Here is a 72089-nt window from a genome sequence, read left to right as displayed (position 1 = left end):
ATAGAGTATAAGGCTAGATTCATACCCTACTTTACCAAGCCAACAGAAAGATCATCCAGAGAAATATAAAAGTGTATAAATTACGTATACACACACCTATAAATATATATTCACACTTCAAAACAGGAATAAATTACTTTAATTGAATCATTGAGGACATTTTATTGTAATAAAAAAGAAGTTATATTCTAAAGTGATCATGACATAATAGTAACAAAATACAATTAATTATAATAACAATAATAAATTCAGTGTTCTACTGAGATACATACACATTTCTGGAAAAAAAGATCAAAATTGTGCTTTGCTTTCATAACTTTCATTCCCACATAATATTCTCTACTAACCAGTGAGACATTAAGAAAGCTGTGTCTGAAATTCTCTTTCAAAAGTCTTGTTAGAGGTTCTAATTGGAAAGGAATTTATTATGTCCTTTAATAGGGAATAAGCAAAAAAGAAATGTGATGCCTTTCCTGAGGATTAAAGTGACTGTCACATAGTCCAAAGACTATTTCAAAACCACTTTGAGCCTTTTATTGCTGATGAGTAATATAGGCTAAAGCTATTTGACTGATGGGAAAAAATTAAGGGCTGAGCAGAAAGTAAGCAATTAACACCAAATGCTTGTTGACTCTTGAACCTCCAGGATGCTTATGATTTCCTGATACTATTCCAGTAGCTTTGCTGTGGGAACCCAGAGAAGGCATGGTTCAATGTTTACTTCGTCATCGTCCATAACAGAGAGCAAAGACTCCCTTTTCAAGGCCTATCTTTACAAGACAAATAAAACCACACTTGGTGCTTCCTTTCCATAGATGAGAGAAGCAAAAATAGGTGAGTATAACATCAGTTCTGAAGGAAAAGAAGAAATAAAAGCAACCTAGAGATTAGTGCAATTTCTTGGAATTCAGAGCAAAGGAGATCCATGGTCTCTTAGTAATTTCTTCAGTGTGTCACTATTGTGTTTAAGTGAGATATGGCTGACACTGCTGTTTGCTACCCACTGTCATTCTCCCCATTCTTATTTAGTTTGTGGTGGCACAGTTCTTAGGTAACAATGCTCAACTTCTTTGTATAATTTTCATACTTTCTATAGGACTATTAAAATTACCTTTTTTATATTAGGTGACTTTTGGTAGCTTACACATCATACCAGTATTTTATAAATAATTGATCCATTTCATCTAAGTCATCAAATTTATGTGTGTACGCTATTTTTTGTAGTATCTCCTCATTATCATTTTGATGTCTGCAGGATCTGTAGTAACATCCCATTGCCTTCCTGATAGTAGTAATTTGTGTCTTTTTATTTTTTTTGTCATTCTTGCTAGAAGCTTCACAATTTTATTAATCTTTTCAAAGAAATTTATTTTTGCTTCCTTGCTTTGTTTTTTAAATTTCACTGATCCCTGATGTTGTTTTTATTACTTCCTTCCTTCTTGTTGCTTTGGGTTTATTCAATCTTATTTTCACTAATTTATTTCCCTTTAAACTTTCTCTTTGACCCAAAGATTATTTAGAATGTATTGATTCATTTCTAAATGTTTGAAGATTTTTCTGCTATCTTTATGTTATTGATTTCTAGTTTGATTCCATTGTGATAGGAGAACATATTCATTATTTTTCAATTCTTTTAATTTGTTGAGGTTTGTTTCATGGAGAAAGACATGTTCCATCTTAGTATATGTTCCATAGATGCTATAACAGAATATGTAGTCTCCTGTTGTTCGATGGAACATTCAGCAAATGTTGATTAGATCTTGTTGGTTTGGTGGTGTTGAATTATTCCATACTTTTTAAAATTTTTCTGTCTGGTTCTATCAATTATTGAGAGATGAATATTTAATTCCCCAACTATAATTTTGAATTTGTCTATTTCTCCTTTCAGTTCAATCAGTTTTGTTTCACATATTTTGTAGCTCAATAGCTTGATACATGCAACAACTTGGATAAAACTAAAGGGTATTATGCTGAGTGGAAAAACCCAATCACAAAGGGTCACATACTATATAATTCTACTTACATAACATCCTCCAAATGACAAAATTAAAGAGGTGGAAAACAGATTAGTGGTTACCAAGGGTTAGATATGTTGGGGTAGAGAAGGTGAGGTGTGTAAGAATAAAGGGATGATGGCATGAGGAAAATTTTTCTGGTTATGGGATAGTTCTGTATCTTGAATGCAGGGATGGTTACATAAATCTACACATGTGATAAAATGATATAGAACCATACACATCATGCCAATATTAAATTCCTTGTTTGGACATTGTACTGGAACAATATAAGTGCAACCCTTGGGGAAATTGGGTATAAGTTACATGGGAAATCTCTATACTGTCTTTACAACTTCTTGAACAGCTTTATTTAAAATTAAAAGTTGAAAAAAAAGCATGCCATGTAAAATCTGAATTTCATATTTAAAAAAATGAAATAGTATAAGTATATACCATGTAATATTTGGGATAAACTTATGCTATTTATTTTTTCATTTATCTGAAATTCAAACTTAACTGAGCATCCTACACTTTATCTGGCAATCCTTCCTGGAGTACCACATCTAATTTCCCTGGATGGTAGAAAGTGACCAAAAGAGAGCTTTGAAGTACTTAGGTCTGGTAAGCTGAGGGAAAAGAGAGAGAGATGGTCATCAAACTCTCCCATCTGAACTATAGCCATGAGAACTGCTATTCCTTTCCCCAAAGCCTTTGATGTTTTTTGGTCCAAGACTGAACCTAGCTGCTAGTTCTCCCTTTTCAAAATATCAAATTTTACTCCTAAAAGTTAAAGCTCCAGACTGAAAAAAAAAATTATGGAATGAATTTGTGCCTCTTCTTTTGTGCATGGAGTTTAGTTAGGCTCCAAGCACTGTCCTCATCTAGAGCCCAGCAACACTGGTATATGGGGAACATGGAAATAGCCCTCAAACTCTCATAGCTCCTCTCCTGAAACTAGGCTGGAGGTTCAGAGGCAGCATCCATCCCCAAGGCTGTATGCTAATAACATTGGAGAAGCTAAACCCAAAAACAACACTACTGATCCAGAAATGCACGCATTACAGGGAGAAAAAAAAAAAGGGCAGTAATGACATTGTCCATAGATCTAATACAGGAAAGGCTTATTTCCTTTACAACAAAGAAGGGAGCCCTTCCTTGGGTTTTCCCTGGCAAGAAGATAGTAGAGATGAAGTGAAAAGGCACTTTTATCTAGCCTAGTTCCCAGAAGCCAGACCAGTTGGGTGCCTGCCTGCATGGCTGACATCTTAACAGTCACAGCACATTCACTGTATCCACATAACATCAGAAAGGGGCCCATGTTCATTGGGAACCAAGCAGCTGGCCCATGCATATTTAGGGAATTGGCTGCCCACCCTGGTCCCTAAACTTTAGTCTTCTTTTTTCCACATACACTATGTCCAATCAGCACTGAGTCCTTCTGATTTTACCTCTCCAAATTTCTCCAGTTAGTCCATTTCTAGACTTCCCACTTCCATTTTGCTTAAACCATACACATCTCCCTCTAATGTCTGTGGCAGCCTCACTCTTGTTATCCAGCCACCTTGCTACCACTGGAAGGGCTTGACTTGTTCTCTTTTGTTAAAACCTCATGAAAAGAAAGGTCTTTTTGACCCAGTCAATGACACCCCTCTGGTTTCTTCTCTCTCCCTTTTGTATTCTTGACTACACCGTTTGCCTTGACACAGACACAATTTCTCACTCACTTCTGTGTGTTTATGTAAGTTCTTCTCTTAGACTCACAATACTCTGAGTCTTTTACTTTCCCTGACTGGCTCCTACACATCCTTCCAGAACTGGAACAGGCATCATCTTCTTTGGGGAATCCTCTTAGGTACCATGACATCCATGTCAGGCTGAATTTGCCCCTCAGATGTGCTCCTATGATCCCCTATTCTGTGCACTCTATGAGGGAAGGTCCAAGGTCCCTGCTGACTTTTCAACAAGCCCATATAAGCAGGTAGTCAAGAAACCCTGCTTTAGGGTCACTTAGATGTGGGTCTAATTCTCAGGATTTCCACTTGGGCACATTGCTTAATTTGTCTGAGTCACAATTTTCAACATAAAATGGATGATAATATCTTATGTTTGTCAGAGTTGCATGGATTAATGTGTTTAAAGAATTTAGGACAATAGTTGGTACATGATGAAGATTCAATGAATGTAGTTACTTTATAAATGTTGAAAAACTTGGACAAGTCTTCACCTCTCTCATCTTCTTGCCATTAGAGATTTCATGGCACCTGATTCTAGCTAAGGAGATATAAATGGAAATCTAGTGGGTGGGACTTTTGAGAAAGCTGTACATTTTCCTGCTCAAAAAAATATGACTCAGCTGACCCTCAGCTTTGCCTTTTACCCTTTTTCCTCTTTCCTGCATAGAATGCAAAGAGGATTGTAGTAGCCATGGTTCTACAAAGAAATAGAACCAGTGTGTGTGTGTGTGTGTGTGTGTGTGTGTGTGTGTGTAAAACAAGAAACTGACTCATGCAGTTATGAGGCTGACAAGTCCCAAGATCTGCAGTTGGCAAATTAGAGACCCAGGAGAGCTGATAGTATACTTCCATTCCAAAAGTCAGCCGGCTCAAGTCCCATGAAGAGCCGATGTTTCAGTTCAAGTCTAAAGACAAGAAAAAACTGATGTCCCACTTGAAGGCAGTCAGGTAGAAGAAATTCTCTCTTATTCAGCCTTTTTGTTCTATTGGTTGAGGCCCACCCACATTTGGGAGGTAATCTGTTTTACTCAGTCTATTGATTCAAATGTTAATCTCATCCAGAAACTTTATCACAGACACACTTAGAATAATGATTGACCAAATACCTGGACATCCTGTGGCCCAGTCAAGTTGACATGTAAAATTAGTTAACACAAATATCTTTTAAGCATAGTATAGGACAGAAAAGCAGGAAGGAAAAATGGGCTTTGTTCTTTGATAGTATTAGAGAATGACTACAAAAGTTCTAAACTCCTTAAACTTTTATTTATGTGATGAAAATGAACCCGTATTTGGTCACTCATATTGCATCGCTGTCATGTGTAGCTGAGTGCATTCCTAAAAATGCACTGTCATGGAAAACCTAATGATTACACCCTCTATCCCATGCCCATGACAGACATCAGTAACTGATCACAGGCCTCCTTCCAACTGAATTTAAATGAGGTTATAGAATCTTTAAAACACACTAGTTTACAGATACACTGATTAGGCGGAGCTGGCATGAAAGAGAAAATCTACTTACCACCCTGGCTGGTATATAAGGATGCACTTGCTACACATGTCAAGAAACTATATTGTAAAGTCTCAGACTTACTCTTCTACTATTTCCAATGATGCAGGTAGCCCCAAGGACTGTTATCTTTTTCTCTAGAATTCTGCCACCACTAATGCCATCAAATTTTTCTTTCTTCATTAAGATGTATGAAGTAGGGTCTGATATTTCCTGACTCTCATTTACAACTTTGCTATCTTCAATTATTCTTCATGTTTTAATGCTATTCACAACATTGAAACAGAAAGGGATTCTCAAAAATATGAAGCTTTATATAGTTACAATGGTCAAGAACTTTAAAATTTTTATTTAAAGTACTTCATCTACATAACACCATTTCTTTTTAGAGAAAAGAACCAGTATATTAAACAAAAAGATCCTACTCTTAACTCAGTGGGAAAAAGGTCTGTGATGACTTCTTGATGTTTGTTGTGGGCATGGGATAGCAGGAGGAGGTGTGCAAGCTATATATTCACATGTTTATAAGGGCAGATTGCATTTAGCTGCTTGTGAGTCGGGAATGCCATGTCTATTTCTTTTTCAGCACATTTGTTCACGGCACTCCCTTTCTGGAAAGATGCTTTGCATTCTCTTACCATTCAGGCCCAGGTAAAGGAATATTTGTCCCTTAAAATCCTTTCCAGCCTTTTCATTTCCTATGGCAATTCACTCGTTCCTACACTGCTCCCACCCAGATGTCCTACCTCCCTTCAAAAGCCTTTAAGCTTCTTGGTACCTTCTGTGTAACAATTGTGTTTCCAATCTGTAGCTCACAGATCTTTGGATGTTAATGGTTGTTCCAATAATGTATTCTGTGTTCCCAAATATTAACTGTCCTCCATTCTATTCTCTTTGAAGCTCTACCTGTTGGCTCCTAAGTTACAGCATTGTTGTTGTTTCAAGACTATATCAAGTTTTGTTGCAATCCAAAGTCTTTGCAGCTCCTATGTTCCTCTGATTGTCTTTCAATCCCATAGCAGTTGCTGTTGGTGACTCCGCCATATTCCTCTAGCTTTCCTCAGTGCACACAATATGATTTCCAACTGCCAGAATGTGCAATCTCCATCTAAATACTTTCTTTAAGCCAATGAATTCCACTCTTCTCTCAGATTTGGAGAATTAATACCCCAGAGATAGTCCTCACCAATAACTGATGGGAATTGGTATATAAACATTCTAACTCTTTCAGTCCCTGGTGGGATAATCCTGAGGCCCATGTTCTACACCATTTCCAGATTTCCCGATATGACTGCATCCCAGTTGCCTTCAGGGGCAGCTATTTGATAGCATATCCTGTATTGACTGCCTTCCCTCCCTGTCTTACTCCTACTCTGCTCTTGGTATTTTCTGGTATAATCTTCCCTCAAGAAAGTTCTAGCACTTGAATCTTTTTCTCAGGACATGCTTCTGGAGTAATCCAAATTTAGATACTCTTTTCTAATATATACACATAATTTGGGCTTAACCTGGAGATCATCACTTCATTGACAACATCTCTAGATGTCCATTCTGGTTAGGATTCCATTATACATTTTCATAAGGCCCTTTATTTTTTCTTGAACAGCATTTATAACAAGCTAAAAATACAATTGTGTGTAATTGCTTTTTTAATATCTATAACATCTATTGCCATACCTTAACACAAGACTAAGCATAAAGTGGATATTTAAGTAGCATATATAAATTTAATGATTAAATAAATGAGAAGACCTGGGAGCTTCCCTCTGTATCTCCTTGTCAGTTCTACCTCAAAAATTTATCTCCTTCCACGTATCTCCATTTCCAACATGTTCCAAACCACTATCATTTCAGAAATATTAGTAGTACTCATCAGAGTGGTTTGCTTGCTCCAAGCCTGTCCTTAGACAATACAGGTATCACCAACAGTGGCCTTTCATTGCACTTAAATTCAAATTCAAAATCTTTAACTTGATCTACCAGGCTCTGAATGATTTTACATATGCCTCTTGCTTCAAACTTATCTCATGCCACTTTCCCCTTTGCTCTCACAATTCAAGCTCACTGGGTTTATACTATGTCTTAGAATTTGATGAGCCATTTCAACCCTCAACATTTTTGTCCTTGACATTCTTTTTTGCCTGGAATCCTGTTGTGCCACCTTTACCTTGTATTTTGAAGAGTTCTCAATGAAAAGTCTCAATTAGGGTATAGCCAATAATCAGCAAATCAATAAGAGAATATGAAGACACCTGGAAACAGTTACTATCCCTAGCAATAAAGAGGAAAGGGGAGGAGTTGATGGCACCAGACTTCACAAAAATTTGAAGCCAGATTTACAGAGGGAAACATGACTACTAGAGCCTCTGAACTGAAGTAGAGAAGGCATGCAGAAATACTCCGACTTCTTTCTTCCTATACACTTCTGTCTCCTACTAGACTCTCATTGGTTGAACCAATGGGAAGCCAGAAGGCAAGAAAAGCCTAGTAATGACCATGGTGAAAGTCAGTTCCACAAGATACAAAGCTTGGGGAAAGAGATGCAAGAGGGCAAACAGAAAATAATTAGCAATGAAAGATCAACTGAAACCACTCTTGAACTCATGAACCTAACTTGCTGTGCAGTGTGGAGATTGACAATTCTTGCTGATAGGATAAAATTCTTCTGTAAGTTTTTCCTAATTTGTTTAGATTTTAATTTTAACCTAGAGCAAGCATCTAAGTGTAGTACCAAAGCCATTCTATACAATCCCATAAAATTAAACTCTTTTAAAAAGGACTTGAAAATCAAAATATTAAAAATTGGATTAAATGTTCATTAGAAGCAGCATTATCATCCAATGCTATTATCAAGGTCAATATTTGGGTGCCAAGTTTATAAGAGAAATGACAGCAATTGTGATTTACTGTATGGTTTAGTCAAATACCTTGTGTCAATGTATGGCATAGCTTCCTAAAATATGCCAAAATCAAATGCTTACAAGTAAAATGGCAGGATACTTAACTGAAATAGATAGAAGGGTAATGGTTCTGTTGTACTTTTTGCAAAATTTAAAACACAATGAACAGATGTCACAGAGGATGATTGAATAAAGGAATAATTTAAGGGCCATGCATGGTGAATGCAGAAGAGAGAACTTCTCTGAAGATTAGGAGGGGATTGTCACATAAACATCATGATTACATTATTATCTAGGACCTAGTCTGTGATATGGAGACTAAAAACCCAAGCAGAAGGAAAATCCAGGGTACAGAGAAGCCAGAAGGAAATGGTGGTAAAGTGACTGAGCAGCCAATCCGTGGGTTTTCCTTTTAATAAGCTGGGTTTTTTTAATTGAAGTATAGTTGATATACAATCTCATTGGTTTCAAATATACAACATAGTGGTTCAACAGTTAAATCATATTATTGAATCCTCACTACAACTAGTGCAGTTACTGTCTGTCAACACAGATGTTATAGAATCATTGGCTATATTATCCATGATGTATGTACTACAAACTCCATGACCAACTTATGAGAATTTTTGTGTTCCCTTAAACCCCTCACACTCCCAACTACCCACACCTATCTCCCCGATGGTAACTACCAGTCACTTCTCAATATCTATGAGTCTACTGCTCTTCTGTTCATTTTATTTTGTTTTGAGATTCCACAAATAAGTGAAATAATACGGTATTTGTCTTTCTCCATCAGGGTTATTTCACTTAGCATAATACCCTCTAGCCCCATTAATGTTGTTTCAAATGGCAAGATCTCTTTCTTTTCCATAGCTGAATAATATTCCATTGTGTTTATATACCACATCTTCTTTATCCATTCATCTATTGATGGACACTTTGGTTGCTTCCACATCTGGCTATTGTAAAAAATGTGGCAATAAAAATAGCAGTGCATACATCTTTTTGAATCAAGGATTTTGTTTTCTTTGGGTAAATTCCTAGGAATGGAATTACTGGGTCCCATGCTATTTCTATTATTAGTTTTGTGAGTAATTTCTACACTGCTTTCCACAGTGGCTGCAACAATTTACATTACCACCGACAGTGTAGGAGGGTTCCATTTTCTCAATATCCTTGCCAACACTTGTTATGATTTCTTGTCTTTTGGATAGTAGCCATTCAAATTGGCATGAGGTAATATCTCATGTGGTTTCATTTACATTTTCCTGATGATTAGTGATGTGCAGAATCTTTTCATGTGCCTGTTTGCCACCCATATTTCTTCTTTGGAAAGAATGTCTGTTCATTTTTTAATTGGGTTATATGTCTTTTAATTGTTAAAGTATATAAGTGCTTTTTTTATTAAGGTATCATTGATATACAATCTTATGAAGGTTTCACATGAGCAACATTGTGGTTACCACATTCACCCATATTATCAAGTCCCTCACATACACCCCACTGCAGTCACTGGCCATCAGCATAGTATTATGCTAAAAAGTCATTACTTGTATTCTCTGTGTTTTTTTGTCTTCCCTGTGATTCCTATACATTATGTGTGCTAATCATAATACCCCTAAATCCCCATCTCCCTCCCTCCCCACCCACCTCACCTACATGCTTCTCTTTGGTAACTGCTATTTGCTTCTTGGAGTCTGTGAGTCTGCTGCTGTTTTGTTCCTTCAGTTTTGCTTTGTTGTTATATTCCACAAATGAGTGAAATCATTTGCTACCTGTCTTTCTCTGCCTGGCTTATTTCACTGAGTATAATGCCCACTAGCTCCATCAGTGTTGTTGCAAAAGATTTCATTGTGTATATGTACGACCTCTTCTTTGTCCATTCAGTTACAGATGGACACTTAGGGACACTTAGGGTTCCATATCTTGCTATTGTAAATAGTGCTCAATAAACATAAGGGTGCCTATGTCCTTTTGAATTTGGGATATTGTTTACTTGGGGTAAGTTCCTAGGAGTGGAATTCCTGGGTCAAATGGTATTTCTACTTTTAGTTTTTTGAGGAACCTCCATATTGCTTTCCACAAAGGTTGAACTAATATATACATTCCCACCAGCAGTGTAGGGAGGGTACCTCTTTCTCTGCATCCTTGCCAGCATTTGTTGTTCCTTGTCTTTTGGATGATGCACATCCTAACTGGTATGAGGTGATATCTCATTGCATTCTTAATTTGCATTTCCCTGATAATTAGCGATGCAGAACATCTTCTCATGTGCCTGTTGGCAATCTGAATTTCTTCTTTGGAGAAGTGTCTGTTCATAACCTCTGCCCATTTTTTAATCGGGTTATTTGCTTTTTGGTTGTTGAGGCACATGAGCTCTTTATATATTTTGGATGTAAATCCTTATTGGATTGTCATTTATGAATATGTTCTCCCATTCTGAAGGATGCCTTTTTGTTCTACTGATGGTGTCCTTTGCTGTACAGAAGCTTTTTAGCATGATGTAGTCCCATTTGTTCATTTTTTATTTTGTTTCCCTTGCCCAAGGGGGTGCGTTCAGGAATAAGTTGCTCATGTTTATATTCAAGAGAGTTTTGCCTATGTTTTCTTATAAGAGTTTTATGGTTTCATGACTTAACATTCAGGTCTTTGATCCATTTTGAGTTTGTTTTTGTGTATGGAGTTAGACAATAATCCAGTTTCATTCTCTTACATGTAGCTGTACAGTTTTGCCAACACCAGTTGTTGAAGAGGCTGTCATTTCTCCACTGCATATCCATGGCTCCTTTATAGTATATTAATTGGCAGTATATGCATTGGCTTAGATCTGGGCTCTCTACTCTGTTCTATTGGTCAATGGGTCTATTCTTGTGTCACTACCAAATTGTTTTGATTACTCTGGTTTTATGGTAGAGCTTGAAGTTGGGGAGTGTAATCCCCACAGCTTTATTCTTCCTTCTCAGGATTGCTTTGGCTATTCAGGGTCTTTTATGGTTCATCTGAATTTTAGAGCTATTTGGTCTATGTTGAAGAATGCTGCTGGTGTTTTGATAGGAATTGCATTGAATCTGTAGATTGCTTTAGGCAGGATGGAAATTTTGACAATATTAATTCTTCCTATCCATGAGCATGGATATTTTTCCATTCATTGGTTTCTTCTTTAGTTTCTCTCATTAGTGTCTTGTAGATTTCAGGGTATATGTCCTTCACCTCCTTGGTTAGGTTTAGTCCTAGGCATTTTATTCTTTTTGATGCAATTGTGAATGAAATTGTTTTCCTTATATCTCTTTCTGTTAGTTCATCATTTTATATAGGAATGCAAGAGATTTCTGTGTATTGACTTTGTACCCTGCCACTCTGCTGAATTGAGTTATTAGTTCTAGTAGTTTTGGGGTGGATTCTTTAGGTTTTTTTTAATGTACATTATCATATCATCTGCAGACAATGGCAGTTTAACTTCTTCCTAACAAATTTGAATGCCTTGTATTTCTTTGTGTTGTCTGATTGCTGTTTCTAGGACTTCCAGTACTATGTTAAGTAAAAGTGGTGAGAGTGGGCATCCCTGTCTTGTTCCTAATCTTAAGGGAAAAGATATCAGCTTTTTGCTTTCAAGTATGATGTTGGCCATGGGTTTGTCATATATGGCCTTTATTATGTTGAGGTACTTGCCCTCTATACCCATTTTGATGAGAGTTTTTATCATGAATGGATGTTGAAATTTCTTGAATGCTTTTTCAGTGTCTATGGAGATGATCATGTGGTTTTTGTTTTTCATTTTGTTGATGTGGTGGATGATGATGATAGATTTTTAAATATTGTACCACCCTTGCATCTCTGGAATAAATCCCACTTGATCATGACGGATGATCTTTTTGATGTATTCTTAAGTTTGGTTTGCAAAAATTTTGTTAAGTATTCTTGCATCTTTGTTCATAAGGGATATTGGTCTGTAATTTTCTTCTCTTTGTGATGCTTTTGCCTGGTTTTGGTATTAGAATGATGCTGGCCACAGAATGAGTTTGGAAGTATTCCCTCCTCTTCTACTTTTTTGGAAAACTTTAAGGAGGATGGGTATTAGGTATTCTCTAAATGTTTGATAAAATTCAGCAGCGAAGTCATCTGGTCCATGGGTGTTTTTTTAAGTAGTGTTTTGATTAACAATTCTATTTCATTGCTAATAATTGGTCTGTTCAGATTTTCTGTTCCTTCCTGGGCCAGTCTTGGAAGGCTGTATTTTTATAGAACACTGTCCATTTCTTCTAGGTTATCCAATTTGTTAGCATATAACTGTTCATAATATTCTCTAATAATTCTTTGCATTTCGGTGGTGTTCTTCAGGATTTTCCTTTCTCATTTCTGATTTTGGTTATGTTTGTGGACTATTTTTTTTTCTTGATAAGTCTGGCTAGGGGTTTTTCTATTGTGTTTATTTTCTCAAAGAACCAGCTTCTGGTTTCATTGATTCTTTCTACCGTTTTACTCTTCTTGATTTTATTTATTTATTCTCTGATCTTTATTATGTTCCTCCATCTACTGACTTTGGGCCTTGTTTGTTCTTCTTTTTCAAGTTTTGTTAATTGTGAGTTTAGACTGTTTATTTTGGATTGTTCTTTCCTGGGGTAAATCTGTATTGCTATATACTTTCCTCTTACAACTGCCTTTGCTGTGTCCCACAAATTTTGGATGCTGAATTTTTGTTTTCATTTGTCTCCATATATTGCTTTATCTCTGTTTTTATTTAGTCACCGATCATTCGTTATTTTAGAGCATGTTGTTCAGTCTCCATGTGTTTATGTGCTTTTTTGTTTTCTTTGCATTTTTTTAACTATTTTCATTCCTTTGTGGTCTGAGAGGCTGGTTGTTATAATTTCAATCTTTTAGAATTTACTGAGGCTTTTTGTGGCCTAGTATGTGGTCTATTCAGGAGAATGTTCCATGTGCACTTGAGAAGAATGTGTATCCTGCTGCTTTTGGGTGTAGAGTTCTATAGATGTCTATTAGGTCCATCTGTTCTAGTGTGTTGTTCAGTGCCTCTGTGTCCTTACTTATTTTCTGTCTGGTGGATCTATCCTTTGGAGTGAGTGGTGTGTTGAAATCTCCTAAAATGAATGCATTGCATTCTATTTCCCCCTTTAATTCTGTTAGTATTTGTTCCACATATGTCGGTGCTCCTATATTGGGTGCATAGATATTTATAATGGTTATATCCTCTTGTCAGACTGAGCCCTTTATCATTATATAATGTCCTTCTTTGTTTCTTGTGACTTTCTTTGTTTTGAAGTCTATTTTGTCTGATATAATTATTGCAACTCTTGCTCTTTTCTTCGTATTATTTGCATGATATATCTTTTTCCATCCCTTCACTTTTAGTTTCTGTACGTCTTTGGGTTTCAAGTGAGTCTCTTGTAGGCAGCATATAGAGGGGTCTTGTTTTTTATTCATACTTTAACTATATGTCTTCTGATTGGTGCATTCAGTCCATTTAGATTTTTGGTGATTATCAATAGGTATGTATTTATTGACATTGCAGGCTTTAGTTTCATGCTTACTAAAGGTTCAAGGGCCACTTCTTTAATATCTAACAGGCTAACTTAACTTGCTTATTACAGTATTTCAAACACAATCTAAAGGTTCTTTTTGTTCTCCCTTCTTTTTCTTCCTCCTCCACTCTTTATATATTAGGTGTCATATTCTATATTCTTTGTGTATACCTTGACTGACTTTGTGGGTAACTGGATTTAATTTTGCATTTGCTTGTTAATGAATTGGTCTACTTTCTCTACTGTGGTTTTATTTTCTCTGGTGACAGCTATTTAGTTTTAAGAACACTTCCATCTACAGTAGTCCCTTTAAAATACAATGTAGAGATGGCTTGCGGAAGGTAAATTCCCTCAACTTTTGCTTATCTGAAGATTGTTTAATCCTTCCTTCAAATTTAAATGATAATCTTACCAGGTAGACTTTTCCTGGTTGGAGGCCCTTCTGTTTCATTGAATTAAATATATCATACCTCTCCCTTCTGATGTGTAAGGTTTATGCTAAGAAGTCTAATGATAGCCTGACAAGTTTTCCTTTGTATGTGATCGTTTTTCTCTCTTTGGCTGCTTTTAGTATTCTTTCCTTGTCCTTGATCTTTGCCATGGTAATTATTATATGTCTTGGTGTTGTTCTCCTTAGGTCCATTGTGTTGGGAGATCTGTGCACCTCCATGGCCTGAGATGCTATTTCCTTTGCCAGACTGGGGAAGTTTTTAGCAATTATTTCCTCAAGGAGACTTTCTATTCCTTTTTCTCTCTTCTTTGCCTGGTTCCCCTATAATGCAAATATTATTCCGTTTGGATTGGTCACACAGTTCTCTCAATATTCTTTCATTTCTAGTGGCTCTTTTTCCTCTCTGTGCCTCAGCTTCTTTAAGCTGTATAGCTCTTCTCTAATTGCTGTTTCATTTACCATCTCCTCTACCTCATCTATTCTACTTTCAAATCCCTCCATTCTATGTTTCATTTCAAATAGTGTATTTTTCAAAGATTCTATCTCTTTCTTGAAGTCCTCCCTGATACCTTAAATACTTTTCTGTAGCTCTGTGAGCATGTTTTTTAATTTTATTTTGAAATTTGTCAAGAAGACTGGTGATTTCAGTTTCACTTAGCCCTCTTTCTGGTGTTTGAGGGATTTGGATTTGTTCAAGATTATTTTGCCATTTCATATTTCTAATGATTACTATGGAATAATAACTTTGTGTAGGTGGCGGCCTCTAGTGCCCAGAAGCTCTACTCTCTGGGGCTGCCCGGCACCTGCAGTGACGGCAGTGGTCACAGGCATGCGGCACTAGCAACTGCTGGTAGGAAAGAGCTTCTTCCTGCTTACCAGCTGCAATGCCTTCCTCCATTTCCAGGTCCAGTGGGCCAAGAATGCAGTGATGACTCTATGTGTTAATGCTCTATAACTGGTCTGGCACAATAGCATGGGCAGCAGGTGAGCCTGCTGGGATGAAGGAGCAGCAGGCTGCATATCACGGGGGTGGGGGGGTGCAACTTCACTGTCAGCCAGAGGAATGCTGCACATAAAGCTCCTGAATATTCTCAACCTGCTGGGTTGAGTGTGCTGGGACGATTTTACCCACCTGAACTTTCTCCTGAGCAACAAGCTCTGTGTAATCCTTTCCCTCTTAACACCCCTCTTGCTGTTGGGAATTCTTTAAACTTGCTTTCCCTTCTTTTTTCCTGGAGCAGCCCTTTGTGTGTACCTGTTCTCCTCAATCATCTGGAATCTCAATCTTGAGTTTTCTACCTGTTTTTGTTTTACAATCCCTTTAATCTCCACACCACCATGTAATGTGGGTTTATGCTCCCTAAGCAGATCTCCAGGGTGGGTATTTAGCAGTCCTGGCCTTCTATTCCCTCCCCTCTCCATTTCTCTTCCTTCAGCCTGTAAGCTGTGGTAGGAAGAGGGCTTGGGTCCTGAAGATTGTGGCTTTGCTACTTTATCTTTTTCTGTGAGGTTTTCCCCAGATATAGGCAGTCTGTAGCAGTCCTCAGATTGCTCTATCACGATTAGTTGAATTTGCTGTATTTTCGTGTTATACATGGTTTGGGGAGGAATTTCTGCCTCACTTCTCATGCTGCCATCTTTTTCTGGATCAGAGCATATAAGTTCTTTATATATTTTAGATGTTTACCCCTCATTGAATAAATAATTTGTAAATACATTCTCCCAGTCTCATACTGTAGGTTGCCTTTTTGTTCTGTTGATGGTGTCCTTTGCTGTACAGACGCTTTTCAGTTAAATGTATTCCCACTTGTTCATTTTATTTTGTTTCCCTTGGCTGGGGAGATATGTCCAGAAAAAAAATTGCTCATGCTGATGTTCAAGAGATTTTTGCCTATGTTTTCTTCTAAGAGTTTTATGGCTTCATGTCTTATATTTAGGTCTTTAATCCATTTTGAGTTTACTTTTGTGTATGGAGTTAGACAGTAATACAATTTCATTTTCTTGCATGTAGCTGTCCAGTTTTCCCAGCCCCAGTTTTTGAAGAGACTGTTTTTCTTCATTGTATATTCATGGCTCCTTTATTGTATATTAATTGACCATATATGCATGGGCTTATATCTTGGCCCTCTATTCTCTTCCACTGATCTGTGAGCCTGTTGTTATGCCAGTACAAAACTGTTTTGATTACTATAGCTTTGTAGTATAGCTTGAAGTCAGGGAGCATAATCCCCCCAGGTTTGTTCTTCTTTCTCAGGATTGTTTTGGCTATTTGGGGTCTTTTGTGGTACCATATGAATTTTAGAACTATTTGCTTTAGTTCATTGAAAAAATTCATTCATATTTTGATAGGGATTGCATTGAATCTGTAAATTGCTTTGGACAGGGTGGCCACTTTGACATTATTAATTCTTCCTATCCATGAGCATGGAATATATTTCCATTTATTTGTATCTTCCTTAATTTCTCTCATGATTGCCTTACATTTTTCAGAATACAGATATTGGCTAGGTTTATTCCTAGGTATTTTATTCTTTTTGATGCAATTGTAAATGGAATTATGCTCCCAATTTCTCCTTCTGCTTGTTTGTTATTAGTATATAGGAATGCAACAGATTTCTCTGTATTGATTTTGTTCCTGCAATTTTGCTGAATCCAGTTATTAGTTCTAATAATTTTTTTGGTGGTGTCTTTAGGGTTTCCTATATATAGTATCACGTCATCTGCAAATAGTGACTGTTTTACTTCTTTCTTACCAATTTGGATGCCTTTTATTTCTTTGCCTTGTCTGACTGCCATGGCTAGGACTTCCAGTAGTGTGTTGAATAAAAGTGGTGAGTGTGGGTATCCTTGTCTTGTTCCTGATCCTAGAAAATGAGGAAAATCTTTCAGCTTTTCACCACTAAGTATGATTTTAGCTGTGGGTTTGATGTATATGTCCTTTATTACATTGAGGTATGTACCCTCATACCATTTTGTTGAGAATTTTTATCAGAAAGGATTTTCAATGTTGTCAAATGCTTTCTCAGTATCTATTGAGATGACCATACAGTTTTTATTCTACTTTTTGTTAATGTGGTGTAACACATTGATTTATTTATGAATATTGTACCATCCTTTCATCCTTGGAAAAAATCCCACTTGGTTGTGATGGAAGATCCCTTTGATGTAACTTTTGAATTCAGTTTGCTAATATATTGTTGAGGATTTTTGCATATATTTTCACCAGAGATATTGGTCTATACTTTTCTTTTTCTGTAGTGTCTTTGCCGGCTTTTGGTAATACTGTGATGCTGGCCTCATAGAATGAGTTTGGAAGCATTACCCCCTTCTACTTTTTGGAATACTTTAAGAATGATGGGTATTAGTACTTTTTTAAATGTTTGGTAGAATTCAGCTGTGAAGCCATGTGGTCATGGATTTTGTTTGTTAGGAGGTTTTTAATTATCAACTCAATTTTGTTGCTGGTTGTTCAGAGCTTCAGTTTCTTACTGGGTCAGTCTTGGAAGGTGGTACATTTCTAGGAACTTTTCCATTTCTTTTAGGTTGTCCAATTTATTCACATATTGTGTGAATAAATAATTCCAATAATTGTTTGTGTTTCTGTGGTAGCCATTGTGGCTATTCCTTTTTCACTTCTGATTTTGTTTATTTGTGTACTCACTCTTGCCAATTAGTGTTTTAGGCAATCTCAGGATTGGGTAGAAAAACTTATAATTCTGGTCCTACCAATGAGGAAAAGACCTGATATCTCACACACTTTCTATTGAAGCCCAGAAAGGTTAAAATCTGGTGGTTAATCCTGATTATAAATAAACCATGACAAAGATTAAGCCTGGGCCAACTGCACTCGATCTCAGACTGAATAAAGTTTAACCACATTTATCCACACTCCTTGCCAGAAACAAATGTAAATACTGTCTAGAGAAAACAAGTATCACCTCAGCTTATATCTATACTTTTCATACATAAATTCCTGAATTATTTTGTGACCATGAGACAAGAATTATTTCACACACTATTAACAAGACCAAATGGTCAAATACCAAGAGAAAAAAATAGGTATTAGAAAAGTCCACAAGAGGTCTAGATACTGAAGTGAATATTTTTAAGAATATAGAATATAAAAATTCTATATAAAGTATAGAAGCATTTGCAAAATTATTTAGGCTGTATCAAAAACCAAACTGAAATCCTAGAGCTGAAGAACACATTAACTGAATGAAAGAATTCAGTTCATTAGATGCAAATAACAGATAAACACAGGTGAAGATAAACATAGGAAATCACGAAAGGAAAGACAGGCAATAAAAAATAGACTGAAGCACAGAGAAAAAAGAGAATAAAAATACATAAAAGAATATAACAGACATATAGGACTCAGTAAAAAATAATGTAATTGAAGTTCCAGAGAGGGGAATACAATAAAGAAGCATTATATGAACATATAATGAGTCTTCTAAGATAACAAAAGACATCAAGTCAAAGATTCAAATAGAGCTATGAACTGCAAAGAAGATAAACACACAAAGAAAAACATTAAAATGTATATATAATTTTAAAATTGGTGTAAAGCCAAGGACAGAGACAAATAAAAATGACTCAGAGAAAATACGAATCAAACAGAATGACAACCTCAGAATGCCAAAAGAAAATAAATGCTGACTACAGAGGATTAAAGATGGTGGCATGAGAGGAGAGACAGAGGTTTCCTCCTAAAACTGTATACAATTAGAAAATATAGTTGGTGCAACTAATCCTGAGAGAGAAACAGGAAAGAGGACTGCGCCAGACTGCGCACACCTGGAGAAAAGAGCAGACCTCATGGAACAGGATAACGTACCAGAGCCACAGCCCAGCGGGACCCAAGCCCTTTCCCCACCCCAGCTCATGGGCGGGAGGAAGAGAAATGGAAGAGGGAGGGAGTGGAAGGCTTGGGACTGCTGAATACCTAGCTCCAGAGATCTGCATTAGGAGCACAAACCTGCATTTCATGGTGCTTTCATGAGACTTGTGTGATTATGGGGTTGGAAAGCTAACACAGGCAGAATTCCAGGAGTTGAGATTCTAGCCACTTGTGGAAAGCAGGGATCCATACCTGGCTGTGCTGGGACAAAAGCTTATACCTGTGTGTCCGGCCCACTGGTTCAGGCAGCAGAGACAGGCATAACAGCCAGGAAGCAGGAAACAGCTCTTTCCTCCCCCCAGGCATCAATACCACTCCCCTGCAACCCCCGACATTGTTTCAGAGGCTGAGCAGCTCCAGGGTAGAGCTTCTGGACACTAGAGGGCACAATATACAAATATGAAATGCCAACAAAACCTGGTAGAGGCTAAAATTATTAATACAACTCACGAGAAAGATTTAAATGACATGGACCTTGTGACTCTTCCTGAAAGGGAATTCAAAATAAAAATTATCAACATGCTAATGGAGGTATGGAAAGACATCCAAGAACTCAGGAATGAATTCAGGTCAGAGATCCAATCATTGAAGAGCAAGATGGAGGGTATTAAAAGAAGGTTGGATATGGTGGAGGAGATGATAAATGAAATAGAAACTAGAGAAGAGGAATACAAAAAGCTGAGGCACAGAGAGAATAAAGGATCTCTAAGAATGAAAGAATATTGAGAGAACTGTGTGACCAATCCAAATGGAACAATATTCGCATTATAGGGATACCAGAAGAAGAAGAAGAGAGAGAGAGAGAGAGAGAGAGAGAGACATAGAAAGTGTCTTTGAGGAGGTAGTTGCTGAAAACTTCCCCAATCTGGGAAAGGAGATAGTCTCTCAGGCCATGGAGATCCACACATCTCCCAACACAAGGGACCCAAGGAAGACAACACCAATACTTATAGTAATAAAATTGGCAAAGATCAAGGATAAGGATAGACTATTAAAAGCAGCCAGAGAAAGAAATAAGATCAGATACAAAAGAAAGCCTATCAGGCTAAGATCAGACTTCTCCACAGGAAAATTATAGGCCAGAAGGGAGTGGCATGATGTGTTTAATGCAATGAAGCCAAAGGGCCTGGAACTAAGATTACTTTATCCAGCAAGATTATCATTTAAATTTGAAAGAGGTATTAAATAATTTCCAGATAAGCAAAAGCTGAGATAATTTACCTCCCACAACCCACCTCTACAGTCTATTTTGGAGGGACTTCTATAGATGGAAGTGTTCCTAAGGCTCAATAGCTGTCACCAGAGGAAATAAAACCATGGTGAAGAAAGTAGAACAGCTAATTACTAAGCAAATGCAAAATTAACTATCCCCAAAGCCAATCAAGAGATAGACAAAAATACAGAATATGATACCTAATATATAAAGAATGGAGGAGGAAGAAAAAGGAGGACAAAAAGAAAAGAATGTTTAGACTGTGCTTGTAACAGCATCTTAAGTGAGTTAAGTTAGACTCTTAGATAGTAAGGAAATTAACCTTCAACCTTTGGTAACCATGAATCTAAAGTCTGCAATGGCAATAAGTACATACCTATCAATAATCACACTAAATGTAAATGGACTGAATGCACCAATCAAAAGACACAGAGTCACTGAATGGATAAAAAAGCAAGACCCATCTATATGCTACCTACAAGAGACTCACTTTAAACCCAAAGACATACACAGACTAAAAGTAAAGGGGTGGAAAAGATATTTCATGGAACTAACAAAGAGAAAAAAGCAGGAGTTGCAGTACTTGTATCAGACAAAATAGACTTCAAAACACAGAAAGTCACAAGAGACAAAGAAGGACATTACATAATGATAAAGGGGGCAATCCAACAAGAAGATATAACCATTATAAATATCTCCTCCCAACAAAGGAGCACCCACATATGTGAAACAAATACTAAGAGAATTAAAAGGGGAAATAGAATGCAATGCATTCACTCTAGGAGACTTCAACACTCCACTCTCTGAAGAATAGATCAACCAGACAGAAGATAAGTAAGGAGACAGAGGCACTGAACAACACAATAGAACAGATGGACCAGCAGACATCTACAGAACTCTACACCCAAAAGCAGAAGGATACACATTCTTCTCAAGTGCACATGGAACATTTTCAATAATAGATCATACACTAGGCCACAAAAACAGCCTCAGTAAATTCAAGAAGATTGAAATTGTACCAACCAGTTTCTCAGATCACAAAGCTATGACACTAGAAATAAATTACTCAAAGAAAATGAAAAATCCCACAAACACATGGAGGTTTCACAACATGCTCCTAAATAACCAATGGATCAATACCAAATAAAAACAGAGATCAAGCAGTATATGGAGACAAATGACAACAATAATTCAACACCACAAAATCTGTGGGATGCAGCCAAGGCTGTGCTAAGAGGAAAGTATATTGCAATACAGGCCTACCTCAAGAAAGAAGAACAATCCCATGCAAGCAGTCTAAATTCACAATTAATGAAACTAGAAAAAGAACAACAAATAAGGCCCAAAGTCAGTAGACAGAGGGACATAATAAAGATTAGAGCAGAAATAAATAAAATTGAGAATAATAAAATAATAGAAAGAATCAATGAAAGCAAGAGCTGGTTCTTCATGAAAATAAACAAAATAGTTAAACCTCTAGCCAGACTTATCAAGAAAAAAAGAGAGTCCACACACATAAACAGAATCAGAAATGAGAAAGGAAAAATCACTACAGATACCACAGAAATACAAAGAATTATTAGAGAATACTATGAAAAACTTTATGCTAACAAACTGGATAACCTAGAAGAAATGGACACCTTTCTAGAAAAATACAACCTTCCAAGGCTGACCAAGGAAGAAACAGAAAATCTGAACAGACCAATTATCAGCAATGAAATTTAATCAAAGCCTACCTAAGAACAAAACCCCTGGACCAGATGGTTTCATCACTGAATTTTATCAAATATTTAGTGAAGACCTAATACCCATTCTTCTTAAAGTTTTCCAAAAAATAGAAGAGGAAGGAATACTTCCAAACTCATTCCATGAGGCTAGCATCACTCTAATACCAAAACCAGGCAAAGACACCACAAAAAAGAAACCTACAAACTGATATCCCTGATGAACATATAAGCAAAAAATACTCAACAAAATGTTAGCAAACTGAATTAAAAAATACATCAAAAAGATCATCCATCATGATCAAGTCAGATTTATTCCAGGGATGCAAGGATGGTACGACATTTGAAAATCCATCAACATCATTTACCACATCAACAAAAAGAAGGACAAAAACCACGCGATCATCTCCATCAATGCTGAAAAAGCATTCGACAAAATTCAATATCCATTCGCGATAAGACTCTCAATAAAATGGATAGAGAGGGCAAGTACCTCAACATAATAAAGGCCATATATGACAAACCCACAGCCAACATTATACTTAACAGTGAGATGCTGAAAGCCTTTCCTTTAAGATTGGGAACAAGACAAGGATGCCCACACTCCCCACTTGTATTCAACATAGTACTGGAGGTCCTAGACACGACAATCAGACAACACAAAGAAATAAAAGGCATCCAGATTGGCAAGGAAGAAGTTAAACTGTCCCTGTTTGCAGATGACATGATATTGTACATAAAAAAACCCTAAAGAACCCACTCCAAAACTACCAGATCTAATATCTGAATTCAGCAAAGTTGCAGGATACAAAATCAATACACAGAAATCTGTGGCATTCCTATACACTAACAATGAACTAGCAGAGAGAGAAATCAGGAAAACAATTCCATTTGCAATTGTATCAAAAAGAATAAAACACCTAGGAATAAATCTAACCAAGGAAGTAAAAGACCTACACCCCGAAAACTACAAGACATCATGAGAGATATTAAAGAAGATACCAATAAAAGGATATACATCCCGTGCTCATGAATAGGAAGAATTAATATTGTCAAAATGGCCATCCTGCCTAAAGCAATCTATAGATTCAATGCAATTCCTATCAAAATACCAATAGCATTCTTCAATGAACTAGAGAAAATTGTCCTAAAATTCATATGGAACCAAAAAGACCTCAAATATCCAAAGCAGTCATGAGAAGGAAGAACAAAGCAGGGGGAATTATGCTCCCCAACTTCAAGCTCTACTACAAAGCCATAGTAATCAAGACAATTTGGTACTGGCACAAGAACAGACCCATAGAACAATGGAACAGACTAGAGAGCCCTGATATAAACCCAACCATATATGGTCAATTAGTATATGATAAAGAAGCCATGGACATACAATGGGGAAATGACAGCCTCTTCAACAGCTGGTGTTGGCAAAACTGGACAGCTACATGCAAGAGAATGAAACTGGATTATTGTTTGACCCCATACACAAAAGTAAACTCAAAATGGATTAAAGACTTGAATGTAAGTCATGAAACCATAAAACTCTTAGAAGACAACATAGGCAAACATCTCCTGAATATATGCATGAGCAACTTCTTCCTGAACCCATCTCCTCGAGAAAGGGAAACAAAAGCAAAAATGAAGTCATGGGACTACATCAAACTAAAAAGTTTTTGTATGGCAAAGGACATCATCAACAAAACAAAAAGGCATCCTGCAGTATGGGAGAATATATTTGTAAATGATATATCCAACAAGGGTTAACATCCAAAATATATAAAGAACTTACACACCTCAACACCCAAAAAGCAAATAACCCGATTAACAAATGGGCAGTGGATATGAAGAGACAGTTCTCCAAAGAAGAAATTCAGATGGCCAACAGGCACATGAGAAGATGCTCCACATCACTAATCATCAGGGAAATGCAAATTAAAACCACAATGAGATATCACCTCACACCAGTAAGGATGGCCAGCATCAGAAAGACTAAGAACAACAAATGCTGGTGAGGATGCGGAGAAAGGGAAACCCTCCTACACTGCTGGTGGGAATGTAAGCTAGTTCAACCATTGTGGAAAGCAATATGGAGGTTTCTTAAAAAACTAAAAATAGAAATACCATTTGACCTCAGAATCCCACTCCTTGGAATATACCCAAAGAATACAACTTTCTCAGATTCAAAAAGACATATGCACCCCTATGTTTATTGCAGCACTTTTTACAATAGCCAAGATATGGAAGCAACCAAAGTATCCATCTGTAGATGAATAGATATAGAAGATGTGGTACATATATACAATGGAATACTATTCAGCCATAAAAAAGAAACAAATCCTTCCATTTGCAACCACATGGATGGACCTCAGTGAAATAGGCCAGACAGAGAAAGACAAATGCCAAATCATTTCCCTCATTTGCGGGGTATAATAATGAAGCAAAATTGAAGGAACAAAATGGCAGCAGACACACAGACTCCAAGAATGAACTAGTGGTTACCAAATGGGAGGGGTGTGGCAGGGCAGGTGGGGAGGGAGGGAGAAGGAGACTGAGGGGTATTATGTTTAGTACGCATGGTGTGGGGTTCACGGGGAAAACAGTGTAGCACAGAGAAAGCACATAGTGGATCTCTCCCAACTTGCTGCACTGATGAACAGTGACTGCATTGGGGTATGGATGGAGACTTGATAATATGGGTAAATGTAGTAACCACATTGTTTTTTCATGTGAAACCTTCATAAGAATATATATCAATCATACCTTAATAAAAAATTTTAAAAAATAAATAAAAAAGAAAATAACTGCTGACCTAGAATTCTGTCCTGCAAGTGACTCTTCTTGAAAAAAAAAGTCAAAGTATTTCAGTCTTATCAGCCTCCATCCTATTAAATACTAATGTTAGAAGAAGTTTTTCAAAAGGAGGAAAATGATCCTAGATGGAAACATGGAGATCAATAAAAGATTGAAAATCAATGGAAATGGTGAATATGTGGATAAACATGAATTAATATTGATTACACATATAAAAATAATGGTATCATTTGGAATTTGAAATACATACATACTTAAAATATTTTTAAAAAATAGCAAGAAAGTGGGAAAGAACTAACTGATATCAAGTGTTCTAAGTTTTCCCTGAGTACGTGACAAGTAGTAAAGGAATAAACTCTAGTAGACTCTAGTAGATCAGAAATGCATATTGTTATCTCAGTAATATATACCTAACATAGTAAAAGGTAAATATAAATTAATAAAAATAACTTGATTCATCCAAAGAAGGCAAAGAGGCAGGGAAAAAAGATTATAAACTATAAAATAGGTGAGATAAGTACATGAAAATACATCTTCATGTGCTAGAAATAAAAAGGGATGTTTCATATGTTAAAAGAGTTTTATCTGTCAGGAAAGTAAAACAATTTTTCTAATTACATAGCCTAAAAATACATACAGCAAAAAAAATGACAGATTGAAAAGGAGAAAAAGACAAAGCCAAACTTAACATGTGAGATTTTAACAAACTTCTCTTACTGATAGAAAAAGCAGACAAAAATTAACAAGAACATAGAATGACCAACATGATTAACAAGTTTCACCTAATGGACATTTAGAGAACATTGCACTCGAATTTTTTTCAAAACATTAATTTTTTCTTATTTAAAAAAAATGCACATAGCGATCTTGGCCCATAAATAAATTCTCAATAAATTTCATGCACTAAATAATACCAGTATTATTATGTGACCAAAATGGCATTGGTTGAAATCAATGAAAAAAAAAAAGATTAAAAATGTCCAAGTATTGGGAAATCAGTTAATAAATATAAGTCAATGAGTCATAGACAAAAATTGAAAATAAAATTAGAAAACATCTTGAAATGAATTATACTGAAAATAGGGAATAAATACGCTACAGTTAATGTCCTACTCAGAGGTAAATTTATAGATTTTTGCACACATTTTTAAAAAGAAAATGGTTGAGAATCATTAATTTCAGTTTATATATCAAGAAGTTAAAAATAACAAATTAAACAAAAAAGAAAATAGAACATAAGAAATAATAAAGATAAAATTTGAAACTAATTAAATAGAAAACAATTGTATAATACAAAAAAATTGTCAAAGAACAAATTGTTTCTTTGGAAAGGCTAATAAACTCATAAGAATAATCATGAGAAAATGAATAAATTACCAACATCAGAAACAAAAAGGAAATATCTCTACAGTTTCTACATCATTGAAATTGTTAGTTTAACACATTTGAAAATTTATATGAAATACGGTAATTCCTAGAAAAATACAACATACAAAAATACCTAAAGAGAAATGAAGTATCTAAATCACCCCATTAAATATATTAAATTGGTATCTTAAAACCACCCCACAAAGAAATTTTAGGTGAGATACTTTTACCAGGAAATTTAAAAAATATGTAAGGAAGAAATTAGTGCAATTTTAAAATTTGTTAAGAGAATAAGCAAAGATGGGTATGTCCTAACCAGTTTCATGAAGCCAGCAAAATTTTGAGAACAAAATCTGCTAAGAACAATTGTAAGAAAGGAAAATTGCAAGCTAGCCTCTTTCATAAAAGTGTAGTTTCAAAATCTCAAATATTAAAAGTTCATATTTCATGAGATCCAGAGTTAGAAAATACATTACAATCAAGGTGGCTTTATACTAGGAATATGGGGTTTTCCAGTCAGAATCAATCAACAAAATATATTAAGATAATAAGGGGGAAATTTGATCATTTCCAAAGAATATATAAAATCTTACAGCAGACAAATACTTATACTTCATGATGGAATATTAAAAGATTTCCACTGAGACCAGGAAGATAAAAAGAAATCAGTATCTCAGTTTCTATTGAAGACTGCGTTCGAGGTCCTACAGTGCAGTAAACCAAACAAGAATATAAGTAAAAGGCATGTGTATTGGGGAAAGAAATACTTTTTTGTCTTTATTTTGAGTCTCCATGATTATTATTAAAAGGTACATTTATCATGACTTCCAGGTATAAGAGTAATTTATAAAAATGTAGTTTTTCATGCTGATGGACAGTGACTATATGGGGTATATGGTGGGGACTTGATAACAGGGGGAATGTAGTAACCACAATGTTGCTCATGTGAAAACTGAGCATAAGATTTGTATCAATGATACCTTAATAAAAATAAATAAATGAAATAAAATAAAAAATGTAGTTTTTCAATTGATCACCATCAAATTGATAAAATGAAGTTTTAAAACTATACCATTTATGATAGCCTGAAAATCACATGTATAAAGCTAGAAAAATAAGCAATATCTAGTCACAGAAAAATTAGTTATTGAGAAGATAGCACTAAATGGAGAAAAATGCCATATTTATATATTAGACCACTCAAATAATTCTACAGATTCAATTCAATCCTAATCAAAGTTCCCTCAAGTTAGTTGTGTGTGTGTGTGTGTGTGTGTGAATTAAGAAGCATTCTAAAACATATATTGAAATGCAAAAGTTCAAAAATAGGTAAGACAGTCTGAAAGAAAAACAAATTTGGAATCTTTACACAGCTGGACTTAAGAATATTAAGCCATAATATACAACATAGAGTGGTACTGGCACAAGAATATACAAGTAGAGTAATGTAATGGATCAAAACATCCAGGAAAGATATCCACATGTATGGACATTTGGTTAAGTAAAAGGCAAAGTAGTGAGAAAAAGATAGTCCTTTTCAATTAGCTGTATTGGATTAAAAGGATATTTATATGGAAGAAAATGAATTTGATTTCTTCTTCACACCAAATGAATGCCAGAGAGAACTTTAGATCTAAATATAAACAGTAAAGTAATAACACTTTATGACAAAGCATAACTGAATATATATTTGTGATCTCAATGTAGATAAAAATACCTTAAACAAAATGCAGAAAACACTAACCAAAGAAGGAAAAACATAGAACCATTTTAGACTACCTTAAAATTAAAAACTCCTGCTCATTAAAAGACATAATTAAAGAGCATGAATACAAAAGTCAAATAGTGGAAGAAGATGCATACAATATATATAATTGACAAAGGACTTATGAGTGGAATATATAAAAATTCCTGCCAATCCGTAAGAAAAATATAAACCACCTAATAATACAAAAGTGGTCAAGAGAGGCACTTCACAAAGCAGGATATCCAAATGAATATTAGGTATTAAAATAAGTTCAACCTCATTAATCATCAGGGAAATATAAATTAAAACCATAATGTAATAACATTATATATGAACCAAAAACTACCCTGTGGGTTAGTAAGAATGAGGAATGAGTAGAACATACATCCATCACTGGTGGAAGTACAGACTGATACAGGCACTCCAGAAAATTACTCAAATGTATATATTATATAAGCATAACTTAAGAGCCAGCAGTTCTAGCTATAGGTAGGCACCATAGAGAAATGCTCACCAAAAGACAGGTACATACATGTGCAGAGAAATACATCCATGGCAAACTTGGGCTGGAAAAATACAAATGCTCATCAATCATAAACAGCAGTAAGTTGCAATGTATTTATACAACAGAATACCATGTGACAGTGGGAGTAATAAAACTACTACTTCACAAAACAACTTGGAAGAATATCAGAAACATGATATTGTTTGAAGGAAGGCAGATGGGTTCATATGCTATGGTTCCATATATATGAAGTACAAAATCAAGCCACACTGAATTACGTTGTCAAGAAAGCAGTTCCCCTTAAGAAGCAGTAGGAACAGTTACTGGTAGAAGTCAGGTGGCATTCATCTCAGGTGCTAGTACTGTGCTATTTCCTGGTTTCACAGAGTTCACAAGGATGTGTTCACTATGTGCAAAATCATGGAGTTGCAAACTTATAATCTGCATATACACAATTTATCATGATGTAACAAGTGGTTCCAAAATTTAGTGGCTTAGAATAACAAATATTTATTATCTCACACCGTTTCTGAGGGTTGGGAATTTAGGAATAGCTTAGCTGGATGACTCTGGTGGCTCAGGATCTCTCATGAGGTTACAGACACGATGACAGCTGGTACTCAGTCATCTACAGGCTTGACTGAGACTGGAAAATCTGCACCTAACATGGCTCATTTACATGGCAGTTGGTTAGAGGCCTCAACTCAGTGCCCTTTGCCAGAGGCCTCAGCTCCATGCAATATGGGCCTCCCCCATAGGGCTACTTAGTATCCTCATAAAATAACAGTTGACTTCACTGGAAATGATCTAAGAGAAAGCTAAGAGAGACCACAATGCTTTCCATGCCTTTGTCTTGGAAGTCATACACAGTGACTTTCGCCCTATTTATTCTTTAGAAGAGAGTCAGCAAGTTCAACCCACCATATGCTATACTAAAAAAGAAAGGAATTAAGCTCCACCTTATGAAGGCACTGTGGAAATATTTGTGGACATATCTTAAACCATAACTATGCATACCTACACACATAACTATATAGATTAATACACATGTTTTACTTCAATTAAAATTATCTTTTAAAACATTCAGAAAGAAATACAAAACAAAAATGTGTTTAAGGATGAAAAGTTAATTTTTCCCTCACCAGGTTGACTAAAATTTTTAAAAGCTAGTCTGAAAAACAATATACAGACCATTTGCAAATAACATACCTGACAAAAGGCTTGTTTCCAAAATATGTAACTCCCAAGAACTCCAAAGACACAATAAAACTAACAACCTGTTTTTCAAAATGGGCAGAAGATTTGAAGACACACTTCACTAATAAGCTATGTGGACAGAAAATAAATAATGAAGAGGTGCAGCATTAGTAACATTAGCTAAACTAAAATTAAAACCACTGTAAGAAACCAGTGCCATCTGCCAGAAAAGCTGAAAAACTTACAATTTCAAATGCTATCCAGGAATCAAAGCAAATGGAACACTCATATACTGCTAGTAGGAATGCAGAAACAGTATAAATACTTTGTAAAACAGTTTGACAGATTCTTATAAAGTTAAACATACATTTAAGATATGACCCAGCTACCCTACTCCCATGTATTTACTAAAGTGAAATGCAGTCCTAAGCCCACTCAAAGTACTTGTGTGTGATTAGCATTATCCAAAATCACCAAAAACTGTTAACAATGTAAATGTCCTTCAACAAGAGAATGATAAATAAATTGTACGTCCACACAATGGAATAGGAATATAGCTCAGTAATATATAGGAGTAGAACTACGGATACCACAATATGAATGAATGCTGGGAATCTACAGGACATTCTGGAAAAGGCAAAACTATTGGAATGGAGAAAAGATCATCAGATGCTAGGATTCGGGGATAAGAGGAAAGGCTGAACTATAAGGTATGTGAAGATTTTTTTTACATAATTGAACTGTAATATGTGTTGATTGTGGTATGATTACATGACTGTAGAAGTTTGTCAAACCGTGTAGAACTATACTAAGAGTGAATTTTACTATTAAGTACACCTTAATAAAAATATTTGGAAAAAGAAACTAGACAGTCATTAGTGGTGTGCTTATTATACACTGTGCATGTACAGTGGGAAATGGAAAGAATACTAAACAGAAAATTAGGACTGTAAGAAAGGGGCTGATAGCATGAGAATCAGAAAAGGCAAGCAGAGTGCATGCATTCTACAATTTCTATATCTGCACAATGAGCCCTGTGGTTAGTGGCCTAAAAGTACTGTTTGCAAATACGACACTGTCTTTCACTCATCACCGCTTTAGCACCTCCTATTCCTTCTGCCTTCCCTCCACCTTTACTCATTTCTACCTGCTAAACACCTACATATGTTTGAAGAATCAAATTTACTGATATCTCCTAAGGATACTCTTCTCTCCAAGTTAGGTTCTCATTGTGCTTTGTCTATATCTCCATTAGAGAACCAATTACCTGCTATAAATTTCTGCTAACAGGATTATCCCTTCGCCCCAAGAGCTTTGAATTTTGAACTTTTCAGAATCTAAAGGCATTGACTCTCTCATTAAAACAAAAACAAAAACAGTGTAATGTACAGCATGGTAAATAACTGAAGTATGAAAGAATCACAGAAAAGAAACAATTTGAACATATCAACATCACATTACGTGAATATGCTTAAAAGTTACTCTGTGTATAGTGGGTTGGTGTAATAATATATCAAAAGTTATATGGCAAATTTACACGACTTCTTTACACAACAAAAGGATGATAAATGGACAAGAACTCAGAAATAAGGAAAAAAATAAATTCCCTTTATTTTTTATTTTCACTATTTTTTATTTTATATTTTATTTCACTTTATTTCCTATTTTTATTTTTCACTAAAATTTAGAGATTTTTAGAAAACTCTGAACAACCTTTACAAGTTAAAACTGATGGCCAAAATGTATAACCTTAAGTGAAAAGAAAAGGTATATTTAAGTTTTCTCCATTTTTGACATCTACTTAGTACTTTTTAATAGGTTGCTGAAAATAATGTTTCTTTAAAATTTCTAAATTACTATTGTTAATTATTTAAATAAACTATTTAAATAAACTCCATTTTAAATAAACCCAGCAATGGCAGCCCAGATTTATCCACAGAGAAAAGAACAACTGGCCATATGCACACACCCATATCTGGTATTTCTGTAAAAAACATCTTCACTGTAGATATCTTGGTCATAAGCATTTCTGCTGCATTTTTCCTACATAACGAATTAGCTGTAAGGCAGTTTTTCAATGAAAGATAAAAAACTGGTTGAGTCTGGTTTTATTTCTCCATTGACAAATAAACCATCTTTGGCAAAGATGATATACTGAAGCTAGTTGACGATTTGGCTTCATTTCTCCATTGACAAAGCTCTCATTTTTATATTATATAAATCTTAGCTAGCCCTCATAATGGTCTATGAAGTGATGAGTAGACATGATGTTCTTAAAAATAGTGAATGATAACTATGTATATTGACTTTATAAAAAAATATGATAATAAACTTACAGGAAATGTGAAATAAGAAAGTATAAAGCCAACTGAAACTAGACTATATTAGAAATAATAACACATCAGTTTCCAAGATAACAAGGCTCAGTTAAAAATGCATTACAGCATTAGCATTTCTTCCACACTTCCCATGAAGCTTGGAATTTCTATTAACAGACATGTGACAACATGCCAGGAAGTAACAACAGTGTAGAAGGCTTTCACAATGCAATACAAAGCTTAGCTACAAATATGTGTCCCAAAACTTGGAAAACTCTACCTGTTTTAATGAAGGAAGAAATTAATAATTCTATGAATTTTTGCATGTTGCATTGTGTCCATTTTAATTTTAGTTTTTTGTTATTTTATCTGTTATGGTAAAATTACCTTATGGCCAATGAATCATTTGGTGAAAATGCTGTGGCAAAGATGTCTACAGCAAAAATGTTTACAGGCTTGTTTTATTGCACTTTGCTTTAGTGTGGATTTGCAGTACTGAGTTTTTTAACAAATTGAAAGTGGCAACATTATGTCAAGCAAGTCTATCAAAGTCACTTCTCCAGCAGCATTTGCTCACTTCATGTCTTCGTTACATTTTGGTAATTCTCACAATATTTCAAATTTTTCATTATTATTATATTTGCTATGGTAATCTGTGGTCAGTGATCTTTGAAGTTTCTACTATAATTGTTTTGGGGCAGCATGAACTGCCCCCCCCATATTGGAGAGTGAACTTAATCAATAAATGTTGTGTGTGTTCTGACCGCTCCACCAACTGGCTGTTCCCCTGCCTCTCTCCCTTTCCTTGCACCTCCCTATTCTTAGAGAAACAATAATACTGAAAATAGACCAGTTAATAACCCTGCAATGGCTATAAGTGTTTAAGTAAAAGAATGAGTCACATGTCTCTCACTTAAATCAAAAGCTACAAATGATGAGGCTTAGTGAGGAACGTGTGCTGAAAGCCCAAACAGGACAAAAGTTAGGCCTGTTGTGCCAGACAGTTAGCCAGGTTGTGAATGCAAAGAAAAAAGTTCTTGAAGGAAATTAAAAGTGCTTCTCCAGTGAACACACAAATGATAAGAAAGCAAACAACCTTACTGCTGATATGGAGAAAGTTTTACTGGTCTAGATAAAGGATCAAAAAAAAAAAAAACCAGTCACAACATTTTCTTAACCCAAAGCTTATTCCAGAGCAAGGCCCTGAGTCTCTCAATTCTATTAAAAGGGATGAGGAAGCTGCAGAAGAAAAGTTTGATGCTGCAACTCATGCTTAAAAGTTTGATGCTTAAAACTCATGAGGTTTAAGAAAGAAGTCATCTCCGTAACAAGAAAGTACAAAGTGAAGTGGCAAGTGCTGATGTAGAAGCTACAGCAAGTTCTCCAGAAGATCTAGCTAAGATCATTAATGAAGGAGGCTATACTGAACAACAGATTTTCTGTGTAGATGAAACAGCCTTCAATTGGAAGATGTCATCTAGGACTTCCATAGCTAGAGAAGAGAAGTTAATGCCTGTCTTCAAGGTTTCAAAGTACAGACTGACTTTCTCATTAGGGGCTAATGCAACTAGTGACTTCAAGTGGAATCCAATGGTTATTTACCATTTATTCACCATCCTTAATAATTATGCTAAAGCTACTGTGCCTGTTCTCTGTAAGTGGAAAAACAAAGTCTGGATGGCTGCATAACTGTTTACAAAATGGTTTACTGAATATTTTAAGTCTACTATTGAGACCTACTGCTCACAAAAAATTCCTTTCAAAACATTACTGCTCACTGACACCTGGTCACCCAAGAATTCTGACAGAAATGTTGTTTTCATGCTTGCTAACACAATGTCCATTCTGCAGTCCATGGATCAAGGAGTAATTTCCAATTCCAAATCTTATAATTTAATTTTGTAAGGTTGTAGTTGCCACAGATACTGATTCCTCTGACAGATCTGGGCAAATTAAATTGAAAACCTTTTGGGAAAATTCACCATTCTAGATTCCATTAAGAAATGTATGATTCATGGAAAGAAGTCAAAATATATTAATAGGAACTGGAAGAAGCTGATTCTAACCTTCATGGATCACTTTGAGGGGTCCAAAAATTCAATGGAGGAAGTAACTGCAGATGTGGTGAAAATATCAAGAGAACGAGAATGAAAAGTGGAGGCTGAAGGTGTGACTGAATGGCTGCAATCTCATAATGAAACTAGGTATGAGGAAAAGCTTCTCATGGGTGAGCAGAGGAAGTAGTTTCTTGAGCTGGAATGTACTCCTGGTGAAGATTCTGTGAAGACTGCTGAATTGATACAGGATTTAGAATATTACATAAACTTAGTTGATAAAGCAGCAGTGGGGTTTAAGAGGATTGACTCCAATTTTTAAAGTTTTTCTACTGTGGGTAATGTCATCAAACAGCATCAAATGCTACAGAGACAGCATTTGTGAAAGGAGGAGTCAATTAATGTGTTAAACATCCCTGTTGTCTTATATTAAGAAATGGCCACAGCCACCCCAACCTTCAGCAACCACCACTCAGATCGGTCAGCAGCCACTGACATGGAGGCAAGACCCTCCACCACCAAAAAGATTATGACCTGCTCAAAGCTCAGATGATGGTTAGCGTTTTTCAGCTGTAGAGTATTTCTGAAATAAGGTGTGTACATTGTTTTTTGGGACATAATGTTATTACACACTTAACAAACTACAGTATAGTGTAAACATAACTTTCATATGTACTCAGAAGCCCAAAAATTCACTCAACTCACTTTATTGCCAACACTTGTTTCATTACAGCTGTCTGGAACCAAACCCACAGTATCTCCAAGGTGTGCCTATACAGTGAAACTACCTAGAACCCACACACATATGCACTTGTGTGCCTGCACGCATGCACACATGTGTATACACACACACACACATACACACACACACACACACACACATTACGAACTTGATGGTTAACAAACAATTCACCGGAAGATTTCTTCATACAGCATACTCCATTCATCACTCTAAAATGTGGTTTTATTTATGAAAACATAATTTGACCACAACTTCTCCAGCATATGGTAATTATATCAAATTAGAGATACCTTCTCAACCAACCAATCTCACCTAGAAATAGAAATACTGGCTTGTGACCAGTGTGTCATTAAGTATTCAAATCTGTTCCAACCTGTTTAATTATGTTTACCACAAGCTTCAATGATGAAGCCAAGTTAAAAGGGGAAATATGCTATTTTTTAAGAAGACTGATTGCTATATTTCAGCCTTTTGAGAAAAATATTAGCATGTTATGTGTGATTTGGCAAAACAACTCTTTGGAGATATTTTATGTAATATTCAAGTCAAAACCATTTTAGATGATCCCTCTAAGGAAGCAGCAAAAACACATTGCAAAAAACAGAAAGGTTGGTAGCAACTTTCAAAAGTTGAAAGACTGGTTGCTGCTAATTTGCATTTATTGACTTTCTACTACCATGTTATATCTTCTTGGTTCACAAAAGCAGCATTCAAATTACACATTAGTCTCTATAAGTAGAATATAATGTACACACACACATGAGAAAAGAGAAAAAACATAGTTAAAAGGGATAGAAACAAAGGGAGGTACAGAAATTCAAAGAGAGTGAAAACTAAGAAAGAAAAAATACATAATAAATTGTGCATAGATGGGCCACAGTCCATATAACTATACATAGTCTATGTATTCATTTTTAATTGCTATGATAAGAAGTTATCACAAACTTGATGGCTTAAAACAAAAAATATTTTATGTTTCTGTAGGTTAGTAGTCTGACATGATCTCACCAGGTTAAAATCAAGGTGTCAGCAGGGCTACAATCATTTCTGGATGCTCTAGGGAGAATTTGTTTCCTTGCGCATTCAGGTCATTGGCAGAAATCTATTTATGGAAATTTTAGGTCTCATGTCCCTATTTCTTCACTAGTGCTGTTCCTGGCTTCTTGGAGGACCACTTGAATTCTTTGGTAGCAGTGGGGAGTTGATTCCTTCTCATGCCTCATCAATATCTGACCCTTGGCCCCTGGCTTCTTCTGTTTTAAAAGGCCCATGAGATTACACTGGGTCCACACAAATAACCCAGGATAATCTTCCTTTTGGGGGGTCAGCTGAGAAGCAAATGTAACTGTATCTGCCAAGTCTTTGTTACCATGTAATGTTAACACATCCCCTTGTTTAGGACAATAGAGCATTGGCATACATGGTAGGGCCACTACTCTGCTTAACAGTCTATTTTAATACAAGAATAGAATATATATATAAAATCTATTTGCTATCCGTATATTATATGTTGACCTAATTTTCACTCACCTAAATCGGCCTAGCTATCCAGCATCTAATGATGATAGTTTAACAATAGAGCATGTGATTTCACAATGGTTTCAAGAATAGAATCATCAAAGGATTTAGGATAATTTGACCATCAAAAGAAGTAATGATCTTAACAAATCATAATCCATAGCATAAAGTAAGAATTTATGAGTTCATATAAAAGCAAGTGAATAAACAGATGGAGGGAAAGAAATAGCCCATCCTTACTGAAGAATGCCAAGTAACAAATTCAGATGATACAAGAGAGAGATTCAGCACTTGGCAGTCAATTTAATAATAATAGTTTCAAGAAAATATCATCAGTGGGTGCTAAATCTATTGGGTGATCAATAATAGGATTTTTATGATCTCAAATATCTCCCCTCAAGATTAACTTCAGTATGGATAAACATGGCAGTCATCACTTTAAACAAATGATTTCCCATATTTAGGAAAATATTCATCTTGTGACTCTAGATAAGATGCACTGAGAAGGAGACAGTATTCTATTGGCATTTTTTCCCCACAAACCATAATATAACTTTAATTAAGAGAAAACATTAAACAAATTTCAGAGTAAGAGAGAAAACCAAGGGTCCATGATAAAAGAAAGAAAGAATTGCTCCAGATTAAAATAAAAGAAAGAGACAGGACAGATCATTGCAACAAGTTATCCTGTATTGGATCTTGGATAAGGAAAACTCTTTTACTTTTCAAAAAAGAAAGCAATCGGCAAAACTTAAATTATTACCCTCAAATATTCAGGTTGCTAGGTAAATAAAATGGTAAATCAAATGTGATAAAATATTAAAATAGGAGAGTTTGACTGATGGGGACACAGGAATTTTTTTCTAAGTTTTCAAGTTTTATCTAAGACTAAAATTACATAAGACTAAAATTATTTCAAAATAAAACATTAATAAAACATGAAGAAGGTGATTGTTATCACTGTACAGAATTGCAGTTTGAAATATTCTGAATTAAAGAGAGATCATCTTTTAATTAACAACCAGAATCTTGTTATCAGCAGAAATTTATTGGAGAAAATTTTTATCAGGATACTTATTGATGCTACAGCTAATCTCTTATGATTTATAATGCATAAATTTAACAGTAGGTGTCTAGAAATGCTTTCACATAAATTGGGTAAATGTGGATTCATTTGAGTAAAAAGAGCTAATGGACTGTGAGCAGAAAGAGCAGAGTTACAGTTAGAATTCTGCTCTAGAGTTGGAGCAGAAAGCAATGTTTATAAACCAACAGCCACTTTCAAGTTTACAGATAAGGAAAGCAGGAAATGTCATTTAAAACAAAGTGTAAGAGATGAGTCAGGCGAATGAGAACTTCTGTCCATCTAAATAATTTTTTTAATTACTTTCCCAATCTCCTTTATTTTGTCCGGGCACTCCTATCTAAAATAGAATACGCACTGGAGATCTACTAAATCACTTTACATGTCCTTCAAAAAGGAATTGATAATTCAAAGCGTTGGTGAGGAAATGGAGCAACCAGAACTCTTATGCATTTCTGGTTCCAGAATGTAAAATAATATGATCACTCTGAAAAACTGTTTGGCAGTTTCTCATAAAGTTAAACATATACTTACTCTATGACCTAGTTACTGCACTCCTAGGCATGTACCCTGGAGGAATGAGTGGACAAACTAACTTGTACACACATGCATTCTCATAGCTATTTCTAAGAGCCCCAAACTGGAAAAAAATACCCAACTCCAATAACAGGAAAATGGATCAACTAATCATGGTGTATTCACATAATGAAATATAACTCAGCAATAAATAATGGCAAACAACCTGATACATGCAGTGACATATATAAATCTCATGAATATTATGCTAAGCCAAAGAAGTCAGACTAAAAAGAGTACAGAGTGTATCATCCCATTTGTATGAAATGCAAGAAAAAAACAAAGCTAACTTAAAATGATAAAAAAAATTCAGAATTCTGGTTGGCTTTGGAGGAAAGGTGGACACATTGATCAGAAAGAACACGAAGGAACTTTTTGAGGTGATATAAATGTTTTTATGATCTGGGTAACAAGGATGTACATGTGTCAAAATTTATCATTCTGCATGCTTTGTAGATTTATGCATTTTACTGAGTGTAACTTGTCAATAAAGTACTATTAGCATGAATAAGACCCTGTGGATGTATAGTCACATGTTCTTTGCCCCTTAGCCTCACCGGTCTTCATAACACTTAGCAAACAAACAAGTGCCTTCGTCACCTCATACACTTGCCTAGTAAATTAAGGAAGTGCTGTATTTACAAGATGTTTCTTTTGGAAAAGTTTCCATAATTTCTTAAAGAAGACCTAGCATATGGATGGAAGAACTGCCTACAATGTAACCAAATAATATCAATCCTCTACTGGAAGAAAGAGTTTAAAGGGCTCTGACTCTTCTCAACAGTGGGAACATAAATACCCCAAGTTTGTTTTTAAACCTCACCTGGCCTGGATGGCAATGGGCTGCATGGATCTCCAGAACAAGTCCCTGACAAGGTGGGCTTTTTGAGAAGGTAGGAAACACAGGCACTTTTCTTTCTGAAGTATTTGCCTAGATATTTCTGTTCTTGAGAATGAAATGCAAATTTGTTCCCAGTAGCCTGAGGTGGGATAGTGGCTTTTATGGTTTTGCTTCAAAACCTGATGAAAATTGGGAGTGAGTTCATCTCTTTTTATAAGGTTATTTGGTGAGGTTTTCAACATGATCTAATCTTGCCTTGGAAAATGAACTAAAGAAGTTGACTGGTCATTAGGAATGAGTTCCCACTCTACAGCCATCCAAGTGTATGTCTTCATGGAAGTCGCACGGCTGCTCCTGTCCCAGCTGGGTTCAGGGACGTCCCTGTGACTTCAGAGGGACTTCCCAGGGCAAAACAGGGAAGAATCATATCCAAGTTCTTTCGTACTTAAAGTGTGCTTGTCTTTCCATTACCTACTGCTATTTTCAGAACTGTAGAATTTAACTTCCCAAATTAAGACCAGGTTAAAAACCAGTAACCTCAGCTCACTCTCAGGCACAATCTACTGTGCCTGAATTTAAAAATAATAGTCACACATTTTTTTTCTCTATTGAAATCACATAGGTAGAGTGTACTAATATGAAATCATTACAAAGCACACTTGATTGGAGTGCAAGTCAATCACACTAGTCTAATAAAATAAGCCAACTTCCATAAGTAAAGGGAAAAAAATGGAAAGAATCTTACTGGGTAACATTTTCAATGCTGATTTATAACTTCACACTCAAAAGATGAGCAAAGATCTTTTGTGAATATTTTTACACTTGACTTGGCTAGTTAAATAAAGACTTGCTTTGGCACCTACTTTCTTCATGAAAATAGATTAACTTAATTTTTAATAGTTCTTGACCTCCAAAAAGTTAGGTCATTAAGGTAAGTAACATACACATCTTAAAACAACAGCAAAAACAACAAAAACCTGGAATTGTTTTCATAATCTTAGACAAAGTTTTAAAAATACTAAATAAGAGAATGAAGGAATAAATTGAGAGTTATTGAAAAAGTCTTGTGAGAGAAGGTCAAGCTTCCAGCTGGGCTCTAACAGAAAAGGAATGTACTCAGGCCAGTTTCTCTGAGAAGAATATCCTTCAGGACCATGGTTCTCAATGGGGACTATTTGCCACCAACCCCACTGCTGTTACTGCCACCCATTCGTACGACATTGACAACGTCTGACTCCATTTTGGTTGCCAAAACCAGGGGGTTGCTAACTGGTATTAAGCAGGTCAGGGATGATGTAAACATGCTACATTGCCTAGGACAGCCCTCTGTACCCCCATGGTCCACCTCTCAACAAAGAATTATCAGGTCCAAATTATCAACAGTTAAAAAACACTATTTAGGATTATTCAAAATGTCCACATCCACAATCAGTCTAGGCTATATTGACTTTTATAGCTAAGTTGCCCATGGATCTCAAGAGGGAGGGAAGATAAAAATAATATTTAAGACTTTTCAAGAGCAGATTAAAATACGTTTTTAAAAGAAGCAAAAATCTCAAAGACTGCTCTTAATTCAAACCATCTTTTTAATCCTGGCCTTATGGAGATATAATTTACATATATCATTGTGTAAATTAAGGCATACAGCATAATCTGATATATGTATATATTGTGAAAGGATTAGCACAGTAAAGTCAGTTAACACATCCATCATCTCACAGCTACCATTGTTCTATGTGTATGTGGTAGGTTCTGTAGCAATTTCCAAATATACAATAAACACATTTTTGTTAACTAAAGTCACATGCTGTACATTCTAGATCCCAATAACTTATTCATCTTACAACTGGAAGTTTGTATAACTTTGACCACCTTCACCCATTTTCCCTACTCCTTGCCTTGGCAACCACGAAACTCCTATTCTGTTTAAATGAGTTCTGTAATGTTTTTTAAGATTTCACATGTAAGTGAGGCCATAAAGTATTTGTCTTTCTCTGACTGACATTTCACTTGGCATAATGCCCTCAAGTTGCATCCATGTTGTAGCAAATGGCAAGATTTCCTTCTTTTCTATGGCTGAATAATATTGCATTATGGATGGATGGATAGATAAATAGACAGACAAAAAGATGATAGATAGATGTAAATAGATGTAACACATTCTTTACCCATTCATTCATCTATCACAGACACTTAACTTGTTTCCATGTCTATTGTAAATAATGCTACAGTGAACATGGGGGTACAGATATTTCTTCAGAACAGTGTCTTCATTCCTTGGGATATATACCCAGAAGTAGAATTGCTGGGTGATATGATAGCTCTATTTTTAACTTTTTGAGGAACTTCTATGTTTGGAACTACTATGTTTTTCACAGTGGCTGCACCAATTTATATTCCCACTAATGGTGCACAAGGGTTTCCTTTCTCCATTTCCTTTCTAGTACTTACTACTGCTTATCTTTTTGAGGGTTGGGATTCTAACAGGTACGAAATGATACCGTGGTTTTAATTTGCATTTTCCTGATGATTAGTAATGTTGAATACCTTTTCATGTACTTTTTGATCATTTATCTTCTATGGAAAAACATCTATTTAGGTTTTTTGCCCATTTTTCAATTGGATCATTTGGTTTTTGTTTTTTGCTATTGAGTTGTATGAGTTCTTCATCTATCTTGGATATTAAACCCTTATAAGATACATGATTTGCAAGTATTTTCTCCCATTCCATAGGTTGCCTTTTCATTGTTGATTATTTTCCTATATATATATATATATATATATATCTCGATATATATATATATATAGCTGTCCAGTTTAATAGAGTCTCACTTACTGATTTCTGCTTTTGGTGCCATATCCAAAAATTCATTTACAAGACCAACGTTCAGGAGCTTCTTCCCTATCTTTGGAGTTCAGTATCTAAGAGTTTCTAGTTATGGTATCAAGTTTTATGTTTAAGTCTTTGATCCATTTTGAGTTAATTTTTTTGAGTGATATAAAATAGGGATCTAATTTCATTTTTCTGCATTCTTCCAAAATCAATCTGTTTATCCAGTTTTTCCAACACCATTTGTTGAAGACACTGACTTTTCCCCATTGGGTGTTCTTGCCACCAGTGTCTATTTAGTTGACCATATACATGAGAGTTTAATTCTGGGTTCTCTGTTCTGTTCCAATGGCCTGTGTATCTATTTTATGCCAGTGCCATACTGTTTTGCCCATCAATAGATGAATGGACAAAGAAAATGTGATACACACACAGATACACACACACAAAAACACACACACTCTGCAATATTATTCAGCCATGAGAAAGAAAGGCATCCTGCCATTTCTAACAACATGGATGGACCTTGAAGACATGCTAAGTGAGGTAAGTCAGGCAAAGAAAGACAAATAATGTGTGATGTCATCCACATACAGAATCTAAAAAGCCAAAGTCATAGAAACAGAGTAAAATGGTGGTTACAGGGGACTGGGGGTGGGGGGATAGGACAAACGTTTAAGGGTACAAACTTGCAATGAATGATAGATAAGCCCTAGGTATATAATGCACAGTATGGTGAATATAGACAACAGTATTGTATTAACATCAAACTTGCTAAGAAACTAAACTTAATTATTCCAACCACTAAAAAGAAATGGTAACTATGTAAGTCATAGAGATGCTCAGTATCATTACAATGCCTATCATATCACATATATATCAGATTAACATGCTGTACACCTTCAATTTACACAATGATATATGTAAAAAAACACTGCAATTTTTTTACAAAAATAAATAGTTCACAATTTAAAAAATATATTTAAATAGTCAACAGTTTATTCAAAAATATTTGTCGAGACTGTTATAGACTGAATGTTTGTCGTACTCCAAAATTCATATGTTGAAGCCATAACCCCCAATGAGATGGCATTTGGAGACAGGGCTCTTGGGAGGTAATTGTAGTTCAATAAGGCTCTGAGGGTGGGGCCCTGGTCTGACGGAATTAGTATTGTTATAAGAAAAGATACCAGAGAATTTGATCTCTGCACCAGCATAAAGAGGTCTTGTGGATGCACAGCAAGATGGCAGCTTCTTACAAGCCAACAGGCCTGTTAACAAGAAAAACACAGGCCCAACATGAGGTCTCTTCTGCTGGACCATGTCACCAAACTGAGGCTTACTGCCTGACCTAATTGTAGTTTCAGCATCTCCAGGGCCTGGAATCTTAAATTAATCAGTCTGGAATTTCCTGATTACAGTGAGGTAATCTGCGTAAGGCCCCCTGCTCTTTCTCCTATGAGACGGTGACTGACCTGAAACCAACCCCACCTTTCCTTTTGCTAATAACTGTTAGCCCCACCCTCCTGTCTATAAAAGCTTTCCAGTTTGTACAATTTCTCACAGCATTTCTTTCCTTGCAAGGTGGTATGCCACCCAATTCATCAAACACTTAATAAAACCAATTAGATTTCAAATTTACTGGATTGAATTTTGAATTTTAACAGGCCTCAGAATGAAACCTACCTTGCTGGTACCTTGATCTTGGACTTCCCAACCTCCATAACTGAGAAATAACTTTCTGTTGTTTAAACCACCCAGTCTATGGTATTTTGTTAGGGCAGCCTGAGCTGACTAAGACAAGAACCTCCTATTCCCCAGGTGTTGCATTAGACAGTGGGGCACTAATAACAGCAAGAGATACAAGTACTTAGTCTCATAGAACATATAGAAGAATGCTCCGTGAATGTGGAGGAGATAAGCTACAGGTTATCTGTAGGTTATATTATATGAGGAAGAGAGGAAGAAGAGATCAGAGGGGAAAAAGAAGGGAGGAAAGGAGAGCAGTAGAGAAGGGAGGGGAAGGAGAGGGAGAGAAGATAGAGTTTCAGAAAACTCCAAAGTTTAAAGTTCAAGCAACTAAGAACAAACAAGCAAGGACTCAGTCCATGAGTAGGAATATGATGTCAGGGACACTAAAGAGAAGAGAGGCGGAATGAACAATTAGATCGATTGCTGATGTGAGATCAAGTCATTGGAAGGCAGACACTTTGACTGGCTATTGGAGGTTACCATTAATCTTGACATGAGCAGTTCCAGTAGAGCTTGAGAATGGGCCCCAGATAAAAGTAGACTTAAGAGGAAGGGGCAGTGAGGAAGTAGAAAGTGGACACCTGCAGAGAAATGCTGATGGGAAGGGGAGCAGGGAATGATGGGGGATAATGTGAGATGGAAAAGCTACAGTGGAAAGTGATTTAAGATATCTGACTTGATTTAAGATATTGACAAAGATATTTGACTTCTTATTTATTTGTAAGATATAATCATGTTTGAATGCAAATGGGGAAAATCCCACCAAGGGAGAGAGTTTGACTGATAATGCAGTAAAGAGAGGAAACAATTTAAAGACTGAAGTCCCTGGGTAAGCAAAAGCAAAAAGGTAATACACACCTTTAACATTTTTTTAAATAATATTTTTATAGAAAGGAAGACAAGGGAGGTGGATGTAGGCAAGATTGTAGGTTTGGTGGAGGGAGTGAGAAGAGGGAGTTTCCAACTAGTGCCTTTCATTTTCTCAATGAAGTATAGCTATTTAATATCTGTCTTCATGGTTTCCCACTCATGACTTGCGTGCATATAAACTGCTCAGTCATCCATCAGTCAGCATAGTATCATAATTTAGTATTGTTATAGCTTCAAAGAGAAAGAATATTTAAACTTTGCAATATCCAAAAATTACTATTGAAGCCCTCGTGATAAAAGAATACGTTTGAAGCCCAAAGCTTTTTCTTTGAAAGATGCAAAACTTACAAAAAGAAGAAAAAGAAGCCGCAGGAGAAGAGAGAGAAAGATGACTGAGAATTTAAAAAGCAAATTTCTGAAGGAAGCAGGATAAAAACTTCATGCTGTAATAATGATACACTGGGAAGACAGCAGAGGAAAGTTCTGGCTCACTCCCTTGCATGAGAAGGTGAGAGTGCCCTTGACCACAGGGAGGACAGAGAAGGGGATGGGGACTATATTTGGTCAGAGAACAAGACCTGGTGGGTAGATGGGAAAAGAAGGGCATATAAAAGTGAGCACAGACTTTTACTGTACAAGGGAGGCTGGAAATTGCTCCACATGTGTCCTGAGGAGCCTTGTAACTAGGCTAGTGGAGTACTGGGTTAGATATAAGTACAGGAATGTAACTCTAGGTCAAAGAGGATCAGAACATGCCACCCCAAAATATGCCATTTTGGCATGAGGATTATTGTGAGCTGAAAGTAATTGAGAAATAACAGATACAGGAAAGCTCTCTACTCTTCTACTTTCTGACTAAAGGCAAGGCATACATTTCCATATGTGAAGGAAGAGGAAGACAATTCCACACCAGAAAGAGGAAGACCATTCTCATCACTGGAGACAGCACTGTCTTGAATCTTCTTAGCAAACCTTATTGAAATAACCCTTATCTTCCATTAATTTTCCCATATATTTATCTTATCACAATGTCTTGTCACTAGAAGCCCAATCCCTTTTCCTTTGTATTGTTACTTCTCCACAAAAGTTTATCATCTTTGTTAAAATGGCATATAAGTTCTCAGGCTTATCTGCTTCCTTGTTTTCTCCCCCATATATATGTAAAATTAAAATACTAACATCAAATAAAATGTGTATGCCTTTTCTCCTGTTAAGCTGTCTTGGGTCAAGTTATTTTGCACAGTCCCAGGTATTAGACCTGAGAGGATAAAATTTTTTCCTCTCCTACAAATGGAATTCCTTGTTTACCAAGGAAAAGCAGAGTGAAAACCAAGTGTGATGCATGCTTGATAAAGTCTCTTGAAGGAAAGTGAATAAAATATTCTAAAAAAGTAGTCACAGGAAGACTGGGGAGACTTTTGGGATAGCAGGCTACCGAACGACTGGGAGAAGGATAAGGGTAAATAACCAGTCGTTCCACTGGGGCAAAGAGGAAAAGCCGAACAGCTTAAGCAGCAATTGCCTTAGATGTTGCATAAGGAAGAGACAAATGTTTTAATGAGAGTCCCACAATTTTTTCAGCTTGGGCACCCTTTAGCTAAAATCGTTACCAAAAACTTGATCAAATGGTAAGAACAATTTAACAGAGCAAGTACATCTCCACTCATCACCTGAAAGGTTATAAAGTTCTGGGTGAAAAGCTGTCTGGGAAGGAAAATATGGTAAAGTCCTTCAAAGAGAATTGAACACTTAAGTTTCTTCATTTGTACATCATTTTAAAAGATGTATTTCATTATTCAATGAAAAGAAGATAATTTTCTTTCTATTTCTGTTTACTTTCAGTGCACCTGGCATTTGACTAGACATCTCTGAATACTAAGTCCTTTTCAGGGATTTGTTGTTAACCACTAAAGGACTAAGAAATGGTAGGCTAATTACAATTATGCTCTTTAATCCTGATATTGCTGCTGTAGATTGGGAGGATGAAAGGAAAAATAAGATCTAACTAATTGTTCAATGAATTATTTTTGAAGACATAATGTATATATTCTGTATACACAAACTACTTGATTAATATTTAAAACCTCAATCATTTTCTAACTTTAAGAAAAAAAGCTTGAGATGAATGAAAAATTTTCTAAATAAACACCTACATCATTTTCATAATTCGAACTTTATAATAATTTCAGTTAATAACCATTATTCTTTAGAAAATTAATCTCAGTAATTACTGACATTGAGCTCTAAGTTATGAAATAATGGGGGATGAAGTTTTGAGAGAGGAAGTAGATAAAATTCTGTATGGGAGGAAATTATCATTATACACAGAACTCATTTGGTAAATAAATTATTTCAATTACCCTTATTTGAAAATCCATCCCTCTCTGAGATATCTCTTCCATTTCCATCTGGATGGACTAAGGTGATAGGTGATTGCATTTCTGATTTTAGAGCAGGTGTTGAAACTACCTGGTTTGGGAAGTTTTCATTATATTTTCCTAGAGAAAAAAAGAACTGGGTTTGGGGCACAGGGTAGAGGAGTAGGGGAGAAAGCAATGCTTTTTTTTTTTTTTTTTTTTTTTACAAATCCCCCTTGCTTATTGACTCATAAAGGGACAATCATCATTAGCCTTCGGCTCTTTCACTTCAGGTGTTTAGACATCCTTATGTAGGTTCTCAGGGCAAGACTCCAAAAATCTGAGTAAAAAACTATTCTCTTTCTAGGGCAAGTTGACAAGAAGATCTAACTATATTATTAGATTTATTTACAGAGCAAAGTCACCACACTAGTCCAGTCTATGATGAGAAACCAGCTGTCCAGCTACAGGCAAAGGGATAGCCACGTATCTCTAATGAATGCAGGATACTGAAAACAGAATAATTAAAAATAGAAAATAATGGCTCATTTGTTGAAATATAATGATCTATACAAAGCCATCCTTCATCTGAGAGGCAATCATCTAGTTTGGACCAACAGTGACTAAGAGTCATTTGTTTTAAAAAATCACAATGGACTGCATTGATGCTTCACACACACACACACACACACACACACACACATACACACAAAGCCATCAGTGTTTAACATGATTATTTTGTTGTTCTTTGGAATTATAATAGAGTATGCCCTTAATATCTTAATAATAAGAAATTTATATTTACATTCATCTGAGCATGGGCCAATGGAGTTCTAACTGCCTTATGTTTCTTTAATAATTCCAGGATGATTTATTGAACACCTACTTGGTGAGAAATATAATACCAAGTGCTGTAAGATACATCAGAATACACTATATTCTAATGTATTTCAGGGGCTAATAGGCAAACTGTATGAAATGTAATCCCTTTTAGACTGAGATACGAGTGCAAAACTGAGAGCGATTCCTTGGGCTTTGAATTCAGGATGGGTAATCCCTATGGGCAGACCAAGGAACAAAAATCTTCCAAATAAAGGAAACAGCAAGAACCAAAAGGTGGAAAAGGTAAGGGAGAATATCCTGGGTGGCCAGAATAGAATAATGAGTTCATAAAGAGGGTTATAGACATTGGGGTTACAGATATGATATCAGGGAAGACATAGTGGAGGACTTCATATAGTTCACTGAGGAATTTAAGTTTTTATTTTTAACTGCAGTACTTTTCAGAGCCTCTAACATGCTACCATGCACTGTGACCCTTTAAGAAAAAATATTCTATGCCATTATCTCAATTTTTTTGCTTATGAAAATTTGATGGGTGCAAAGGGACCCTTGCCCATCTGTGATACATACTTCGGGAAACCCTGTTTGGGGGACTTTGAAACTACACAATGTGATAACATTAATATTTATTAACAGAATTGGACCAGCCTAAAAGATAATTTGGGCTTATACGTTTTTTTTTTAATTTTTTATTGAAGGGTAGTTGACACACAGTATTACATTAGTTTCAGGTATACAACACAATGATTCAACATTTATATACATGATAATTCTAGCTACCAGCTATCACTATACAAAGTTGTTACAATATTTTGACTATATTCCTTATGCTATACATTACATCCCGGTTACTTATTTATTTTACAATTGGAACTCTGTACTTTTTTTGTTTGCTTGTTTATTTTTTGTTTATTTTTTGTTTTTGATTGTTTTTGTTTTTGTTTTTTTGAGAGGGCATCTCTCATATTTATTGATCAAATGGTTGTTAACAACAATAAAATTCTGTATAGGGGAGTCAACGCTCAATGCACAATCATTAATCCATCTCAAACCTAATTCTCGTCAGTCTCCAATCTTCTGAATCATAACAAACAAGTTCCTACGTGGTGAACAAATTCTTACATAGTGAGTAAGTTCTTACATGGTGAACAGTACAAGAGCATTCATCACAGAAACTTTCAGTTTTGATCACGCATTATGAACTATGAACAATCATGTCAAATATGAATATTTGTTTGATTTTTATACTTGATTTATATGTGCATCCCACATTTCTCCCTTTAGTATTATTATTATATTTATTTTTAATAAAATGCTGAAGTGGTAGGTAGATGCAACATAAAGGTAGAAAACATAGTTTAGTGTTGTAAGAGAGCAATTGTAGATGATCAGGTGTGTGCCTGTAGACTATGTGTTAATCCAAGCTAGACAAGGGCATTAAAACATCCACGGATGCAGATTTCTCTCAAAACGGGGGTGGGGGGGGTGATGTTCTATGCTTCACCACTGTTGATCCCCAATTTCTCACCTGATGGCCCCCCTGCGACTGTGCCTGTCTTAGGTTGTTCCTCCCTTGAGGAATCTTACCCGTCTCTGGCTAACCAGTCATCTTCTGGGGCCATACAGGGAGATGTAAAGTTGGTAAGTGAGAGAGAAGCCATATTGTTTGAAAAGATTAGCTTTTTACTTCTTTGCAGATATATGCCCTGTGGCTTCTATGCCCAGCATTTCTCTTGAGGTATCTTTACCACTTGGAGGAATTATGATACTCGCTAATTTCGATATGAGGCATGAATTCTATTTAAGGCTTGTAATTAGGAAGGAAGAAGAAAAGCTATAGAGGTAGCATATGGAAGAAAACATGGGAGGATTGATTATTTCTTTGACATATCTTCTTGTAGAGTAACTTAAGCATGTATAGGTTTTAAACTACTAATTAAATTGCACACACACATTAACATAATAGGAATACAGTTACATAACCAAAGCAGATCTATCATTACCAGCCATCTCCAGTCAAGCCAAGAAAACCAGTTAGGCACCCTAGGCATTTGTGAAAATTTGTCTATGATATAATGGATATTGTCCAACTGTACTTGAACAGTCTGAGAGAAATCAGACAAATTAAAACAACCCATTCCTGGGAACTGTTCACATCCCATATGTTCTTTCAACAATAGATAGTCTGTAGTCGTAAGATTTTGGAGTGCTACAACTTGCACTTCTCCTAATTCTTGGTTGAGTTCCAACATTATAGATCCAGTCAAATTTGTTGTTTTACTGTATGCGCAGGCCAGCTTAGATATCTCCTTCTTCATTCCAATGGCAAGTCCAGGAAATGGTGGGATGGATGCAGCTACAACTGCAGCATAGCCTGGATCTTTGTGGAGGTTTTTTGATGATCATCTTCTGGTATGAGTCTTCCAGAGAGTGCTGATGTTGGAAGTTCTTCTTCATATGGTATCTTAGTTCATTTTCTGGGTAGCCAAATTAGGCTTTGATCTTCTTTATGAACACAAACAGACCCTTTGCCCACACTTTGAAATGCCCTTTATACCATTGTGTAGAACTCATTGGGGGTCACCACACAGGAACTGCTTTGTTTTTTTTTTTTTTTAGAGAGAGGAATATTATCAGAAAAGTGTACCTCCATAGCCTATCATCCGACACCCTTTAAGTGATCAAAATTTAGGACATTTAAAGCATGCGTTAATCGTTGATTTACCATTAGTTTTATCCTATCAAGGAGTAATACCCCTTTTTCTTTCTTTCTTCTTTCTTTCTTTCTTTCTTTCTTTCTTTCTTTCTTTCTTTCTTACTTTCTTTCTTTCTTTCTTTCTTTCTTTCTTTCTTCTTTCTTTCTTCCTTCCTTCCTTCCTTCCTTCCTTCCTTCCTTCCTTCCTTCCTTCCTTCCTTTCTTTCTTTTTTAATCTTTAATCTACACTAACATGAAGAATATTATGTTTACTAGGCTCTCCCCTACACCAGGTCCCCCCTACAAACCCCCTTACAGTCACTGTCCATCAGCATAGCAAAATGTTATAGAATCACTACCTGTCTTCTCTGTGTTGTACAGCCCTCCCCTTTCTCCCTCCTCCCCTATGCATGCTAATATGAATACACTCTTTCTTCTTCCCCCCCTTATCCCTCCCTACCCACCCATTCTCCCCAGTCCCTTTCCCTTTGGTACCAGTTAGTCCATTCTTGGGTTCTGTGATTCCACTACTGTTTTGCTCCTTCAGTTTTTCCTTTGTTCTTATACTCCACAGATGAGTGAAATCACTTGGTATTTCTCTTTCTCCGCTTGGCTTATTTCACTGAGCATAATACCCTCCAGCTGCATCCATGTTGCAGCAAATGGTAGGATTTGCCCTCTTCTTATGGCTGAGTAGTATTCCATTGTGTATATGTACCACATCTTCTTTATCCATTCATCTACCGATGGACATTTAGGTTGCTTCCAATTCTTGGCTATTATAAATAGTGCTGCGATAAACATAGGGGTGCATCTGTCTTTCTCAAACTTGATTGCTGCGTTCTTAGGGTAAATTCCTAGGAGTGGAATTCCTGGGTCAAATGGTAGGTCTGTTTTGAGCATTTTGATGAACCTCCATACTGCTTTCCACAATGGTTGAACTAATTTACATTCCCACCAGCAGTGTAGGAGGGTTCCCCTTTCTCCACAGCCTCGCCAACATTTGTTGTTGTTTGTCTTTTGGATGGCAGCCATCCTTACTGGTGTGAGGTGATATCTCATTGTAGTTTTAATTTGCATTTCTCTGATAATTAGCGATGTGGAGCATCTTTTCATGTGTCTGTTGGCCATCTGTATTTCTTTCTTGGAGAACTGTCTGTTCAGTTCCTCTGCCCATTTTTTAATTAGATTATTTGCTTTTTGTTTGTTGAGGTGTGTGAGCTCTTTATATATTTTGAATGTCAAGCCTTTATCGGATCTTTCATTTACAAATATATTCTCCCATACTGTAGGGTTCCTTTTTGTTCTATTGATGGTGTCTTTTGCTGTACAGAAGCTTTTCAGCTTAATATAGTCCCACTTGTTCATTTTTGCTGATGTTTTCCTTGCCCAGGGAGATATGTTCAAGAAGAGGTCACTCATGTTTACGTCTAAAAGGTTTTTGCCTATGTTTTTTTCTAAGAGTTTTATGGTTTCATGACTTACATTAAGGTCTTTGATCCATTTTGAATTTACTTTTGTGTATGGGGTTAGACATTGGTCCAGTTTTATTCTCCTACATGTAGCTGTCCAGTTTTGCCAGCACCATCTGTTGAAGAGACTGTCATTTCACCATTGTATGTTCATGGCTCCTTTATCAAATATTAATTGACCATATATGTTTGGGTTAATTTCTGGAGTCTCTAATCTGTTCCACTGGTCTGTGGCTCTGTTTTTGTGCCAGTACCAAATTGTCTTGATTACTATGGCTTTGCAGTAGAGCTTGAAGTTGGGGAGTGAGATCCCCCCTGTTTTATTCTTCCTTTTCAGGATTGCTTTGGCTATGCGGGGTCTTTGGTGTTTCCATATGAATTTTTGAATTATTTCCTCCAGTTCATTGAAGAATGGTGCTGGTAATTTGAGAGGGATTGCATCAAATCTGTATATTGCTTGGGGCAGGATGGCCATTTTGACGATATTAATTCTTCCTAGCCATGAGGATGGGATGAGTTTCCATTTGTTATTGTCCCCTTTAATTTCTCTTAAGAGTGACTTGTAGTTTTCAGAGTATAAGTGTTTCACCTCTTTGGTTAGGTTTATTCTTAGGTATTTTATTCTTTTTGATGCAATTGTGAATGGAATTGTTTTCCTGATTTCTCTTTCTATTGGTTCATTGTTAGTGTATAGGAAAGCTACAGATTTCTGTGTGTTAATTTTGTATCCTGCAACTTTGCTGTATTCCGATATCAGTTCTAGTAGTTTTGGAGTGGAGTCTTTAGGGTTTTTTATGTACAGTATCATATCATCTGCAAATAGTGACAGTTTAACTTCTTCTTTACCAATCTGGATTCCTTTTATTTCTTTGTTTTGTCTGATTGCTGTGGCTAGGACCTGAGTATTATGTTAAATAACAGTGGGGAGAGTGGGCATCCCTGTCTGGTTCCCGATCTCAGAGGAAATACTTTCAGCTTCTTGCTGTTCAGTATAAGGTTGGCTGTGGGTTTATCATATATGGCCTTTATTATGTTGAGGTACTTGCCCTCTATTCCCATTTTGCTGAGAGATTTTATCATGAATGGATGTTGAATTTTGTCAAATGCTTTTTCAGCATCTATGGAGATGATCATGTGCTTTTTGTCTTTCTTTTTGTTGATGTGGTGGATGATGTTGATGGATTTTAGAATGTTGTACCATCCTTGCATTCCTGGGATGAATCCCACTTGGTCATGGTGTATGATCCTTTTGATATACTGTTGAATTCTGTTTGCTAATATTTTATTGAGTATTTTTGCATCTACATTCATCAGGGATATTGGTCTGTAATTTTCTTTTTTGGTTGGGTCTTTGCCTGGTTTTGGTATTAGGGTAATGTTGGCTTCATAGAATGAGTTTGGGAGTATTCCCTCCTCTTCTATTTTTTGGAACACTTTAAAGAGAATGGGTATTATGTCTTCTCTGTGTGTCTGATAAAATTCCGAGGTAAATCCGTCCGGCCCCGGGGTTTTTTTCTTGGGTAGTTTTTGATTACCATTTCAATTTCTTTGCTAGTAATTGGTTTGTTTAACTTTTGTGTTTGTTCCTTGGTCAGTCTTGGGAGGTTGTATTTTTCTAGGAAGTTGTCCATTTCTTCTAGGTTTTCCATCTTGTTGGCATATAGGTTTTCATAGTAGTCTTTAATAATTCTTTGTATTTCTGTGGAGTCTGTCATGACTTTTCTGTTCTCATTTCTGATTCTGTTGATTTGTGTTGATTCTCTTTTTCTCTTAATAAGTTTGGCTAGTGGCTTATCTATTTTGTTTATTTTCTCAAAGAACCAGCTCTTGGTTTCATTGATTTTTTCCATTGTTTTATTCTTCTCAATTTTGTTTATTTCTTCTCTGATCTTTATTATGTCCCTCCTTCTGCTGACTTTAGGCCTCATTTCTTCTTTTTTTCCAATTTTGATAATTGTGATGTTAGACTATTCATTTGGGATTGTTTTTCTTCTTTAAGTATGCCTGGATCACTATATACTTTCCTCTTAAGACTGCTTTCACTGTGTCCCACAGAAGTTGGGGCTTTGTGTTGTTGTTGTCATTTGTTTCTACATATTCCTTGATCTCTATTTTGATTTGTTCATTGATCCATTGATTATTTAGAAGCATTTTGTTAAGCCTCCATGTGTCTGTGAGCCTTTTTCTTTTCTTTGTAGAATTTATTTCTTGTTTTATACGTTTGTGGTCTGAAAAATTGGTTGGTAGAATTTCAATATTTTGGAATTTACTGAGGCTCTTTTTGTGAGCTAGTATGTGGTCTATTGTGGAGAATGTTCCATGTGCACTTGAGAAGAATGTATATCCTGTTGCTTTTGGATATAGAGTTCTATAGATGTCTATTAGGTCCATCTGTTCTAGTGTGTTGTTCAGGGCCTGTGTGTCCTTACTTATTTTCTGCCCAGTGGATCTATCCTTTGCGGTGAGTGGTGTGTCGAAGTCTTCTAAAATGAATGCATTGCAGTCTATTTCCCTCTTTAGTTCTGTTAGTATTTGTTTCACATATGCTGGTGCTCCTGTATTGGGTGCATATATATTTATAATGGTTATATCCTCTTGTTGGACTGAGCCCTTTATCATTATGTAGTGTCCTTCTTTATCTCTTGTTACTTTCTTTGTTTTGAAGTCTATTTTGTCTGATATTAGTACTGCAACCCCTGCTTTTTTCTCTCTGTTGTTTGCCTGAAATATGTTTTTCCATCCCTTGACTTTTAGTCTGTGCATGTCTTTGGGTTTGAGGTGAGTTTCTTGTAAGCAGCATACAGATGGGTCTTGCTTTTTTATCCATTCTATTACTCTGTGTCTTTTGATTGGTGCATTAAGTCCATTTACATTTAGGGTGAATATTGAGAGATATGTACTCATTGCCATTGCAGGCTTTAGTTTCGTGGTTACCAAAGGTTCAAGGTTAGCCTCTTTAGTATCTTACTGCCTAACTTAGCTTGCTTATTGAGCTGTTATATACACTGTCTGGAGATTCTTTTCTTCTCTCCCTTCTTATTCCTCCTCCTCCATTCTTCATATGTTGTGTGTTTTGCTCTGTGCACTTTTTAGGAGTGCTCCCATCTAGAGCAGTCCCTGTAAGATGCCCTGTAGAGGTGGTTTGTGGGAAGCAAATTCCCTCAGCTTTTGCTTGTCTGGGAATTGTTTAATCCTGCCATCATATTTAAATGATATTCGTGCTAGATACCGTATGCTTGGTTCAAGGCCCTTCTGTTTCATTGATATCATGCCATTCTCTTCTGGCCTGTAGGGTTTCTGTCGAGAAGTCTGATGTTAGCCTGATGGGTTTTCCTTTATAGGTGACCTTTTTCTCTCCTTTAAAACTCTTTCCTTGTCCTTGATCTTTGCCATTTTAATTATTATGTGTCTTGGTGTCATCCTCCTTGGATCCTTTCTATTGGGGGTTCTGTGTATTTCCGTGGTCTGTTCGATTATTTCCTCCCCCAGTTTGGGAAATTTTTCAGCAATTATTTCTTCAAAGAGACTTTCTATCCCTTTTCCTCTCTCTTCTTCTTCTGGTACCCCTATAATACGGATATTGTTCCTTTTTGATTGGTCAATAGTTCTCTTAGTATTGCTTCGTTCCTGGAGATCCTTTCATCTCTCTCTATGTCAGCTTCTATACGTTCCTGTTCTTTGGTTTCTATTCCTTCAATGGCCTCTTGCATCTTATCCATTCTGCTTATAAATCCTTCCAGGGTTTGTTTCACTTCTGTGATCTCCTTCCTGACATCTGTGATCTCCCTCCGGATTTCATCCCATTGCTCTTGCATTTTTCTCTGCATCTCGTCCCATTGCTCTTGCATTTTTCTCTGTATCTCCGTCAGCATGTTCATGATTTTTATTTTGAATTCTTTTTCAGGAAGACTGGTTAGGTCTGTCTCCTTCTCAGATGTTGTCTCTGTGATCTTTGTCTGCCTGTAGTTTTGCCTTTTCATGGTGATAGAGATAGTTTGCAGAGCTGGTACAAGTGACAGCTGGAAGAGCTTTCCTTCTTGTTGGTTTGTGGTCTTCCTCTCCTGGGAGAATAGTGACCACTAGTGGCTTGTACTGGGCAGCTGTGCGCGGACAGGGCTTCTGCTTCCTGCCAGGCTGCTATGGAGTTTATCTCTGCTGTTGCTGCGGGTGTGAGCTGGCTCGGGCTGCTGCTCCAAAATGGTGCAGCCCCGTTGGAGAGGGATCAGCCCGGAGGCTATTTATCTCCATAAGGGGCCTCTGTGCTCCCTGCTGCCCAGGGGGTTAGAATGCCCAGAGATCCCCAGATTCCCTGCCTCTGGACTAAGTGTCCTGCCCTGCCCCTTTAAGACTTCCAAAAAGGAGTCTCCAAACAAAAACAACAAGAGCAACAACAAAAGAAAAAAAAATTTAAATTAATAATTAAGAAAAAAAAAGAGAAAAATGCATGATTTTCTTTGTCCTCAGGCGCTGGTCTCAGGCACCCGCTCACCGGTCTTGCTTCCCTGTTTCCCTAGTATTAGGGTCCCTGTCCCTTTAAGACTTCCAAAATGCACTCGCCAAAAACAAAACAAAACAAAAGGCCATTCCCATTTCTTTGTTCTCCGGCGTCGGCCTCAGGCACCCGCTCACCGGTCCTGCCACCCTGTTTCCCTAGTATCCAGGACCCCACACATGCACTGTGTCTGAGCTCTTGTCTGGATGGCTGGGGCTGGGTGTTCAGCAGTCCTGGGCTCCTTCTCCCTCCCTGCTGACTCCTCTTCACCCACCGGGAGCTGGGGGGAGGGGTGCTCAGTCCCGCCGGGCCGGAGCTTGTATCTTACCCCCCTTCACGAGGTGCTGGGTTCTTGCATGTGTGGATGTGATCTGGATGTTGTCCTGTGTCCTCTGGTCTCTATTTTAGGAAGAATTGTCTTTGTTATATTTTCATAGATAAATGTGGTTTGGGAGGAGAGTTCTGCTGCTCTACTCACACTGCCATCTTGGCTCTGCCTCTGGGCTTATACTATTATAAATTATTTTAAAATGACCAAATCCTAAATTGGAAAAGGCAATTTAGGGTCCTTCTGGTGTTATCTGATGTTGAAATAGCTTCAAAAGCAAAAGAAACCCAGTTACCATTATTTAATTGTATAGCCTCTGCTGACAGAGAACTCAACTGAAGGAACCCATACATTTTCAATTAGTTTATTATTTTGAGCCTCAATTTGCCTTCTTGAGCTTTCTAGGTCCTTCTTTTGGGAAAATCACTAAAAGCCTAAACCTTCTACCCTAAATGCCCTTTATGCAATTTGAAACTATTATCTCATTCCCCTTTGTTTTCTCTTTTCCTAATTCTTCTGAATGTTCATCACACAGCAGTTTCTAGGCCCTCAGCAGTCTAGTCATTCTTCCCTGGATACTCTAGGTTGCCAGGGCATCTCTTGATGATGAGATAGTTGACATGGCTCCTTCCCAGCACGGTCTGAGCCAAGATTTAGTATTCCAATTTCTGAACATTGTACGCCTGTTGTTATAGACAAAAACCATTTGGAGTTAATCTGGATTCAATATGAAATTATGATCCATTGAATTACTAAATAGTTTCCAAATAAACTTCTGTTCACCTCCTTCTCCAACCTCTTTGCCTGTTGCTAATTTTCAGGATTTAAAATTTATCTCATTACCACTGGCATATTCTTCTTTTTCTGTAATAAACATTTTGATCTTAATTGTGCCACCATCCAGATTCCAAGTCATCTTCACCTAAAGCTGGATACAATATAAGTAGTAATAGACTAAATACACCATCTTTCAATGGATACCAGAATCTTTTGTTTAAGATGCAATGAATTCATTGATCATCCAAATGTTATTTATTTTCCCAAAGTGAGCACCTAACCTCCCTGAATTATAAAAAAAACTAACGCTTACTCAAATCTACTTTACCACATCTGCTTCACTGGGCCAAGAAAGACAGATAACGGCCATAACACAGTCAAATACAGCTGCTTAACTCCTCACTTGATACCACTCAGCTTTCAGTAAGTCTCAAAATTTGCCTTTTCCTTTTGAAAAACTGGCCCATCTGTCAACCTGTAGAATCTTAGTTTTTCTCCTGTTCTCCATGATTTGGCAAAATTACTGAGTGTTTCTGCCACCTTGCCTCCATATTCTCTTAATATCAAGGGTCTTGCCTCACTTGGAGCAACCGTATCTTTATTCTTACCCTGAATGACAATTTTTTCTTTGTGTTGGAGCAGGAAATCTTAGCTGAGGATTGTCTCTTAAACTAATACTACCCACCCCAAAGGAAAAGAAAGATGTATTCTCTTACTTCTTTTGCTATGAACCAGGGTTTCTTAAAATCAGCACTATTGACATTTTGAGTCAGATAATTCTTTGTGGAGCAATAGCAATGTCCTATGCAATGTAAGATGTTTAGTACCTTACATATCATAAGTGGATCAGAACTTCACACTGAAGCTAAATTAACCAAAATGGTCTCTATCTACTAGATACTCAGTAGTTACACCCCTCTCCCAAATTGGGACAATCAAAAATGTCTGACATTGCCAAATGTCCCACAGGTTTGGTGGGGCATGGGGGGAAGAGTGGATTGTTCTGGTTAAGAAGTACTGATCTGAACAGAAACAAATAAATTAAAAAGAATAACTTTTGTCTATGGTATTTCTCCCTAATGTGTACTATTTTTATTTAATTCCATTCAAACTAATTCAATCAAACTAGGGAAATGTGCCTAAAATTCTTGTTTTTGTTTTTGTTTTTTAAGCCTTCTTTAAAGCAGAAAATTAAAAGGCAATATTACACATTCAAATTACATATAGCAAAACTAAGGGCCAAAAAATATCAACTGTGTTTTAGTTCATTCAGGCTGCTACAAATACCATAGACTGGGGAGCTTAAACAACAAACATTTATTTCTCCTGGGGACTGGGAAGTCTAAGATAAGGTGCCGTTGATTGGTTCCTTGGTGAGAACCCTCTTCCTGGTTTGCAGTTAGATAGCTAGAACACCCTTGCTATATCCCCTTATGGCAGAGATCTTCTCTCTCATGTTTCTTCTTATAAAGTCACTGATCTCATTTATGTGGCCTCTACCTTGACGACCTAATCACTTCCCAAAAGCTCTATCTCCCAAAACCACTGGGGATTAGGGCTTCAATACATGAATTTTGGGAGGGGACACAAATATTTAGTCTATAACTGACAGTAACCAACAGTAACAGACAGTAATTGTGACTACAAAAGGATTAAAGTGTTCTCTTGTTTTTTTAAATGTATACTTAGGCCTCATATATGGCTTTCAAAGATCACGCAGCCCAAAAAATACCTGGTTAAATTCCTTAACCCTGTCACTTGTACCAGACCAGTCTTTGCCCATTTCTTTCCTTTTAATCCCAAGGCCCTTTTTGCCATTGTTTATTTCTCTCCATTACCATCCAAAGAGGAGGGATATTTTCCCATGAATGTGAAATGCCCGAAGGACACCACCAACAAAGAGAATACAGGAGAAATGGCCGCATGTCCAGTCCCTTTCTTTAGGGGGTAGCTCGAGTGGAGTATCTATCGCCCCCTGATGGCAAAATGACTATTTCTCTCTGCTTTTATTAGGACTCATTTTAAAGCTGTTGTGTGTCGATTGTGCCAAGGAGCAGGCAGGAGAATGGCATGTATTTTTTTCCCAAGAAAAAGATCAAGCCAGAGTTAAATAAGGCATTGATTATTTTGGCAAATGGTTTCACTGATTTCCTTCGGCTAGACAGGTCACATGTTTGACATGTTTGTGTCTTTGAAACAAGAACAAAGTTAAGGTCAAGTTTTGATCCAATGCCAAATTCTCACTTTTTAATTACAAAATTAAAATTAAAACTGCCTCACAAGGACAGACAGGGCATTTCACGGATCTCATAGTATCAAATGTATTCTCTTTCTTTAAGAAGTGTTCTAGTAATTTGGGGGAATAAATCAAAGGCCACTGTTCCAACTGTGGGTAAAGCCGAATCTACCAAATATTAGATCAATAAAAAATTCTTTAAGAGCTGACAGCAAACTCACTTTTCTGCTATTGTGCTATCATGGATTCTGCTCATGAAATAGAACTTGACATTGTATATTGGTAGGTTAATATGGGGGGGAAATCCTTGCTTCATAAGATTTTAATTCTTATTTCTTCTAGTTACTTTAATATAAACTTGGCAAAATAAAGGAAATTTAAAAGTCAGAGAAAACAACCTGGCTGAATTAAATATATTGGTTGGGTCAGTGAGAGTTTCAATACCTGCCAAAATTGATTTTCAGTAACATGCAGCATTTTCAGTGAAGAGAAGGTGATGGTAATAAATGGGTTTAACATAGTTTTAAATTTTATTCCAGACATGCTATAAGACTTGGAGCATAACTTTGATTAATTCTGCTTTAACACAATGATTGATTTTTTTAAAATGCATCTGGCTTAAACCTATTATTGTCCAAGGCTGTATGCTACGCATTGGGAAATAACCTCAGCAACCACCCCTCTCTTCAGAAATATAATAAAGGCTCTTGTAATAAATGACTTCTTCTTGGGGAGTACATTCTTCGAAACAGATCCATCCCATTGGGAGGTGGCCTAAGAAGTGAACTTTGCATTGACCTGAAAGAGTGAATTCACTGTAATTCTAGATTGGCCAAGAAGCACTTTGGCGACTTTGGAAGAAAGACAGTGTATAAACGCAAATAATGAATATGATTACGAACCAGATCAGAACTATACAAACACACCCTTTTCACAAAGGCAGAGTTTTGATGTATCAATCCCCAGATCCTTCTTTGCCAGAGGATAATTCAATGAATACTGACACCAGAAGCCTCTGATTGCATTTGCATGAGACCTTGGTCTCCAAATCCCTTAAATAAATGTCACACCCTTGCACATATGTTGGCTGGCTTTAAGGCACCAAGCTCACTAAATTTCAAGGTGCAATGGAGATCCCACCCTGCAAGGTGCACTGGAATGCTTATGAACCACTTGCCTCATCCTGATCAGGGGTTTAGAGGAAAATCAGCAAAGCATCAAAGCAAGTGCAACTCTATCTTCTGATGTCTATGGTCTGGGGTGGGGCAACAATGCTCTTGAGAATTCTTTGGTATAACTTCTGTGCTCTGGAAGTACTCTTTACAGTCATCTTTCCCACTCTGAGGTAGATGCAGGCTCACACACTAAGTAGTGGTCCTATTCAGTTTTCTGTCTTTCTGTTCTATATTTTCTTGGTGTAATTAAGTCATAGGAGAAATAGGACCAAGAGATACATAGTCTAAATGATGAGATCATGGGTGAAGTCTTAAAGTAAATGCTAAAGAAATGAATACCTGGAGACCCTGAAACCCATCTGCCCTTAAATAGCAGCCTATTCAGGAAAGGGGGTGTTGAGTCCAGGGGATTAATTTGACATTTGTAAGGTTATCAGGCAAGAATAGAGTCCATTTTGGGTACCACTTTTTGCACAAACTGATCCAAAATAAATAACCAGCACAGCTGTGGTGCAGAAAACCTCCTGTGTAAATTATTTTCATGTGTGTGGCTTTTTAAAATGAATTTCCATCAATCTTTCCATGGTTTTTAGTCCACATTAGTCCTCACTATAACTGTATTTTTCCAAAAAGTTGAAGGAGGTGACTATCAGGGACCATCTCTATTGTGGCTTCATTTTTGTTGCTGGCTTTTGTTTTGTTTTTTTGCTTTCAGGTTGGGCTTGAGGCTGGCCATGTATTTACTCAATACTCTTAATATGCTACAGAAGTTGGTTTGGTTTGAAGCAATGCTAATGATTAAATTTGGGTAGCTTCCTGCCTTTCCCACTCTATCTCCCTCAGAATTCTTGGATTTACTATTTATAGTACAGGGCAGCTCTTGCTTCTCCCACCCACCACTGCTCCAATTTGAAACACATGCAGGGAAAGAGGGGAAGGGGAGTTTGTGGGAGGAGAGGTGGAGGAACCACACCCATTTCAAAGCCACCACCCCATCCTGTTTGCATATGGTTAAACGCCCAGAAAGAGAGTTTGCTGGGACTCACTTGTGTGTATATCCATGTTCACTGTTCCAAGTACACTTTAGTTTCATATTGTCTGACTCATTCGACTTTGGCATAAGTCAGTTTCATGATCATGATGGAGGAAAAACCAATAAAAGTAAATGCCTCTAATGCTTGAAAAAAAAAGAGAAGAGAAAGGGAAGAGTAAAACCTTCCTCTCATAATTTTCTCAGAAGTTGTCACATTCTGAAAGTCTTGCACCTGGCCCTATAAAAACCTAACTCCTAAAGGTGGGACCTCATAGCAAACACCACACACACACACACACACACACAAACAGGCATGCACGGGAAAAGGGATGAAGGTCAGGGGTTTTATGCTTTAAGGCCACTTAAACATTTTTCTGGAAGGTAAGAAGGTAAGGAATCTAAAAGAAAAAAATTTCTATAACAGTATTTTGGCAAACTGTCCACACTATAAACTTTGTATACATAGGCAACTGTTGGCTTGTGCCAATTTTGCTTAACTAAAAATGACTTGGATTTAATGTTTGGGATGGATATTTGGCAATGGCTAAGCTTATGTTCTTTTCACCTTTTAAAAAGAATCCTATCATAGGATAAAGAGATTGCTCATATGGCCTCTGTGTTGAGTATGTAAATTCAGCAGTTGCTCCAGCTTCCTTTGTATCTCATTTCCTTGAAACTGTAAGGTTTTGTACTTTTATCTATGCCTTTTCCTTCATGGAAATAAGTGGCTGGAGTAATTTGTACAAAAACTAAAGAAAAAAAAGCATATAATTGGTGATCATTACTGCCACTGACAGTAAAAACTTGGGAGGATGACAATGTTTACTGTCAAAATTAGAGGCAAGAATCTGAGGTCAAGCAGACCTGGGTTTAAATTCTGACTCTCTCATTTCTAGCTATAACCCCAGTCCATTTATTTAAGTAATCTTCCTAAGGCTCAGTCTCCTAACCCATGGAACAGTACTGATAAGAGTGTGTACTTCATAAAAATGGCTAAGAATTAAAACATATACAGACCTCCCCAAAAAAACTGACATGCAATTTTAAATTCAGGGGGGAAATCAACTACGAGATTCTAAACTGGTTATGAACAATTTCTGCAACTCTACTCTTTTATATGAAGAAAATGGATCTTGAATTCAATGTAGTGATTTAGAGATGGTATTAATTTCCATATTGTATTCCACTCTCAAAATCTGCTGTGCAAAACCAAATCTAAAAAATATTAATAACCACTAAATATTCCAGTCCACTTCAGGAGAGGACATAGTTACAAACATATAGCAACCAATTAACTTCATCCAAGAATAAGGAAAATAAAATGACCATGTGTATTTCTGTTTATTAATATCTGCTTTTCAGACAAAGAGCCCTCCTCTGGGGTTTGGATGATTTCCAACAGGAAGACAGGCCAGTCCTCAAAAATGTCAAACCACAAGGGAGTTTCCAAAGTTGATTGATAACAGCTGATCACACATCCTACCCATCAATGCCCTCCTTTCCCCACCCACACACAAAAAAGAAAGAAAGGAAAAAATATGCACAAAACACAAACTCTATCACTTGAATGCACCTTTTGTCAAGTTCAATGTACCATCTTCTTTTTCTCCAAGACCCATTTGGAATGTCAAGAAACTTAACATTCCAAACATGCCCTAGATGCTAAGTCCAGAAGCATATAATGTTGAAAAGCTGGAAGACTGAAATATTTATTCTCATGAAAAAGCAGCGAACTGAATCCTAATCTTCAAATTAGTTTTGTTTCTGAAAGTGTTTCTTGAAATTCTTATATAATGCTTATGATTTTTCAAGTATGGCCAATAAAATGTGATCCATAGTTTTATCTGAGGAACTAAGAAAATAAAGTCCTGGAAAAAAGTCAAATTCATAGGGGCCTATCCATTTTCATCAGTATTCAACATTCTTAAGAAAACTTGCTTTTTTAGTTAGACTCCTTTATAAAAGTTATGGTATTTTGGCCCTGAAGTTAAGATGCACCCTGTGAAAGACGTTTGATCATACTCCCATATTTAATTCTACATTTAGCTGTTTCCTTCAATATTAAATAAAAATCAAGGGGCATATTATTGAAAGTGATGGATTTGTCACTTGGATAGAAGTTCAGGTTTTGTTTTTGCTTAGTTTTTCCACATAACCAATGCGCCTTCCTCGCTTCAAATATAATTAGGGCCCTGAAAGGATATATACCGATCTATATTATGGTTCTTCAAAAGAATCTGGTAAGAACTATTTAAAAATCCCTCCCCTCATAAATGGATTTTCAGTGGAACATTTTGCCCCACATATTTACCACACATGTGCAAAGAGCTGGCCCAACCATGCATATCTGAGCACACTCAAATGCTCACTGCCCTCCCTCCCGTATGTGCTCTTGGTTTAGTGTGATGTCCTGTAGTATCATTTGATAAAATAATTATTTCCAATTGTTTTTGGGATAGACCACCAGTGATCTTATCACACTGAGGAACATTAATATTGAAAACTGGTTTAACCTAAAGCAATCATGGGATAGTTTCTTCTTCCTATTTACAAGTTTAAAAGCAATATCATTCAACTGTCTTCTAACCTTTTTACTTTTTATTCTATATGTGTTTGCACTGTTTGACATTTTTTAAGTAATTATGTAATCATAATTAGTGCACTATTTAATTAAAAGAATGTAAAATTATTACCAGTACTATTATTACATGACCTATACAAATACATAGTAAATAATTAAAAATTCTAAAGGATCAATGAGGGGCATATATAATATGTAATCTGAGGATAACTTCTGGGGACTTCTGATACACTAGGTCACATTCTGCTTATGTGATCTATTGCAAATTAATTAAAGTGGGTGCATTTTACTCCTCATTTGTAAAATGAGGATGGTAATGGGTAATCTTATTATAAGGATTAGTGGAAGTCATACAGAACACATTTCTGGTTTTTTTTGTGCAATCAGTGGTAGGCATTATCATTGCTCCTAGTGGTAGGCATTATATTGTTCCCCATTGTTCCTGGTGGTCTCTGATTCCCTAATAACCATCTGTATAATGATTAATTTTTAAATTCAATGTAAAACTTGCTAGTCTATCAACTGGAACTTTACAATATGAAGTCCTGTCAATCATTTGCCACTATTCCTTTGCTTTGCAATTCTTCAAAGATTGCTAACAGCTTGAGTGATCCAGTCCATGGATATAGTCAGCACCTTTAGATGTCATTTTCTTGGACAGGAAAGCCTTTATCATTTTTATTTATTTTTCTGTCTGGTACATAAGTAAGATAAAAATTGCTCAACCTTAGAGAATTATTTGAATATACTCTTGTCCTCAATTAAATTAAAAACAAGAAATGTAAGCAAAAATACCTATCAGTTGATTTTCAAATGGCTAGTTTCTAATAATACTCACTAATGAAAACTAAGTTTAATCCATGCGTTCAAATAGATTCACCCAATCACTATTTTTGTTAATATCCAGAGAGCCTAGTCAATATTTATTTTTCAATAATACTACTCTAGGTCACACTCCAAAGTTTATTTTCATGGTGAGTATTAGATTTGAACATATAGTTCAAATAGGTTAATGTGTTCTCTGAAATATATAATCAGGTGAAAGGTCTTGGAGAAACAATTAATTAAATGGAATAACTTGGCAGGTGGCTGCACTGCATTTCTCCACTGAAGGATATGCAGTAGTATGCCAAGATGCATGAATAAGCTTCACCTTCACAAACAAGAGCTATGCAAAATTCAATATTTAATTAGAAAGGCTGCAATTAAGCTGTGAATGTGTTTGGAGCTTTGATATGTATTAACTTAGAAGAAAGGAGAAAAATCCCCACAACCTTCAAGAGAAAAAAAACCAATTGGAATGGTACAACAGGACAATGAAGAGCTTTCCAAGAAAAAATAATGGGGAATAGTTGTCTCTAATAGACACCTCAGAGAAGAGCACCTTAGATACAAATAATTGTAGTAATTGTAGGATTCTATCAATAGCACTTTTAAAGGAGTCAAACTCTTTTGAAGGTGCCAAATTATCTGCGTGGTATTTTTATTTCTTATTTGCAGCATAATTATCATCTAATCACTGCTGTATCTACCTGTAGGGCAAACTGATATTTTGCCTAATGTACCATTTCCTGTTTTTGAGAAGTTTCTTTAAATATAAGAAAAAATACAAACTGTGCATCAATATCTACATTGAGACTTTCAGGAAGAAATTCTCATGGAAGTGTTATAAGGAGTTTCTAAAACAAGCACTGCAAGTATTACAAGGAGAATCTGGTTCCAAGATTGTACTCGAAGTCTAAAGCAGGTATTGACTCATATTTATGATTTGGCAGCTTTTTAGCTTTTATGAATTTATACTTACAATTTGTGCTTTCCAAACTCTCACATACACACACACACACACACACACACACATAAAGTACATACATGTACTATTCTTCTATTATGCACTTTCAAGTTTGTTTCAGTGCTTAAAACTGTTTAAATAATGCTCATTACTAACATTATATATACAAGCCCTCAATTTATATAATGTTCCCATGCATTACTTACAAGTTAAAGTCTCAGACATACCATTTGTTTATTATAGCAGATAACAAAAATTAATAAAGAAGAAAGTTATTCCAGTGTTAGTTATTTACATGGTACAAAACCCAGAATATTGCATGAGTCAATTGGGTCTTCTACACAGGAAAGTAGTATTTTCCAGAATCTACTCTAACTTCCAACATGCATTAAATGCTGCCTACAAAAAGCTGTAAAGTAATTGTGTTCCTAATAGTGAAATTTAGGAACAGAGAAGAACCAAGTGGATGGCCAATGTGTCTTCTGATTCTATAATAATTAAAGTTATTAGTTTTGATTTCTGAGCTTACATGGTGGTCTTTCATGATCCTGGGAAGACAAAGCTGACTTGATTTTACTTAGGTTACTTCACTCCTCATCAGATTAAATGAAAGATTTTTTATCAGGATTGCCTTCTGCTCAATGAGACTGGTTCTCCTCCAATACACACACACAGCCACAATATTGTAGTATGTTTTCAATCATTTTGTTTGAATGACTGCAAACAAATTATTCTGGGTGGGATAAAAATGAGTAATTGAAGCTTGCTTAAATAAACTCTTTTTTCTCACTGTCCTCATAGAGATTGGTAAGGCCAGGCACTTGTTCTCTGGATGGATCTCTATGCAAAGCAGAAAGGCAGTGAAAGGTTGGAAGTAGGTAAGCTAGACATGAATGCAAATGCTTAAAGCAGAGGGTGAGGGGTGAACCTCAGCTCTAATCCTGACCTTAGGAGGGCAGGAACAACAATTCTGTTTATAGCAAATCTGAGACCAAGACGCAGGAGAGGAAAGCATCCTTGACAGATGAGTTCTGTGTAAGCCCAAAGACAGTAGAGCACATACTGTTGAGGGCTGTGCTCTGTGCCTGTTCTGTCCCAAACTCAGTAAATCATATCACCTGACAAAAAAGCATCCCAAAGTAATGAAAGGGCTAAAGGATGGAAACTTGGGTAAATGCAGTTTTGTTATTTTTTAATTACTAGTAAAAACTAAACTTAAACACCAAAAAAATTGCCAAGTAATTATCCTTATTTAAATAATGTAGTTACTAATTATTCTAACATGTAAAATGGTACCTGTAAGTACATGAATGTGCTTGAAAGTGGTTTGTTGTCTTGCCCTGGTTTATTAGCCCTAGAACCCTGTTGCATTCATTCTTTAAAGTAAAAAAAAAAAAAAAAAGGGTTAATGGAAAACCAATCTCTTACTAGAGGCAGAAAGACTTAAGGTGACCCCTCTAACCACTATTTTTTTGTATTCCTAGGTAGTTCATGGTAATTTAAAATCTTTCAAAGTCCGACTGATAGACACTTAAAATTAGAATCACTTAAATGGTCAGTTGTTACACCTTCAAAATAGAGCAGGAGAGTCTGTGCCATGAAGTGGAAGTAAGCCCCTTCGAGGGATTTGGCTCTGAGGCTTTGGTCCCTAAGTCTATTTCATTTTGTGCATCAATAATATTTGAAAACCAATCAGTCAACCTAGAAATACTGAGACATTCCTAGAATGTTATGCATTCATGCATTTATTTATTTCACAAATATTGCAAAGCACCAACCATAATCCTACTACTAGTTAGACAATGGGATTTTTTTTTTGGTACCATTAATCTACTCTTACATGAGGAACATTATGTTTACTAGACTCCCCCCTCACCAACTCCCCCCCACATACCCCATTAGACACTGTCCATCAGCGTAGTAAGATGCTGTAAAATCACTATTTGTCTCCTCTGTGTTGTACAGCCTTCCCTGTGCCCCTTCCCACATTACACATGCTAATTGTAAGGCCCTCCTTCTTCTTCCCCCACCTTCTCCCTCCCTTCCCACCCATCCTCCCCAGTCCCTTTTCTTCTGGTAACTGTTAGTCCATTCTTGAGTTCTGTGATTCTGCTGCTGTTTGTTCCTTCAGTTTTTCCTTTGTTCTTATATTCCACATATAAGTGAAATCATTTGGTACTTGTCTTTCTCCACCTGGCTTATTTCACTGAGCATAATACCCTCTAGCTCCATCCATGTTGTTGCAAATGGTAGGATTTGTTTTCTTCTTATGGCTGAATAATATTCCATTGTGTATATGTACCACATCTTCTTTATCCATTCACCTACTAATGGACACTTTGGTTGCTTCCATTTCTTGGCTATTGTAAATAGTGCTGTGATAAACATAGGAGTGCATCTGTCTTTTTCAAACTGGGCTGCTGCATTCTTAGGGTAAATTCCTAGAAGTGGGACTCCTGGGTCAAATGGTATTTCTATTTTGAGCTTTTTGAGGAACCTCCATACCGCTTTCCACAATGGTTGAACTCATTTACATTCCCACCAGCAGTGTAGGAGGGTTCCCCTTTCTCCACAACCTCGCCAACATTTGTTGTTGTTTGTCTTTTGGATGGTGGCGATCCTTACTGGTGTGAGGTGATATCTCATTGTGGTTTTAATTTGCATTTCTCTGATGACTAGTGATGTGGAGCATCTTTTCATGAGTCTGTTGGCCATGTGAATTTCTCCTTTGGAGAACTGTCTGTTCAGCTTCTCTGCCCATTTTTTAACTGGATTATTTGCTTTTGTTTGTTGAGGTGCATGAGTTCTTTATATATTTTGGATGGTAACCCTTTATTGGATCTGTCATTTATGAATATATTTTCTCATACTGTAGGATGCCTTTTTGTTCTGTTGATGGTGTCCTTTGCTATACAGAAGCTTTTCAGCTTGATATAGTCCCACTTGTTCATTTTTGTTTTTGTTTCCCTTGCCCAGGGAGATATGTTCATGAAGAAGTAATTCATGTTTATGACCAAGAGATTTTTGCCTATGTTTTCTTCTAAGAGTTTTATGGTTTCATGGCTTACATTCAGGTCTTTGATCCATTTCAAATTCACTTTTGTGTATGGGGTTAGACAATGATCCAGTTTCATTCTCTTACATGTAGCTGTCCAGTTTTGCCAACACCAGCTGTTGAAGAGGCTGTCATTTCCCCATTGTATGTCCATGGCTCCTTTATTGTATACTCATTGACCATATATGTTTGGGTTAATGTCTGGACATTCTATTCTGTTCCACTGGTCTGTGGCTCTGTTCTTGTGCCAGTACCAAATTGTCTTGATTACTGTGGCTTTGTAGTAGAGCTTGAAGTTTGGGAGTGAGATCCCCCCAACTTTATTCTTCCTTCTCAGGATTGCTTTGGCTATTCGGGGTCTTTGGTGGTACCATATGAATTTTTGAACTATTTGTTCCAGTTTATTGAAGAATGCTGTTGGTAATTTGATAGGGATTGCATTGAATCTATAGATTACTTTGGGCAGGATGGCCATTTTGACGATATTAATTCTTCCTATCCAAGAGCATGGGATGAGTTTCCATTTGTTAGTGTCCTCTTTAATTTCTCTTAAGAGTGTCTTGTAGTTTTTGGGGTATAGGTCTTTCACTTCCTTGGTTAGGTTTATTCCTAGGTATTTTATTCTTTTTGATGCCATTGTGAATGGAATTGTTTTCCTGATTTCTCTTTCTATTAGTTCATTGTTAGTGTATAGGAAAGTCACAGATTTCTGTGTGTTAATTTTGTATCCTGCAACTTTGCTGTATTCCAATATCAGTTCTAGCAGTTTTGGAGTGGAGTCTTCGGGGTTTTTTATGTACAATATCATGTCATCTGCAAATAGTGACAGTTTGACTTCTTCTTTACCAGTCTGGATTCCTTGTATTTCTTTGTTTTGTCTAATTGCCATGGCTAGGACCTCCAGTACTATGTTGAATAACAGTGGGGAGAGTGGGTATCCCTGTCCTGTTCTCGATCGCAGAGGAAAAGTTTTCAGCTTCTCTCTGTTCAGTATGATGTTAGCTGTGGGTTTATCATATATGACCTTTAATATGTTGAGGTACTTGTCCTCTATACCCATTTTATTGAGAGTTTTTATCATGAATGGATATTGAATTTTGTTGAATGCTTTTTCTGCATCTATGGAGATGATCATGAGATTTTTGTCCTTCTTTTTGTTGATGTGGTGGATGATGTTGATGGATTTTCAAATGTTGTACCATCCTTGCATCCCTGAGATGAATCCCACTTGGTCATGGTGTATGATCCTTTTGATGTATTTTTGAATTTGGCTTGCTAATATTTTGTTGAGTATTTTTGCATCTATGTTCATCAGGGATATTGCTCTGTACTTTTCTTTTTTGGTGGGGTCTTTGCCTGGTTTTGGTATTAGGATGATGCTGGCTTCATAGAATGAGTTTGGAAGTATCCCCTCCTCTTCTATTTTTTGTTTCCTCTTAAAACTGCTTTCACTGCATCCCACAGGAGTTGGGGCTTTGTGCTGTTTTTGTCATTTGTTTCCATATATTGTTGGATATCTATTTTGATTTGGTCGTTGATCCATTGATTATTTAGGAGCATGTTGTTAAGCTTCCATGAGTTTGTGAGTCTTTTTGCTTTCTTTGTACAATTTATTTCTAGTTTTATACCTTTGTGGTCCGAGAAGTTGGTTGGTAGTATTTCAATCTTTTTAATTTACTGAGGCTCTTTTTGTGGCCTAGCATGTGGTCTATTTTGAAGAATGTTCCACGTGCACTTGAGAAGACTGTGTATCCTGTTGCTTTTGGGTGTAGAGTTCTATAGATGTCTATTAGGTCCATCTGTTCTAGTGTGTTGTTCAGTGCCTCTGTGTCTTTACTTATTTTCTGTCTGGTGGATCTGTCCTTTGGAGTGAGTGGTGTCTTGAAGTCTCCTAATATAAATGTGCTCCATTCTATTTCCTCCTTTAATTCTGTTAGTATCTGTTTCACATATGTTGGTGCTCCTGTATTGAGTGCATATATATTTATAATGGTTATATCCTCTTGTTGGTTTGACCTCTTTATCATTATGTAATGTCCTTCTTTATCTCTTGTGACTTTCTTTGTTTTGAATTCTATTTTGTCTGATACTAGTACTGCAACACCTACTTTTTTCTCTCTGTTGTTTGCATGAAATATCTTTTTCTATCCTTGACTTTTAGTCTGTGCATATGTTTGATGTGATTCTCTTGTTAGACAATGGGATTTTAAAAAGGAATTAAGTGTTTAACAGTGTGTGTGTGTGTGTGTGTGTGTGTGTGTGTGTCTGTGTAGGATGGTGGGGTTAGTGTGACAAGTGCATGTAGAGATGCATTTCAGGGATCAACCAAGGTAGCTATAATATCTGAATTAACTATGTCAAGTTTTCCTACAGGAACCGCCTATGACACACGTGGGGCTGTGTATTCCCAGTGATGCTCACTCCATCTCTCATTTACCATTTACTTAATTGGGAAGGGGTGTGAGGGATGAGTGAGATAGAAATCATTTTTTTTATTATTTATATTGACTCATAAATAAGATAGGAGAACAAGGACAAAACTAGGAGGACCCAACCCTTCTAAATAACATTGGGAGTTGGCTTTCCACTTGGCCTATCTTAAGTGAACTCTTCACAGGTGAATTCTGAGATTTGGTCTCTCTTCAACCTTAATCTCTGAAAAGCATTCAGTCCTATTGCTACATGAGTCATGGGACTGGAGAATAAAAGAGCAGCACATCCTTGGCACAGAATCAGGAATTAGGAGAAACATCTAAGAGTCCAAGATCATGCCAGCAGGTCAACAACCAATAGCTCCCATTGATGGGAACCACTGCCATGCCTGTAGGTAAAAATGACCTTTGAGAAAGACTGAATTTTTGCACCTGTTCAAAAAAATTTCTTTATACCGAGCATGTGCTTATGTTCCAAGTACAAAATATACCAATGATAAACTAGAATACAACTTATCCTGGTAACTCCAGTAATACCTTCCAACATAAGACCTCTGTAATTAATTCAGGAATTCTTTGACGTGAAGCAAATGAAAATTAAGAGAAACATTTCCAAAGCCAAAGTGAGCTGTGATAGACA

The sequence above is a fragment of the Manis javanica genome, chromosome 5, assembly GCF_040802235.1.
Source record: "Manis javanica isolate MJ-LG chromosome 5, MJ_LKY, whole genome shotgun sequence".
NCBI classification, from domain to species: Eukaryota; Metazoa; Chordata; class Mammalia; order Pholidota; family Manidae; genus Manis; species Manis javanica.
This window is presented reverse-complemented; position numbering follows the sequence as displayed.